The 67,195-nt window shown below is 43.8% G+C and overlaps 1 long non-coding RNA gene across 1 annotated transcript; it reads left to right on the forward strand.

The window, feature by feature from the left end:
* The first annotated feature begins 28,423 nt into the window (after positions 1 to 28,423).
* Positions 28,424 to 57,681, forward strand: LOC146894917 (uncharacterized). Its single transcript, XR_015001339.2, has 3 exons — positions 28,424 to 28,548; positions 36,409 to 36,515; positions 55,521 to 57,681. It is a non-coding gene; the product is annotated as an uncharacterized LOC146894917 (long non-coding RNA).
* Positions 57,682 to 67,195: the final 9,514 nt, after the last annotated feature.

Below are 67,195 nucleotides of genomic sequence, written 5' to 3' on the forward strand. Positions count from 1 at the left end.
TTCTGCAATAGGGTCTTACTGTCAGTTTGCGGAGACCTACCAATAGCTTTGGCAATAGTCTGGGTTGTTTGGGGATTCCCATGGGACCCCTCTGGCTCAGTACTTGATTAGATGAAACCCATTTCTGATACTGGAAGCTTCATTTGGTGATGGGAGATGTCCAGTTGGGGGTTTTGAAGTCACCCATTATTTAGTGATTTCACTTAAGTCCTGGCTGAAAGTCTTGGGTGTTTCCTAGAGCATCTTCCTAGTGATCCTGAATACCGCTCTGCCTCTATGGCACCATGAGGCTCTGGAATCCTTGCCTTGGACCCATTGTCTTGATGCTGGGCTTCTGATGGTTCCTAAGAAACCAACAACTTCCCAGAGAACAAGAATTTAGCCCATTTTCTCTTGGGCATCTTTTTTCTTTCTTCTTGGGCTGCCTTTTAGTCATGAGTTCTAACATATGGCTCTTTGATGTCAACAATTATTAGCATCTCAGCCTCTGACCTCAGCCTGCTTACAAATCAGCAGATATATATGTTATAACTAAAGGAATAAGCAACGGGTAGCCAGGGCATTGCTGTTGTCATTAGCAGAGTTTATTAGGCTGCCATAATAATAGAGTGTGGCTGCCCTTCCCTGACCTATTTTCCTTCTCCGTATAATGAGGGTTTCAGATCTCTAGGCTTTCCAGCTCTTGCCATCTCTGGTTCTGATGCTACCTCTGTGTTCACGAGAACACTATGCTGTTTGGTTTGGTAGAGGTCTGAGCATCCTTGACTACAAGGCTTGAAAGAAAACCCATTAGTCTAGAGGACCAAGGAGCATATTATCAAATGATGAGACATTTAGAGCAGGCAGAAAACAAAGATGTCAACAGGGATTTAAGGCAATGACACAGCTGAATATTACATATCCTTGTCTTCCAGAAAATGACTTTTAGCCTCAATGCTTTCTTTTTAGCACAGTTTGGTTAATTAATCTGTGATTAATCAGGAATGTTGATTCAACTCACAGAACTTAACAAACTAGCATCATGATGACTTTAAAATCCCCAAGGAGCTGCAGACTATCAAACTCTGGATGTTTGCATAAGCTGTGATTTTGTCCTGACAACTGAGCTGGTTTTTTTTTTCTTTTGTAAACACTGTGGCAGTTAAATGGATGGCACTTGTGTCTAGGTTAAACAGGATGAAATTAGGTGGCATTTTGCAGGCTCTGCAGTTCGGTTTGTTTCCTGGGAAGAAAGTCAAGAAAGAAGCAACAAAAGCCCTTGATTACATAAGCATCAGGCCAAGGCGAGAACTCCCCTGAGAAGTCTCACTCTTACTCCCCTTGGCCTACCTGGTGCCCTAGCACAGGGCTAGGCACACAGAAGATGCTTAACCAGTTCTGTGGATCAGTGAGTGACTGCTTCCTCCACCCGTGTGTGAGAACATTTCCAACAAGCTCTCCTAGTCCAGACCAGATGGTAGACACTGGAACCAAAAGATGCGGCGAAAGCTACAGCCATTCTCTGAGTGCATCCGACTAAGAGAGTGGCTGCTCACCAGCAAATCACTGCACAGTTTTCTATAGCAAGGCAGTGGCAGTCATGGGAGGGTTGCTGGACCCAGCAGGAAAGTGGATATCTGATCAAAACACCTACAAGAGGGTTTATTATGGTTTTACGGTTTTAGAGGCATCACTGTTTTTGGGCTGTGGAGACACAGAACAGCAGGGAAGGGTGTGTCATAGCAAAGGAGCTCAATTCACAGAGGCACGGGAAAGCATGTCACTATTTTCAGGATCTCTTCTTCCATTTTATTCCATTTGGCCTCTAGTTGACTGGTTAACTGTCCCTGCAAAACCCCTCCCTAGCATTCCTAGAGGCATGATTTGGTAACCTCCAAGGTGCTTTGAAACCTCAGAGCAATTGACAATTTGAGCTGGATCTTCAACAGGCTTTTGTCAGGAAACCAACTGGGGAAATCACATTCCCCAGAGAGGGATGGTGACTGTGAAGACGGAGGTACAGGATCAGGGAACCTTGGGTGGATGTTGAACAGCTTCCTGTCACAGAACATGTCGGGGGATGCAGCGCATGGCACTGGAAGGGCGGGTGAGTGAAGCTGGGAAGTTGGGTACCAGGTCAGGCAGCCTTGACCTTGTTTGGACCTATCAGGGAGTCTTTGAAGGGTTTCTAGGATTCATGCTGCAGGAAGGAGTTCTTTCAGGTGGTTCCTGGGTGGTTTAGTGGGGACAAAGCAGAGGCAGGCTAGTTAGTAATCCACGGTGACAGACACAGTGGAGGACCGTGGGTGAAGGATGCTTCAGAAAGACAGGAGGACAAAAATCCAGATCCATGCTCATTTCTTTGAGCATCCTTCAATCTGAGAGAAGGGGAAACTTTCTCTTCCATGAGGCTTTAAGGAAGAATCTCAGGAAAAAAAATCTAAGCATGTACCGAATGGCACATGATAAGCGCTTAGTAAATATTAATTGTTCATTATTCATTCAGGGGAGCGATTTTGCAAACTCTGGCAAGGAGCAGCTGTGGGGCTGGAGAGGAGGGGACAGAAAAGACAACGCTGGCATGCACAGATGCTGAGTCATGCTGCTTCCCTGGAGCTGGAAGCAGTTTTGTGCTGACATTTGCTGGGCAGAGCCCGCTCTGTTGGTTTCCTAATGAATTTCAGATGAGACCCTGGGCTGTTTGACCTTAGGTCATCCTGGACCCTCAAGGAGAGCCAGGAGAACTGGAATTAACTGTCAGCTGGGGAAGCTGAGTTCTGGGTGACAGAAGCTGCACCCAAGAGTCTGCCTCCCTGCTCCTTGGCCTCTGCACTAAAGGGCCTGATGATTACTTGTTCATGAGCAGCAGAGGCAGCAGTCACGTGGACCTCTGCTGCAGAGCTACAGAACGTGATCCACATTGGGAAGGAGATTCAGACATGGGGACCAGCTTCTGTAAACCTCGACTGGGTTTACACTTCACGGAGAAGGGCGGATTTGAGGAGATCATGAAAGACCCTTGTCTGACTATGTGTTCCTTTGGTCGGAAGGTCCTCCATTAGGAAGCTTCTCACTGCAATTTAGCAGTCTTTTGTCTACCAGGGACTGCAAACACCCCAGGGAAAGAAAGTGCTATTAAAAAAAAATAATGGTAACAGCCATAGAAAGAATAATAATAATTGTTTAATAACCATGGAGGGCTCTTTAATATCTGGCTCCATGCTGGGTACTTTTTACTCATCTGACTCCATTTTCCAACAGTTCTATGAGGTCACTGTCATTACACACTGGACGTGAGAGCTCAGAGAAGTACAGAAACCTGACTAAGCACACAGCATACATCTTTGGGAGAACCAAAGTGGGAGAGCATAGCTAGACAGGTGTGGATACTGGGTAAAGGACATGGAGTGCATGCCTCTTGAGGGAGAAAAGAATGACAGGATAGAGTAACACTGAGCTCTGGCCAAGACTGGCCCTACTGTTTCATAGCCATTGGATCCACATCTTTGTCACCGTCCCATCTGAACCCCCAGTCTCTGAGCTCTTCTCTGTTTGGGGGTGTTGAAATGATCAGAATTCGGGTATCTAAATAAAACTACCTGAGAAATTTGATTGTATCCAAGTTTATTCAGATAAGGTCGGAGAGGACAAAACAGTACTTAGAAGACCACTATTGCTGACAGATAGCTTTTGTACTCTGTGCAAGAAGATATAAGGCAGGGAACTCAGGAGGTGCTCAACAATGCTCTCAAAGGACCTATGGTTGAGGGGTCCCCGTGGAAAAGTAGGCTTGCTCACAACCACCCTGCTCTTCCTGTTCCCAGTGATGGAGTAGTTATAAGCACCTTGCGTTCAGGCGGAACCTGAAGAGAATCTGATGCAACTGAACTTCATTGTTTATTAATGAATGCTGACCCAGCTCTTTTGGGCTACTTAAAATTTGAATCCTAAATTCTAAATCTCTGGGGGAGGGGGGCGGGAAGGGGAATTAGGCAGAGATGCTACAGATGGAACAAACCATCTTTTCTGTTCTTAGCATCATGGTGACACACGGCAGCATGCAGACCAGACCCAGTGTCAGGAAGGACGCTTCATGGACCCCAAGGATATGTCTTCTAAAGCAGTCAGCGCAAACTGAGGAGGCAGCCTGGGCAGCTCTGTAGCATCTGGGAAGGCCCGGAAGATCAGACAGGTCTTGTTTTGCATCAGCTGTGTGACTCGAACATTGTGTTTCTTCCTCTTTGGGCTCCAGTCTCCTCATCTATAAGACTGGGAACTGGATCATCTCAGTATCTTTTCACATGTGATCTGAAGAGTCAAACTTCTCTTTTTATCAGTTTGGAATACCATGTTGGGTCTACAGGGATGCTCATGCGTTTATATGAAAGAAATAACCACCATTGGAGTGACTGGTTTTAGATCTACATACAGGAAGGCTTTGGGAAGCTACTACAGTTGAGGTGTCCCAGACTATACTTCCAAGGTTTACACATGCTATGGGCTATGCTTGGGTCAAGGCTTGTGGCTCTGAAGAGCTCCTGGCAAAATGTTAATATTTAGGCAGATGGCTCTCCATCCAATGTTGTTATCACCCTGCATACCTTTATGACTAGAATTATAGACATTTGAAAATTTTAAATCTTCATTCATCCTTGCGTATTATTTTTCCCTGGTAAATTCTGTATGAAAGCTTGGAACTGAACACACCCTTTCCTTTTATCCTCTTCTCTTTCCAGGGCAAACCTTGGGTGTTTTGCTATCAGGCGTACCAGAAAAGCAGAGTGGGGTGGTCACCACAGTGACACGGCCTTTCCAGTGTTACTCGGGCTGTCCTGACGGTGAGATCAGCTTCAGCAAACTAGAACCTCTCTAATTCTCTCAGCAAGCTCAGGCAGCCAGCAGGCTTAAGAGCTGGAGGCTGTGGAAGCAGGAGGAAGCTGCTCCTAGCAGGTCAATTCCCAGTCTCATTCCGTTTCCCCAAGTGCTGAATCCACAGGACTTACCATGTTCTGGGGGAAGGCCAGAGTTGCTGGAAGAAGAGAAAGGGCTGGATGAATTTCCAATATCAACACCAAGTTGTAATGAAGCTTCCCAATTGGATGGCAGGAGTATTATCTTGTCTTTTACCCTCATATTGTTCTACAAACAATGCTTTGAATTAAGTCAAAAGTTTAGGGGCGACTGTAGGTAAATTTTAACGAGTTCTGGGATGTTTGAAGGCACTTAGGCACCTTAAGGCACTTTAATGGCTAACGCTCTGAAAGGAAGCTTATATTCCCTGTTTAAGGCCAAGAGAAAATATCACAGCGGTAATGGCTTTGTTGTGATGCCTAAATCTCAGGTGACTTTCTTGTTTTCTGCATTTTCAAAACTTTTTGTAATATGAATATATTGTTTGACAATTTCAAGGAAAGTGCTCAGAACTTATCTGCTAAAAAATAATGAGGCCAAATATAATCTGGTTCTGCCTGTGGTTTTCCCTTCCGTTTTGAATTTACATTCTGACTTTTCTTCACTCTCCGGATCACATGAAAACGGAAGCTCCAAAGCTCTGGCAATGATGTTTTTGCTTCTGTTGAGCCTTGCCTGTGGGGAACATTTTCTTCTTGAAATTCTCTTTGCTTTTAAAAATATTTATGAAATAACATCCCACTGTTTCTCCTTGGGCAGTGTTCCATCACCACCCTTGAGTGCTGGTCCTGCAGGTGGTCTCCTCTATCCCTAGTCTTGCTTCCTTCTGGCTTCTGAGGCATCACTATCTCCAGGATCCTTTCAGCCTCATTTCCTTCACAGAGGCTGCTTCTTTCGTTCACTTACTGGCCACTGTTTCTCATTACTGAAACCTGATTGTTGACAGAGATTTCTGTCCTGCCTGGGGCCTGCAGCTGTTTAGTCCCAAAGAAACACACAGAGGCCTACGTTAATTATAAACTGGTCTTTTATTAACTAACTCCTACATCTTAAATTAACCCATAATTCATGTCTATGTTAGCCTCATAGCTTGGTACCTTTTATGGGTGAGACATTTTCACCTTGCTTCCTCTGTGTCTTGGTGACGACTGCAAACTCAGCCTTTCCTCTTCCCAGAATTCTCCTGTTCTGGTCGCCCTGCTTATACTTCCTGCCTGGCTACTGGCCAATCAGCATTTTATTAAACCAATACAAGCGACAAATCTTTACAATGGTCCAAGACCATTGTCCCATAGTACCTGATGGTGAGTGACTCATTTAAACACACTTAGAACACCCACGGCATGGGCCAGTTATGTTTGTCTGCCTTCTGGTTGGCAGTTCCACGGAACTGTCTAGGCAGGATACTCTTCCAGGACCAACACTGGCATTTGGAACACGTTCGCCAAGGCTGCTTCTCCTCTTAGGTCACAACCACAGGCCTCTCGGTTGTCCCTTTTCAAGGTCAGCTCTTTTATCTCTCGTGTTTCCTCTTTCCCTTGGCACGTGCGTCATCACGTCCAGTTCCCACAGTTGGCTTCCGTTAGTCCTTCACTACTTTCCATGTGGGTCGCTGTGACCATTCTTCCTGTCCTCCACTGTGTCTTTCGTATTGTTGACAGCCATCTCTGATTCAGAATTTGAACCTATCTCGTCACCATCCTCCAGTGGACTTTTCTACACACGCTACGCTCCTTGGTGAAGCTGTTCGAGATCCAGCTTCGGCTCACTTCTCCAGCCTTATCTCGTTGTCACGTTTCCCCAGCCACGAGTCCACATTTAGTAAATACTTTTCCTTTTCTTCCAACTTGATGTCCTGTCTTTGGGCTTTCCCAGAGCGGCTTGAGATTAATATTTAAAAACCTGACATTTTTACAACCAAGAGCTTAGGTCATTTATATTGGATAAAAGTTAAGAAAATACATAAATCAATAGCATAAATAACTGGGAACATATGTACACCAACAAATGGGAAATATAATTTATGTTTAAAAATGTGATTTGTACTCAACTTTTTGACTAAGGCAAAGTGTATATAGCTTAAAGAGAGGTAAACAACTTTACTAAAAATTTTAATATTGAAAATGATAATAATGAGAATGGCCTGTTTCTAATAAGACCACTAGTAGCCAAGCTCCCACATTCCAGACTAAGTGATGACACATGTGGTTCATTAGCCCAAGAGTGCAATAGAGAGCGCTATTCAAGCTATGGGCCAGATATAAACAATTGAAGAGACAATCAGTAGATCAATACATTGTTTTCTAGTCTAACTTTCTTCAGATACATAATCCCATGTGTAATGATTTAGTGACAGAAGGTGACCTTGGTGGGTTGGAGCCAAGAGGCATGGCAAAGTCACACCACGCAACAGGGTTCATGTGGGAGGCTTACTGCGGGGAGGTGTAGAGGTGGTCTCTGGGTGAGAGCAGAAGGAAAGAGAGAGGGGTGAGAAGACCTAGCCTTTCATAAGGGGATATAGTGCAGGTCCAGAGGGAGAGTATTCTGCTTGGTGGCTGCAGTAGCTACAGTGTCACATATTGGCTGCTGCTAGGTCCCCGAGACCAGGTTGGTGTAAATGCCTGAATGCTGACACCATGCAGGGTTGGATTTGGATTGGACTTAATTTTGAATTAAAATAATTTATTTTATTAAGATCAGTTGAGCAATAGCACAATTATTAAAAGAATTGAGTTGTTTTTGTACCCCAACATTGCTTTGTATGTCACCATTAGAATCAATGTAGTGACTTATATCTTGAAAAGTCATGATCAAACATCATCTTGATATCACAGTTGAGGGTCAAAGTGAGTTAGAAAAACACAAAAGATCACTGACTTGATTTGTAAATAATTTTGGTTTCTAACTTAGTGATTTTTGAGGGATTTAAACCATGTATAAATACAAGGAATGAATTGTAGCTAAAGTAAAATTTAGATGAACATTATTTATTATTAGTCTCTTAAGAAATGGCTGTAGAATGGGCTTAAGAATGGGCTGGAGAGATGGCTCATAAGTTAAGAGCACTGGCTGCTTTTCCAGAGGACCTGGGTTCGATTCCAAGTACCCACGTGGCAGTTCACAACTGCTCCAGTCCCAGGGGATCTGGCGTCTTCACATATGCAGGCAAAACACCAAGTACACCTAAAAATAAATAATTCTTTTTTTTTAAAAGGTAGCATTATGGGTTCAACATGTTCTCTCTCTGTTTACTCAGTTAAGTGAGCATCCCATCACTGAAGAAGTAGTTCTATGTGGAAATGGTATTGAATGAATACATCTATGATTTTAATGCTGGTATCTAATTACTATCTCAGGTCTCTTTGTACGATTACAAATGGTAGACTAAGATCAGGTTTTATTTTGAATTAATATATATTTTTTTTCTTAAATAGGATGGTTCAAGACACCACCTAATAGTAAAATGGCAAAATTTACCTTTTGGGTCATTGCTTAACAGGTTCACTTTTTATGCTTGAGTTTCTGAATAGCCATGATGTCTTATAAAAACTTACATTCGAATGTATAATTTTGTATTTTCTCATTACGCATTCCTATCTAGCCTGCAAGCCAATCGTAAGGACTTCTTAAGATCTGCTTTCCCAGAATCGTATTCCTAGTGGTATGATTTTAAGCCTTTTTTATTTTGTCAAGTATAATGCAATGTCATTTCTTTCTGGAAGAGAATGAGGCTGAGTGGGAGTGGACCAGGACCTGGGGAACCAGGGCAACTGAGAGAAGGCTAAAATTAGCTGCAGTATCTGGTACCATTTTCTAAATTAGGCTAGGAGCTTTGGATTCTTCTTCAGATATTCAGATTTTCCCTCCAGTCTTAGGCTGCTTTACAGTTATTATGGCTTCCAGAAGAGGGTTTTTGCAGTTAGCTGACAAAATACTTCAGTGCTTTGCTATCCTGAGGCTTTCTAGGGACAGTGTAGAGCAGGAACCCACCGTCCAGGTGGGGTGTGGTTTAGGGGTTGAGGTTGTCACACTGTGGCCATCAGGGACTTGTTTATCCAGAGAGCACTTGGGCTAGTGTGTGAGGGCCTTTGAGGACCAAGCTCAGAGTCCCAGGTGCATTCAGGGCAATGATTTTAAACAAGTTATTTGCCTTCTTGTTCTCTGTTTTCTCTATCTAGAATTCGTGGCAGATGGTATCTGGCCAGTCATCAAACAGGACTGTATGGAGGCTCCCACGATTACTTCAAAGCTTAGGCTTTACGTGAAGGTGCTGGGAAAACAAGGAAACACAGTGCACATGAGAACACTTCAGGCAGACATGGCGTCTGGGCTGTTTGATGAGGAATGATGTGCTCTTGGAAATGTCACCAGCAGGGACACTGAGGCACGCAGTATGCAAGCAGGGAGGTGATATCAGGGACTGAGGCTACCATTCATATGCTAGGTCATATTTCTTAGTCTCACCTTTGCCATCTGTAAAATGGGAATCATGAGACCCCTGATGTGATGAGAACATGTATGGAGTGTGTTTGTCATATGGTAAACCCTTCCTGAATGATGGTAGCAAATGAATGGCTTGGCATTTCTTTCATTTTTGTGCTATTAGGTGATCATATATTTATGAAATTCAGATCTATTTTTTGAGTATAAGACTGAATGGGAGAAAACACAAAATTATGACAATTTTTGAATTTGTCATATTATAACTACTGTCCTATCTGTAGTGTAGAAGTGGCCTTAGGAATTTTGCCCATCCAGAGGGAGGTCTTCTTTTGTTGTTGTTTTTTGTTTTGTTGAGACGGTTTCTCTGTGTAACAGTCCTCGTTGTCCTGTACTCACTTTGTAGACCAGGCTGGACTCAAACCACAGAAATTTGCCTGCTTCTGCCTCCTGAGTGCTGGGATTAAAGGAGTGGGCCACCACTGCCCAGGTCAGAGGTGTCATCGTTTTGCTGACCTTCTCTGTCACCTGGGTTCCCTGTCCCTTTAAGATGTAAGCCCCCCACCACCACCAAGGCAAGCTGATCTCAAGCCTTCTCTTCTCTTCCTCCTCCTCCCTCCCCCCTCTCTGTTCATCCCTCTTCTGAACAGGTAGCTACTACCTCTCTCCTTTCTCCCTTCCCTCTTTCTTCTTCTCTTTCCCCTCTCTCTTTCCTCATTCTCTGTCTCTCCTTTTCCCCTCCCCTCTTACTCTTATGCCATTTCCAATACCCATTAATCAACTCTATATCCAAGATCCAAGCTCTCTCCACATAGCATATCTGTCTGTCTCCCACCACCAGTGACCTGCCATGGTTGTACCTCCAAATATGTTTCAGGAGGGAGGTTTAATGACTGACTTAATTTCAGAGTGGTCTTACAGATAAGAAAAAAAAAAACCCAAAACAAGAACCCCAAAACAAAACAAAAAAACATGGCCATCTGTTTGCTTGTTACTCAGCAAACTTTCCTGATTGTTTAATATGTGCAGGATGATGAGGTAGGCCAGAGGATAAGAATGCATGGTGAATAGAAAAAAATGACTGTCCTCATTTGTCTTAATGGGAAAAAAACACATAAAAAATTATACATCCATATAATGAACGCAATGACGAATGATAGGAGGGAAAATAAAGCAGGCAAGAATAAAGTGTGGAGCGTTGACCACCATCTTCTGCCCTGAATCCAGGAGGACAGGCCCAAGGGCACCGGACTGACCTCTGGGGCTGCTTCACCTTCAGGCATCCGTTTCTGTTCAGAGAAATGTAACAAGGATGGTCGTGTCACCACTGTATCAAGTTGGGGAAGGTCAGGTCGGGTAGCTACGGTCCCTGGGCTGTAACTGGGATAACAGAGGTGACAGTCCCCTCCCTGCCTATTCCTGCTGCTCTCTGGCTGTCTCTCCATGGTTGTTAGCACAGAGACCCCAGGGAAGCAGCTAGCTTGATATGCATAAAGTCTGGCTCAGAACATTTAAAATGCAGACCTCGTTTGGCAGGGATTTCTGTGACTCGGGTCTATTATCTTCACAGCTCACAGTTTCATGGGACATTTGTGCAGATGAAATTGATCAGCAGCAGAAGGAAAATAGCTGTTGCCTAGGCAACCAGCTGATGACTCATCGGCTTTGAGGCGCTAAAGCCCTGAGACTGCAGTAATTTTCCAGATGCTTAATCTTCCCTCCGCAGTCCCCGGCTCTTTCTCTCCCCCTTCCTCCATCCTTCTTTGCTTCCTCCGTACCTGTTCCCCAAGGTTCCCTCCACATGAGGGTGCCCAGCAGGGTCCTGGGTCCTCACAGGTACTTCACGTTCCGTCTCACCACCCTGCCTATGGATTGATGCAGTGTTCCTTGCTAATAACATCTTGCAGTGACCAGTCTGTAAACATCTGGGGCCACAGAACCCTAAGAAAACACTGTTTGTTCTCAGTGTTTTGTTTGGTAACCTAGCCTTTGTATGGCTGAGCCATCTCTCCAGCCCAGTCATTGTTTGCTTATTCTTAGTAAACAACAACAACAACAACAGCAACAACAACAAAACCCTCCAGCCAGGCAGGCTTGTTCGCTTCCTGTCTATTCTAGTCGGAGCTTATTCCTTCCTCTCAGTGATCTGCAACGTGTTTCTTGAGAGGCAGTTGCCCCCTGGGACTTTACACAAGAACAGCTTAGAATGATGTTAGGACCAGAGCTCACCTTGGACACACACTTTCTCCACACGGTTCCTGCATCCTCGTGGCTCATCTTTCCCCTCCCCATACCTGATTTCCAAGTCCTTCTCAGTTATCTGTCTTAATCCTCTTTCAAATGCAGTGACAGCAGTCTGAGCATTTCTCTTCCTAAGACATTTCAATTTTAGTTAAAGACTCCAAGGAGAACTATTCTAATTAGCCCTTTGGATACAGGATTAGGGAGAGGGACTTGGGTAGCAGCCATGTTGAGAGAGGGTGAGTTCCTTTCAAGTTTTCCCTAGCACTTACATTGTTTCTGATGTTGATTTGGAAAATTTATGTTGGATATCAGTTGGTGACTCAATTTCGTGTCCCACTCTGTACATATGCACTCCATCCACACATATGCATGTAAAAAACATATGCACACACATGCATGCATACACACAAACCCAAACCCAAACCATCCATACTACTAATAGTAAATGGAAAATCAATTAACCCTCGATGACTGTGGTCTGAAAAAGTCTTTATTGCTTGTTAGTTCACTGGATTTTCCTTATTGGATGGGTGGCAGATGAAAAGTTTTTGCGCCCTGATAAACCTCTTCGCCGACGCAATAATCCAAATCAGACCAAATCAAACTGAATTAGAAAAAACCCCAGGTTTAATGGATACCAGTGCTCCCAGGTGACCTTCCAGCATCTCAGAGAGGAGCTGGGGAAGGAAGACTGCAAAATCACATGTTTGTTCTCTGAGTTGCTATTTAAATTCTCTGTGGGAGTGGTCTTGAGCATCTCTGAGGAGGGGTCATTTTTGGTGGGCTTTCTCGGAGGTGGAGTCTAAACTGAGGCAACGCCCAGGGGAGGGGTCTTGGGCTGGGACTTCCACCCAAACATTCCAGACTCTGGACATATGGATGCCAGGGGCTGGGGTGATGCTTCCACCCAAACAGCAAGCATCTCCCACGTGCTAAACATAGTGAGAATGAGATGTCCATACGCTTTCCTTGGATGGTAAAACCCTGGGCTGCCCTGTGCCTTTTAACTTAACCTGATTGTACAACTGGAGTTTTCAGGGTAAAAGCCTGGGTTCAGACAGACCCAACAAGCTAGGCTTGGCTACCCACTCTCAATACACCAATTAGAGACAAGTAAAGGTCAAAAGCAGAGAAAGAAAACAAAGCGTTCTGTCCACAGTGGGAATAACAGATAAAGGGGGCCAGAGAGCTTAAGTCTATAGGATATTGCCAAGGGTTCAGCTGTCTAATTAAGCAGTCCTGGTCCAGGTATGGCCTTGGTCAGTGTGTCTCAGCCTTGGCCAGCAAGGTGGACTGAAAGAAGTCCTTATTGCTTGAGGGGGACAAAGTGACTTTAGGAGGCAGTTACTTTTGTTTCAAGGTATGATCTCCTCCTTTTGGAAAATGGCCTCATCTCGGAGGGGGTGGTAGGCAGACAGCATCCTGCAATAGGGTAAGAGCCAAGAAGGAAAACAAAAACGGATGAAAGGAATGGCCCCTGGAGTGTGCAAACTCTCTTCTTCATAGGTGAGTGTGTCTGCCACTTCCTCCATCATTCATAATCCAAGGCTCCCTGCTTCTTCAGTCTTTCAGTGTGGACGCACACCAATGCCTCATGGAGAGTTTGTGGGCTCTGTTCTGAGGTTTTTAGTTTCATAGGCTGAGCAGCTATTGGATTCTCTGACTTTCCAGCAAGCAGATAGCCACTGTTGAACTATCCAGCCTACAATCTTTAATAGAGCAAACTAATCCAACAAATTCCCTTTTATAATTAGAATTACACACACACACACATGTATATACATATATATACATGCACATATGCATGTATATGTGTATATGTACACATATCATATATCACAGGCTTCTCTTTGTTCTGAAAAGAGATATTATGCAAACATTGTGGTCTTTTTCAAAGCTGAGAGTGAAATCAAAGTCCAAGCAGTGCCTTCTGAATGAACATGTGTAAGTGGAAGTTTCTGTGTCTCCAGCAGCTCCCAAATAAACACACTGAGGCTTATATTAACTATAAATGTTTGGCTGATAGCTCAGGCTTGTTACTAGCTAGCATTTTACATCTTACATTTAAACTAACCCATATTCCTTATCTATACTCTGCCATGTGGCTTGGTACCTTTTCTCAGTATGGCCTGCTCATCTTGTTTCTCCCTGTGTCTCTGGTGATTCCTCTGACTACTCTTCTTCTTTCTTTCTCTTTCCTTCTCTCTCTCTCTCTCTCTCTCTCTCTCTCTCTCTCTCTCTCTCTCTCTTTCTTTCTTATGTATACAACATTATGCCCGCATGCCAGAAGAGGGTGCCGGATCTCATTACAGATGGTTGTGAGCCACCATACAGTTGCTGGGAATTGAACTCAGGACCTCTGGAAGAGCAGCCAGTGCTCTTAACCGCTGAGCCATCTCTCCAGCCCCTGACTACTCTTATTTATCCTTGCATCCTTAGTTTGGTTGTCCTGCTTATACTTCCTGTCCAGCTACTGTCTAATCAGCTTTTTATAAACAATGAAAGCAACACATTTTCACAGTGTACAGGATTATTCCACAGCAAACATGCTTAGATTAAGTTCTCCTTACTAGAACCTTTCCAGATGGTGTCTGAGAGAATCACAGGGCTTTTGCTGTATTGGCCATTTGTAACAACAGAGACAAAACAAAACAAAACCCTGGAGTCATGCAGTGACCTGGAATGTCCTTGGCCTCCTTTGATTTCCGCACTAGTGTCCCTTGTTTTCCTGACCACGGACATTCCAACACCAGCGCTGCTGCTGGAGGCCATCTTCCCCGTCACCCACTGTTTGCTCACCGTTTGGATGGTTCCCTTTACCTCTTCATCATTTGGTCAGAGCCTAGCAACTGCCCCAAGGATGTCCATCTCTGCTTTAGTTCTTGCTACATTTTTGTACATGCTCCAATTCACCTTTCTGAGAGTCTACCTGAAGCTGGAGAAGCTTGGTTTTCTGAGCATTGTTTCTGTACACGCTGCAGGCTGTTGGACCCCATGGGTAGCTCACTGCATCCGACACATTGTAGCAGTGGTACGGTGGCACAGTGTGACTGGGTGTTCTGTCTTCTACCATAGAACATGGAAGAAGCTTTCTTTGTACTTTGGGGAATTCAATGATCTGGACATCCAGACTTGATTCTGGATTAAGCCAAAAGAGGGGCTTAAAGGATCCTGAAAATCTTGTCTTACCTAGCTAGTACTCTAGTGTAAAATACCATTTTGAAAATGTAAACTTGGGTCATGCACATTTCCTCCCATTTTCTTTGTGTTTTTCTCTCACGATCCAGATCATTACCTGAGCAGATGGTTGCTTCAGGCCATCGAGAGAGACATTTGTTTTGTAGGGAAAGCAAAAGAGAAAGTGTGTGTGGGTGTGCAAAGCTTCCAAAATAGGATTCCTGCCGCTACACTACTAGAAGGTCTTGGGGTGTTTCCCCCAAAGACCACTGAGACACCATCTAAGCATTTTTAGCAAGAGTGTGATGGATTCAGATTTTTATAAAGATTGTGCTCACTGTTGCAGGGAATGGGTTGGATGGTGTAAGGTGTGTGCAGGCCGTTCAGTGAGCGCTTGGTGGGTGGTGGAAGAAGAGATAAATAGAAACATATTTGAATGTTTTCTGGGGAATAAACTGGGGCATGGGAATGAGTCAGATCCAGGGTTGGAGGAGAAGTAGGTGTCAATTTCTGCTTTCAGTGACTCAAGAAGTCGTTTTGAGAGTCTTAACTGAGAAGAATTTTATGAGGTCAAGATTCGAAGAGCAGTAAGAGTTGCTCAGTCCAGAGGGACATCTGGAGTGTACAGTACTCGTGAGAAAGGCAAGTGACAATGACAGCAGTGACTGGCTATGATGGGTCTGGGCCCAGGAGGGAGTCAGTCACACGTGTTTTAGCCCACATGGGATACTCTAACAAAACACCATAAATCGGGCAGATTAAGAGCAGCAGAAAACTTCTTAGGATTCTTACAGGGAGGAAGCTCAGATCAAGGCCCTGGAAGGTTTGGGGGTCTAAGGAGGGCCCATTTTCTGGTTCTTAGAAGTCTGTGACATCTCCCTGTGTCCTCATGTGACAGAAGTGTGAAAGGAACTATTCTAGTTCTTTTATGAGTACATTAATCTCATTCATGACATTCCACTCTTCTGACCTGATTGGCTCTCAAAGACCCTCCTCCAAATACCATCGCATCAGGGTTAGGTTTCAGTATCTTACAACTGGAGGGGTTTAACATCAGGTCGCAGTAGAAAGTGAACATGGCCATGGTGCAAGACGATAACTGGGGAGGGAGAAAGTAGTGGGTCTAGAGTCTTGGCTTGAATGATTCTGGTCACATAAAATAAAGCCCAAACTCCAAATGAAGACTAAGTAAGCCAGAGATACGGCAGTAAAGAAGTGGAAGTGTGTTAAGGGAAATTTTCCTTTGCTGAAGGTGTGATAGCCTCGAACACAGTTAAAGGTGCAACCCTGAGACTGACAAATTGACAAGAGGTCTGAGGAAAAGGTGGCAGGTGGATTTAGAGCATGACCATAAGACACAATCCAGCCTAGAGAAGAAACATTTTCCCCTTGGGTCACAAAAGACAGAGAAAGGGAAGGTATGGGAACCTCAGAGGGTGAAGGTGTCTGCATCATGATCTTTATTTTTATTGTTCTGTAGAATATAAGACTTGAGACTGAGTAAGAAGGGTTGGTTGGTCAGAGTCCTTAGGGGAGTGCTACCGAGGAAGCAGGAGATGGGCTGGAACCAAAAGGTACATAGCAACATTTTTTATCTCCAGCCTTATCTTTCTCTCTGCTCTTGATTGTTTTTGCCTTTTACCTCCTAACCACAGGTATCTAGGGTTTCCTGGTCATATGCACTTACATTAATGCCTGAATCTGGGAAATCAGTCCTTCTACTGAGTCAATCAGTGGATCACTCCTCATAGGTTAGTGATTGGTTGTTTAGAACTTTGGAAACAATATAAAACAGTTTTAATCCCAGAATTGGGAGGTAGAGGCAGGCAGATCTCTTTGAATTTGAGGCCAACCAGGTCTACATAGTTCTAGGCCAGCCAGAGCTACATAGGGAAACCCTGTCTCAAAAACCAAACCACATTAAAAACAAAACAACAACCTTCCCAAGCAAAACAATAAACAAGAAACAAAAATGTAAAACAAGCACCCCTTCTTTAATTTTCTGTAGCAAATTGACATTCCTGTTGTGTGTGTGTGTGTGTGTGTGTGTGTGTGCTCGGGCGCATGCGTGCTTGCATGCACATGCATGTTGGGTGGGTGGCTTGGAGATGTGGGATTCCCCTCTGTATGCTGTGGATATGTTTTATTACCATTGGTTAATAAAGAAGCTGTTTTTGGTCAATGGCTTTTAACGGAGTAAAGCCAGGCAGGAAATTTGAACAGAGATGTAAAGAAAGAATAGGTGGAGTCGAGAAGATGCCATGTAGCTGCCAAAGGAGAAGGACACACTGGGCCCTGACCAGTAACTCACAGCCTTATGCTGTGACAGATGAATAGAAATGAGTTAATTTAAGATGTAAGAGTTAGTTAATAAGAAGCCTGAGCTAATAGGCCAAGCAGTGTTTTAATTAATATAGTTTCTGTGTGATTCTTTTGGGTCTGGGTGGCCAGGAACAAACAAGCAGCCTCTGCCTCCAACAGCTTTGTACATGTACGTGCATGAATATGGAAGACAGAGGTTGATGCTGGTTCTTGTTGGTTAGGCACCATCAACCTTGTTTATGGAAACAGGATCTTTCACTGGAAGTGGGGTTTGCCAATTAGGCAAGTTGGCTGTCTACCTAGGATTACTTTTCCAGCACTGGGATTACAAACAGTCTTCATTGCATCTGGCTTTTTATGTAGGTGCTGGGGATCGAACTTAGGTCATCATGCTTGCACAGCAGACACTTTACTAACGAGCTGTCTTCTTAGCCCTGTATCACTTTTGAAAAGCCTCCTTCTTCCTTCTCCCTAAACTAGGTGTATTGCTGGTTGTTTTTCACTCTTTGGCTCTTTGCTCTTTGGGGGCCTGCCACTCAGCTCCCAAATAAATCACATGGAAGCTTGTTCTTTCTTATCAATGCCTTGCCTTAGCTTGGTTTATTTCTAGTTATCTTTTCTTAACTTTAATTATCCTTGTCTATCTTTTGTCTCTGTACTTTTAACTTTCTCTATTCTATATACCTTTCTTTACTTCTTACTTTATGGCTTGCTGCATAGCTGGGTGGTTGACCCCTGACATTCTATTTTTCTTCTCCTTCTTTTGCTCCTCTATCTCCCTTCCCAGATTTTTCCTCCTATTTATTTATTTTTTCTGCCGGCTCTGCCTATCCTTTTTTCCTGTCTAGCTATTGGTTGTTCATTTCTTCATTAGACCAATCTAGTGTTTTAGACATTCTAAGTAACAAAACTTCACAGACTTAAACAAGTGCAATATAAGAGAATACAATATATCTCTGCACCATTAAACAAATATTCTACAGCATAAACAAATGTAACACATCTTTTTTTTTTAAAAGATTTATTTATTATGTATACAATATTCTGTCTGTCTGTATGCTTGATGGCCAGAAGAGGGCACCAGATCTCATTAAAGATGGCTGTGAGCCACCATGTGGTTGCTGGGAATTGAACTCAGGACCTCTGGAAGAGCCTCTTAACCTCTGAGTCATCTCTCCAGCCCCAGTGTAACACATTTTTAACTAATGTTTCACAATATAGGTATGCTATGATTTCTTTCAGATGCCTTTGCTAAGAAAATACCACAGTGGTATGAGTGTCTTTCATAAGCGATGTAACCATTATATTTGTGCACATTTTTAATATTTATTGAGAAAATATCACCCCATTGAGTACAGCATTAGCTACAGTGTACATTTTCTTGTATTATCACAGAGACAAGAGCTGACATCAGAAGAAACTAAACTCTTATATTCTAGGTTCAGGGACCAGAATGTGTTGCATGGGGCCAGTTGTACTTTCAAGGGAATTTTGCTACATGGTCATAGAGAAGGGAACCGAGGAGAAAAGAACATACTTTTAACAGAGTGAAGTATTTGTGATTAAAAACAAGAGTCCCTTATCATCCCTTCCCTTCTCACAAAGCAGTAGGAGGATGTTCCAGAAGAACTGCCTGCAAGAATGGGATGGTAACATTGTTTTCTCTTTTAGGGAGCTTGAAAGCTACTGGGGCATTTGATTGCTGGTGGCTAATGAGGGCAACAGAAGGAGAAAAGAGGCAGAAGGAAGGAGAGAAAAAAAGAAGAGAAAATAGGAATATGATCAACATCCTTATTTTTAGACAATTTATGCACAGTGCCTATTTTCTGTGTTCTATGAGATAAATATGCTGATGCTAGAATTAGAATTCAGAGGACCTGCTTATTGCTTTCACTGGAGTCCAGAGATCTAGGCCACATGAGGGAATTCTAGTGTTGATAGTAATAGTTGAGTCAATTTGGGCCAGTCAGCATTACTAAATATAATTAAAAAACCTGGGGAACAAATTTCCTCAAAGTAATCAGAGTCGACAGGACAGTGAGTAACACCAAGTTGTGAGCCAGCAGCCTAGTGAGGGGCTCCAGGTGCTTTGCCTGGGAAGAATGCTTGTCAGATCACGGGAGAGTAGAGGAGTTATATTTATGGTAACTCCCCAAAGTATGATCTGGATAATGCTACATGTTAGGAATAGAGCTGAATTGGAAACTTATTTTCTTGTTCAAACTGGACATTTTTGGGTTATATGCTATATTAGAGCTCTAAAAACCTTTGCTTGAGGTTAATGTGGTCTTTTATTGTTCATGTCTCCAAAATACTTGGGAAAGATATTGCCATCTTGAACCTCAAATTATTCCACTAAGTGCTTTTTTTTCCTAGATAAAATGTATAGTACACAATTAAAAATGATACAGTACACAAGGAAACAAAACACAGAGAGAAAGAAACTGAAGACCATCTAGATACATAGGTGATACAGATGCTGAATAATCAGATGTAAGTTGTAAAACCACTGTTTACTCTCTTAAAGGAAATCTTTGGAATAGTAGAAAAAAACTACAGATTCTATCTAAAAAGTGTCAGAGTATAAAGAGTGTGAAATAGAAACCTTGGAACTAAAAAATGTTATAAACAAATCAAAAGCCCCATTTAGATGGAGTTCTAGAAAATTGGGCATATTTGAAAAAGAATTAGCAAGTTAAAGGTTATCTGAAGAATGTATCAAGAGTAAAGTTGGTCAGACAACAGAAAAGCCACTGAAAAGAAGGCAAGAGGCATAGGAAGTCCAGTGGGTAATGATTTCAGTTAACTTCCGGAAAGGAGAGGAAGCCATGCATTCATGAAGAGTTTCTAGCAAGACGATAGTGAAATTTGAGATAGTATCTGGGAACTTTTGAAAATGATAGGAGATAATACCCATAATTTTAAGAAGTGAATACATTTCAAACAGAATCCATTGAAAACTCCATGAACAACATACCAAGAGAGAGCAAGCAAATCCCAGTACTGACTGGAAAATGGCCACCATCAAGCTAACTTCTCATTAGCAGCCATGGTGGTCCATGGAATCAAAAAATTGAAAGAAAAAAAAACAGGGTAGAGTTCCACATTATAGGAGGCTAGAGACACTTTCAGACACATGAAACAGAGAATTTGTCTCCAGTAGGTCAGTGGAAGAGGAAATACTAAGTGGGCAAAGTTCAGGCAGAAGGAGGATTACGCCAGATACAGAGCTGGAGATACAGGAAGAATTTAAGGTGAATAACAATGATGAGTCGTGGCTCAGTGGACGTGGATATTGACATGTGATAGAATCATCATCTTCATCATCATCTTGCCTTCCAGAAGTGAACGCTATGCACAAAACTAAATGTCAGTTAAATGCAAGTAAAGATGGGGCAAAGACAGTGGAGTCTAGAAGTTCTAAGGTCATTGCGGTATATAGGATAAAATATTAATTAATGTCAGATTTTAATAAAAATGAATAAATATTGTAGTTTCAAGGGTAATTATTGAAAGAATCCCAAAAGCCTGGAATAGAAGAGAAAGAGATGAATTACTGAAATAAAAACAATTAAATATATAAAGAATGGAGAGAAAAAAGAGCATAAATATACACATATCAAATGTCAGATTTACATGTGCATGTATCAAGTTATGTCTGTATGTGAAATAAATATTGTAGTTGAAATGGTCAGATTATGCTAAAAAGAAACTTTATACTCTTATGAGATGCACTTTGTAAGGATTTAGAAAGACTGAAAAAAAATAGGAAAAACATACCTTAAAAGCTAAAGCTGAAAGTGAAAGCTAAGATAGCTATATTAATATTGGATAAAATAGACTTTAAGATGAAAAACATCAATGTAAATAATATATAGATAATGCCCTATATATAATATATAATATATAATATATATATAGATAAACAAAAATTCTGTTTGTATTATCCTGTCTGTTGACGCGGCTGTCCCGGCCCTGACTGTCAGAAGCCATGGCACTGTACTATTTTGTAAAACCGGTGGTAAGAACATGGCACCTGACCCTTCTTAGGTAATCCAACCTCAAGATATAGATGGGTTTTAGAAAGTGTTTAGATAAGTTTATCCAAGAGGTCTTTCTCTGCATACCAGGACCCATGCTCCTAAGGCGAGTGTCTCAGAAATGGACGGGAGGTGGGGAGGGGTAGGGCAGCTTCAGTAATTGTACTGGAAAATGGGCTGTGCCACTCATTCTGAAGTTCTGATGCCCCTCTCACGAGAACGGAAAATGCTGGTGAGGGAGAGGTGTGGGCTTGGATTCTCCCCTTGACTGTGCCATCCAGATTTTGGCCTTTGGTTTCCCTATTCATAGACCACTTTAATAGGAAGTAGGAAGCAGATTGAGAAAAAGCAGGCGCCCCCTGCTGGTGTCAGAGACTGTTGCGGTCCTGGGTGTGACTCAGAGGATAATTGAAGTAAGTGCTTTCTCTGTTCCTATTGTGTGAACATGGCTGCTCTCAGATGTCCAAATCACATCTTCATTTTTCGGATGAGAGAGCTAAGCCCATTGGCTATACATGGACTATGAGTTATTGTTGATTACTTAATTTGCAGGGCAAGCACATTCCTGATGATGGGCAGCTGTTGCCATGGTGCCTGGGAGTAATTACCAGCAAACCAAGAGGCCTGCCCACTTTGCTTCTTAAACTTAATCAGCCACTGCAGAGGCTGTGGACTAGTAATGGCTTTCATTACACTTGGAAAAAGTTGAACTGTGGATTAATTTCAGCATCCTTATTCCATATACTTCTCATTAAAAAGGCACTAAAATTCTAAAAGGAACAAAAATTAAAATGTGTCTGTTTTACCCAAAGAGAGGATTGTCTTCCAGGAGAAAAGCTTCTGTATTTTGTCATGGTTCTCTAAAGGAACAGAACCGATAGAATGAAATCATATATATGTATATACAAATTAATATGTAATATATAAAACTGATATATACATATAAATTATATATAATTTTATTTTCTTTAATTATTTTTATTTTATTTTGTATGTTTGAGTGTTTTGCCTACATGTATGTCTCTGTAACTTATAAGTGCCTGGTGTCTGCACAGGCACAGGCTAGAAGATGGCCGGGGATCCCCTGGAACTAGAGGTACAGATGGCTGTGAGCCAGCGTATGGGTGCTGGATATTGAACTCAGGTCCTCTGGGAGAGCAGTTAGTGCTTTTAACCACTGAGCCACCTCTCCAGCATTAATGTGTATGTTTTAAAGGAAACTTGTTAGAGTGGCTTACAGGCTGTGCTCCAGCTAGTCCAACAATGGCTGTCTCCTGACAGAAAGGCCAAGAATCTGGCAGCTGTTCAGTCCACCAGGCTGGATGTCTTAGCTGATCTTCAGTCTACGTTGGAATCCCAAAGAAAGAGTTTCCAACCCCAGTGAAGGAGTGCCTCAGCACCAGGGCCGATGACCTTGCTAGCAAGAGTGAGGGCAAGCAGGCAAAAGAAAAGGCTTCCTTCTTCCATGTCCTTTTATGTGGGTCAACACCAGAAAGTGTGGCCTAGATTTAGGGTGGGTCTTCCCACCTCAAACGAGCCAATCTAGGTAGTTACTCAGGTGTAGCCAGCTGCTGGCTTTTAGTTGATTCCAGATGTAGTCAAGTTGGCAACCAAGATTAGCTGTAACAGCCTCCAAATTCCTGAGTTCTTATTTGATTTGCGCTGCTGGGCTGGCACAGGCCCCTTCACAGACCCTTTCTTCTCCTCCTCCAGGCATCTTTGTCTTCATATGCAAATGTCTTTCTTTGTCTTCTATGAGATGAAAAGATGATTTTATTCTTTTCACGCGTACCAGCTCCTCCATCTGAAATTATTTTTTCAGTTTTGAAGATGACATGAGCATTGTAGAAGATTTGAAAATGTGGAGATGCAAAGTAAGAAAGTAATATTATAATCCCGTCACTTTGAGAGATCTTCTTTCTCCTTTTTCTGGGCTTATGTTTTTAAAAATCATAGCATTGGGATTCTATTATATTGAAGGGGACACAGAGTTTTTGTTCTGTTGCGGGCTGAGGTTCTGAATCATCCCAAGCAGACACAAGAGGTTACCACAAAGCAAGATTTAATGCAGGGTATCATAAAAGAAGGGGGAGAGGGAAGGCACTGATCAATCAGGGCCGCAGAACAGACTTGGGAGCTGAACTCCGACCCCAAATGTCAGTTGAAGCAAGTATTTAAGCACAAAAATCACAAATACTTGTTGCCAGGTTACAGTTACAATTTTTACCAATCAGAAATCAAAGATTAAGGCCTTTCCTTAAGTGCTCCATCATTGTCAACTGACACACAATGCAAGCTTTTCAGTCCAACCAACCAGATTCATTTTGTTCTATCTGCTGGTAGGAGCCTCCCTGATGTTCCCAGAGAACTAAAGATGCACAATGACTCTTTCTAGGGTTTAAGGAGGAGGTGGGTCAGCTATTGAAAGGTTCTCAGCTTGGGAACTTGAAGTTTATTTCACCCTACAGGTAAAATGGAGTCTGAAGTCAGAATGGCAGTACTTAGGACAAGGTGCTTTTGGCCTGTTCCCAACAGTTCCTTCAAGGGAGAACGGCAATACCCGCTACCTGTCCAAAAGGCTGGAGGCTGACACTTTCTAGGCTGGTGACCTTTGCACTATCTGTGTAGTTGGAGACCAGAAGGGATTCTCCCCCAGACCCTTACCATAGGGTTGTTTTTCTCAGTTAATCTATGGAACCCATCTATATGGACTTTACAAAGAGTTTTGGTGTACTTACGTCTGATTTCTGTTTAGCTTGCTTTGTTTCTCAAGGAGACTTCTGTACATGAGGGACTGAGGTAATTATCACCAGATTAAGTTTTCACCAAACTGTACTATGCTGAAATAAACCACTTGGGGCCTGACTTTCAAAGTTTGTACCTATACTGGCTACTGAGCTTTGCTGAACTGCACTGCCTTCTTGGCTGCTGCAATCATCTCTCCTGTGAGGGCTGTGAAGACCAGGACACTGGTGCCCAACATGGGGTTATTTTTCATCCCTTGTGGTAAAATTTTCAACTGATATCAGGTTGTTAATTGTCGGTCGTTTAAAGTAGTAGAAGAGAGACAGGTGGAGGTGGTCTTTAATCCCAGAATTCAGGAGGCAGAGGCAGGCCTGGTCTGCAAAGTGAGTTCCAGGACAGCCAGGATGTTACTCAGAGAAGCCCTGTCTCAAAAAAAACAAAAATAAATAACAAAGACAATAGTAATAGAGAATGCAAATGTGCCTTTTCAGGATGTAAAGGCCGGGAGAAAGGCAGTCTTCTAAGTCAAGTACAGTATAATGTCCTTGAGGAATCAATGTAGGAGCCTGGAACCCTGACTGGAGGGCCCCCATTATTGTCATAGTAGCATTTATGCCCTGAAATCAAGTGATATTTACAATGTATTTGCTGGTTTGTTTGTTTTTTTTTGAATTACAAAAATAGGGGCATTCCAAGGACTGACTGATGTTTCTGAATGTCCTAGTTGCAATTGTTCCTGTTCTAGAAGTTGAACCTCTTTTAATTTTTCAGCATAATGGAGCCCAGAGCGTGTCATTCCATTGTGAGGGAAAATAAAAACAAAGGGATTGCTGGGGCAGCCAAGCCCTGGGGCAGAGGCATCAGAATCCCACTCACTTGGCCGCACTTGGCCAAGTTGACCAAGTTGGCAAGACCCTGGTTGGCAGAAAGGGCCACAGGGTAGGGACAGCTGGAAGGCTCTGATTTCCTGTCAGATGGCTCAGGAGAGCGAGCTCTGTGTGAACCTGGATCTGTGGGGTGTAAGGACCAACAAGAGGGGTGGGGCGAAAACCGGAGCAGCTGTGCACTCTACTGACTCAATGTGTGGATTTTCTTTGTTTGTTAGTTTGTTTTTTGTACCCAAAGGAGGTACAGGCAATAGAATACTGCAGTCCAGATTGCAAAGTAATGGACAGGAATTTTATTCCCCTTTTTGTACCAGCTACCATGCTCTCTGATTTTCATTATCTGTGGTTTCATGTTCAAGAAACTAAGGACTGAATTTTACAGTCATTTGAGAAAAGCTCCTGACCTCTTGCTCTGAATATTCTGCTCCCTAGATCTTAATAAACATCTCAGTGTTGCACGAGTTCTAATTGGTCCTAAGAATAAAAACCTGGAGCCACATATCGTGCGAAATGCTGAAAGATCAGAGAGACAAAGTAGCAAGCTACTCTTACTTTGCTAACTCCTCAGTCAAAAACGGGCCGAGCTCCTGTCTTCTTCCACGTCATATTTCTCTCTCTGCCCAGCCATATCACTTCCTGTCCATCTGTAGAGATCTCCAGTCCTCTATGGTTAACTAGTGACTAGCTCTGCCCTCTGATCTTCAGACAAGCTTTATTTGTTAGAGTACAAACAAAATATTACCACATCTCGGTAACTGTATAAAACACTGTCTCAGAGGACCCAGAAGAGACCATGCTATTTCACTGTCACTTAGAATCGGGTGGCGACTCCTTGGGTGAGAAGACCAAACTCCTACTCTTGGCTTCTATTTAAAGAATTTTTTTTTTACTGTCTCTGAGGGTTGAACACCACATGTTGAGCACCATTTTGACCCTTGACCTATAGTATGAGCCTTTTTCAAAATTGTAAATATTTTTTTTTCATATACTATATTTTGATCATTATTTCTCCTCTCAGATCCTCTCTACTTCCCTACCCATCTGGCTCTATCCCTTCTTTCTCTACCTGTTTAGAAAACAAACAGGCAAATATAAAACCTAAACAAACCAGAATAAAAAAATCAAACATTCAAAGAAAAAGCATAAGAAACATAATACCCTTCCCCCAGAAAACCAAAACCCATAAAATCACAAAACTGGAAGCCATAATATTCAGGCAAGAGACCAGTAAGAGAAAAAATGCTCAAAGCAATACAAGACAAAAAAAAATCTACAAAACCACCGTTGAGTTCATTTTGTGTTTGCTACCCTTAAGTACGGCTTATGTATCCAATGAGACGACATTGGGGAAAAGTAGTTTAGCTATTGGTTGAAGACAACTTCTTGGGTAGGGGCGGGAGATGGTGCTGACTTCCACTCTCAGGTCTGGGACCCCTTCTAGCTTGGTCCTGTTGCCTGCTGCCACAGCCTCTGTGAGTTCACGTGTTGGTCCCGTTCTCTTCTGCACTCACAGGCCCTCTGTCAACATCCAGCTACCACCAGAGCCTTCTCACATTTCCAGGCACACAGGCATCACTTCTCTTGCCTTGATGCACTTAGGTGTTTTCACATTTTGCTTGGTCCCCAGACAGCCAGCTCAGTCCTTGTCTGTTTTAGTGTCCCAGTGCTGTGTGTTGAATGCCTGTGTGCCCTCCAGATTGGTATATTGAAAGCTTAGCCTCTCGTGTGATAGACAGAGGGCGTTAGGAAGCAGTTAGCTCATGAAGACAGAGCCTTTGTGCATGGGATTAGTGTCCTTATAAGAGAAGTAGGATATTGGGCTCGTTCGCTGGGGCCCTCGCGCCTCTATAGTATAAACATCAGACAGTCACTTCGGCAGTGATTTTCCTCTCTCTGTTTCATTTTTGTCAGAAGTCTAAATCCTCAGCTGTTTTAAAAGATTGCAGGGAACAGTCAAGATGTGAAGGGAGTATTTTTTGAAGCCTCTTTTCAGAACTGTGACTGTCACTCCATTCCTAAAAAGACTGAGTCACCGGTATACAATGTCAGTCTTGACAGAAGCTAAAGATGATGGACAGCGGTACTTCATTAGCGGTAACTTGCAAATTTGGAGACAGGCATTTTGCAAAGGAATTCTCCAGCCTTATTTTCACTTCTATATGTTGCAGAAACAAATGCACATTGTTTCATTGTGATTTGCTTTATTATGAATCATAGGCACTGTGTTTTTACAAACTGAACTTGACACGAGTTTATAAACATCTTTTTTTGCCCTCAATGCTCTAATGACCCTTCCTAGCATTTGACAATAAAGTATTCTTAAAGTAAGATATGCACTTTTTAAGGCTTGGTGCTATTGTCTACGGCCATATGAATGCGTTACCTGCCATATAGCATATGTAAATTTCATTTGCCTTGGGAAACACACACACCTAAAAATGTGTGCCTTGCTTTCCTGTGGTTTCTGCTCTAGTGGGATGGGCTGGTACGGAAGCACAGCATCTCCCAGGCATTCTATGATGACAGCCGAATCCTCACAGTGGGGTGGAGGGACCACAGCACACTGAGGCTATGACAGTTTTATTGAGAGCAATCAGACTTTTTATACCTTTACCAGAAACAGGTCATAATGGCAGTTGCCAAGATCAATACAGCTGTAGTTGCCAGGATACAGCAAAGTTTGCCAACCATACAGGGTACACGAGATAATGTCTAAAACCAATTGTCCTGTCAAGCTTTTGTGCTTCCTTGACTACTAAGGGACACACAGTGGCCTGAACACTTTACTGCCTGAGGGAGTACATCTGTTTCTCAGGGACTGGGAGGTACACTGTGTGCCAGAAACCATGGACTCTAACCTGGAAAATCCAAGATACATGTCTCTTAAGGCAGCTAGACCAAGGCAATGCTGTGGTTCCCTGCAGAATGGGAGATTCAGAATCCTAGAAAAGTCAACATTTCACTTCTCAACATCACAACACAATTAGATAATAGAAGAGAGGGGTCTATAAAGGGTCAACCACGTAAGCATATAGGATTACTTTTCGGCTTCATGCTACCACAACTCTTAAAATACCATGACTGTATTTAAAGTTTTGGAAAGTAGAAAGGGAAAAGTAAAATTAGTACCCATTTCCATCATCTATATAAAATGATTGTTAATATATTGCCATATGTATTGAACTTTTTATTTTGCTTCAAAGATTTTTTGAAACACAGCCTCACTGTGTAGTCTTTGCTAGACTAGAATGTGTGGTCATCTTCCTGTCTCTGTGCTCCCCCACCCCCACCCCCACTACTTGGATTCCAGGCCTTAGTTATTGCTACCAGGCCCTGCTTTGCTGGAAGTATTGCCATAAAGACATAATTTTTTGTTATTCCTTTTTTTTTGGGGGGGGGTAAGGTCTCACATGGCCCAAGGTTGGCTACAAATGCTATGAGTTGATGATGACTTGAACTTCTGACCCTCCTGTCTCTACTTCTGGGTTTACAGGCATGTGACACCCTGCTTGTTTAATAGGGTGCTGGAGAGCAAAGCCAGGGCTTTGTTCATGCCTGCTGTGGTGGTTTGAAAGAAAATGGCCTCCAAAGGGAGTGGCACTCTTAGGAGGTGTGGCTTTGTTGGAGGAAGTATGTCACCGTGTGGTTGAGCTTTGAAGTTTCCTGTACTCAGGATATCACACAGTGTGACTGTCAGTTGACTTCCTGTTGCCTGCGTGATGTAAGACACTCAGCTATTTCTCCAGCACCATGCCTGCCTGCACACCACCATTTCCCCACCATGATGGACTGAACTCTGAACTGTAAGTGAACCACCACAATTAAATGTCTCTTTTATAAGGGCTGCTATGGTCATGGTGTCTCTTCATAGCAATAGTAACCCTAAGATGCTGTGCAATGTTTTTTGCTCTTTTGGGGGGTCCTGTCACCCATCTCCCAGATCAATCACACATGGAGGCTTATCCTTAGCTATGAATGCTCGGCCTTAGCTTGGCTCGTTTCTTGCCGGTTTTTCTTGACTTAAATTATCCCGACTATCTTTCCCTCTGAACTTTTTTGTTTCCTTACTTTTGTATCTCTTACTTTCACTCTTACTCTGAGGCTAGCTGGGTGGCTGGCCCCTGACATCCTTCTCCCCTTGTTCTCTCGTTGCTCCTCCTCTTTCTTCTTTCTCCTTCTGTTTATACTCTCTGCCGCCAGCCCCACCTATCCTTGCTCTTGCCTTGCTATTGGCTGTTCAGCTGTCTATTAGGACCATCAGGTGTTTTAGGCAGGCAAAGAATCACAGCTTCACACAAATGCAGCAAAGACAAAAGTCACATACCTTAAGATAGTATTCCCCGGCACTAAGACACCTGGTGAACACTTTTGGAGCTAAGCCACATCCTCTGCACTGAAGACATTCTATTTTAATTCTTCTAAGCATGCATCTTTTGAGAAACCACTCACTACTTTATGTAATTATCATTTTGTCTGCTTGTGTATTTGTATTCCCTGTGTGTGCTTGGTGTCCATGAAAGTCCAAAGAGGTATAGAATCCCCTGGTGCTGGAGTTATAGGTGGTTGTGAGGCACCATGTATGTGCTGGGATCACAGTCATGTGTTGCCACACCCGGTTCACACTATCATTTTAACCTAACAAAGTAAATAATAATTTCCTACTCTCAGCTAACACTTAGTCTGTGTGATTTCCAACAACCTTTCTAAGCTTGGGCGTCTTTGATTGTGAAAATTAATGTTACCTTCAGAATAGAAACTGAAAGAAGTAGATGGAGTGTGAAAAATTTCTGATTTCAGCATGCAAGCTATAAAAGAGAATGCTCCCCTTTGATGAAGAAATTAGAAATCAGAATCTCTCACCAGAGTGGTAGCTCTCCATGCTTTAGGAAAACCAAAAAGTAGAATGTAGCCTGGATCGTGAGCAGAGAATCAAGATCAGGAGAGTTTGAAAGTGGAAATAGAAAGGGAAGTTAGATTCTGGGTGTTTTGGGCAAGGATGGGAGGCAATTGTCTTTTGTTTACCCATGACAGGCTTAGCACCTACTTTGGTTTGAGGGGAAAGGACAGATCTGGGTTCAGATTCCAATTCCACTTCTGTGGCTGCATGGCCTTGGGGGATGAAAATCACTAAATATGCCAGGTTTTATTATGCGTGTATAATGGTGTGTGTGTGTGTGTGTGTGTGTGTGTGTGTGTGTGTGTGTGTATACACATGCTCACATGCATGCATGTGTGTGTGCATGTATGTGGTGGGCAGCCACGTGCCACAGCTGTCCGTAGGTTAGAGGATAACGTTTAGGAACTGATTCTTCTGCTGTGGGTTCTGAGGATGGAATTCAGGTTATCTGGTTTGTGGGGCAAATGCTTCTACCCGCTAAGTCACCTCATCAACTCTGAACATTCCAAATTTTAGCTTTCATTTATAAAAAGTACTAATAACTTGGCCAACTTTCCATGGTTGTTTTAGACATTACCGCTATTGACTGGCTATTGCAAACACACCTCCGAGAGAGTGTACTACCACTGTAGTATTTTACCTCCCATAGTTCGCATGTTGTCCTCAACTATTGATGAGGACTTCTCAGAGACAATTATGCCTAAAGTATCATCTCCAACAGCGAAATAAATATAGGAGGCACAGGGATTTACGCAAACAAAAGAAACCTTTGCTGATTCCCGTTCATCTCCTGATCCTCGTGGTTCACGAGCAAGTTCTGCAGCTCTACTAAGGCTGAAGCCTCTCCCTAACAGGTCCTTCCAAAGATCTGTGAGGGTTCGCATTTTACTGGCCCCGCTTCCCATGTGGCCAGAGGGTTGTAGCAACAACAACACCCTCAAGTCAACTTCAGTGAGAGAAGCATTTTCTCAACTGCCTTGGGATCCACATGATTTTTTGCTGAAGCAAATCCTTTCCTGTAGGATTGAAACAGCCAGAGATGATTGTTTTCCAGCAGAGATGTTTCACTGGAGCAGTTGGCAGGCTTTGGTCATGGCTCAGGGAGTTGCCAGGAGACACCCAAAGGCTGTGAATTGGGTTGTCTTCTCTCTAGAGCCGCAGTCTTGTTTTCGGATTTCAGCTTACATGAGAACTGCCTGGTGTTTAACTCAGGTTTCCAGGTTTGGAAACAGTGGTTTTTAGAAAGCGGTCTAGGCGACAGTTCTGCACAGAAGCTGTCCTAGTTAGGGTTCTGTTGCTGTGAGGAGCCACCATGACCAAAGCAACTCTTATCAAGGAAAACATTTAGTTGGGGCGGCTCGCTTACAGTTCAGAGGTTCAGTCCGTTATCATCATGGTGGGACATGGTGGCATGCAGGCAGACATGGTGTTGGAGGAGTAACTGAGAGTTCTGTATCTTACAGGCAACAGGAAGTGGTCTGAGACATTGGGCACTATCTTGAGACCTCAAAGCCACCTCCACAGTGACACACTCCTTCCAACAAGACCACACCTACTCCAGCAAGGCCACGGCTCCCAATAGTGCCACTCCTTTTAAGGACTATTTTCTTTCAGATAACCACAGAACCCAGCCACTTTGCTCGAAAAGTCAGTCTGTGGAACTGATTCTCTGGGGATTGATTGGTTTTTGGTGAATTGATGTCTAAACCAAACTGCAAATTAATGTCTAAAGGAAATTTCCCAGTGTGGTCCCAGGAATGTAGGGTCCACAGCCATTTCTTGGAGTGTGTGTGTGTGTGTGTGTGTGTGTGTGTGTGTGTCTTTGTTATCAAACTTTCCATGGCCATCTATCTCATAGCTTAACATTCAGAAGAAACCTTTAGGAATATTATTATTTTAACACAAGAATAAAGTGGTATTTATTTACTTCCTACTCTATATTATTTACTTCTTAATCATAAGAGATTTTGATGAAATCTGTCCCAGGTAATCAAGATGTTTATGGGTGGCAGTTCTCTGAAGAACCTCCTCAGTGACAGTCACTGTAACTCTAGACACTTTGTTTGCTTATTCATTCATTAAACAAAAAATTATGTGATACATGGTTGGGCGAGAGGAACTGAGGCAGGTGCTGATGATATAGTGGCCCAACTCAGGTGTGGTGGCTACTTCCTGTAGATGATTACAAGGCTAGCAGAGTCTGCGTGTGTCCACAGAAGCTCTCAGTATGAGAAGTGACGTATGCCCATCAGCTCACCACACTATCAGTGGAGAACTGAAAAGATTACTAAACCTATGGCAACTCAGCCATGACAGGGGATTTCGACCCCAGTAGAAACTCAAACCCATCTTTCTTGAGTAAATGATCATCGATCTAAGTAGCTAGGTAGAAGGAAGAACTTTCTAGAAAGCAGAACAGCAGCATATGAGAGGTCTGTGATGGGAAGGAAGATCAGTGGAGAGCTGAGGGGTCCGTAGGAAATTTAGGTGGCAGATTGGTGAGATTAGGTGTTAGTGTAGCAATGGGAAAGAGCGGGGAGGAGATGTTGTCACCTGAATATGCTTTTAACAGTTCATGCTAACTTGTACAGTTGATCCCATACCTGGGTGGGTGGCATCTTTCAAGAAGGCAGAGGACCCTGAAAGAATGAAGTCTCACATTATTGTCTTATTTCTTTGTGGATTGCGGTATGGTAAAGGCAACTTGCCTTTGGCTTAGTTAATTGGAGTTGCTTTGAGATAGCTACCAGAGTTGCTTAGAAGGCATCCTGCCAACGGGCACAGAATGGAGGGGAGACTCTGAGTTGATACAGAAGTCTGTGTCCTGTAGGAGCTGGTGGTAGTGGAAGCCGTGAGAATGAATTTTTCCAGGAATATAAGAGAGGTAGAATCCCGACAGCCAGAGGACAAGAATGAGTCCTGAGGAATCTTACCATGTAAAGTACAGGAAGAGAAGCGGAGGGCACACCAAGGAGAAAGCTGAAGGCACTCACTTCTTTCATGAAAGAAGTTTAGTTATTAAAAGTCACCTGGAAGATATCCATTGTTGTAAAGGGGTTGCCTGTGTAAGAGATGAGAGAGGAATGCACCAGGAAGGCAGCCAGGGGTGGGTTCCAAATCCTGTCCCAAAGTAGCTCTGTGACTGACATTGTCTCTAAAATATTTTGCTCAGCTGGTGGCAAAAGACAGGTGTTAGCAGTGGGTACAGAGGTTTTAGTGTTTAGGAGATCAGTGTAATTTGTTTTGGACGTTCACCTTGTCCTAGTGTGCAGATAGCTCAGTGAGCTTGAAGGAGCTGTGAATTTGTGCAGAGCCTTTCAGCACCATGAGGGGGTGAACCCGGGAAGGTCATATCCAACATTCCCAACAACTGGTCACCCAGTGGCCACGATGCTCTGTGCTCAGACTTGGTTTCAATGAAAAGACCCAACTAGGGCAATTCTTCTTCTTCTTCTTCTTCTTCTTCTTCTTCTTCTTCTTCTTCTTCTTCTTCTTCTTCTTCTTCTTCTTCTTCTTCTTCTTCTTCTTCCTTTTCCTCCTCCTCCTCCTCCTCCTCCTCCTCCTTCTTCTTCTCTCTATTTGACTCAAAAGAATTATTCTGCTACATAGAATTCCTAATTTAAATTGCACGAATCAGCTCTGCCACTGATGAAAGATTTAGCATTTGGGACAGTTTTTGTGGTGGGAACGTTCTGTGGAATGTGAAGTGACAGCTGCCTTGTCAGACCACTTGATTCCAGCTGCGTAAGCAGTCTGGCCCTCAGAAAGCGATCGGATAGGAAGCAGTCACTCCGTAGGCAGAAGGCAAAGAAAAGTCAGTTCCACGCTCACGGGTTTGGACCCTGTGATAGGGTGAGAGGAATTCTGTAATCCTGTAAGGGTGGACTGAAAGGCTGTTTGTAATTTGCTATGTATCCATTTGTACTTTTTTGTGTATGTGCTGACATCAATTTAATAAGTATCGGTTGAACGTTTATGTTCAAATCCTTGTGTAAACCACAAAGAAACAAGGTGTGATCTGTATTCCTAGAGTGCTGAGGAAAGGATGGGTGCAAGTGTGAAAACAACGTGATTTTCTTTTCATGACACAGAGGGAAATAGTAGGGAAGAGAGGTGGCGGAGGTGATGTGTGTGTGTGTGTGTGTGTGTGTGTGTGTGTGTGTGCGTGTGCATGCATGCGTGCATGTGGTGTGTGTGTCAAAGTCAGGCAAAGGTTGGAACTGGCCGATGCTCACACAGGAGAACGCACTGGAAAGCATGGGAAGGAGTTTGCCACTCAGGGATGGGGATGTGCAAGGCAAAGGCAAAACCTGAAAACCTTTGGGTACTGCATTGCACTTCGGGCTGAGTTTCAAATGTCTGCCTGTGGAGTTGGGCTTTATTTTTGTGGGTAATGAGAGCCTCTGAAGGTTGTTGGGACTCAAGGTGAGAGTCCATGAGATAGCTGGAGGGTAGGAGCAATGGGGTGGTTAGACAGGAGATGGCAATTGAGCAGCTGCCAGAAAGACAGAGAACAGGAAGGGAGGAGCCAAACTGAAGTCCAGAGTGGTGGCATGTGCTGTAACAGCATCGCCTGGGAGTCTGAGGGGCAGATCCCTGTGAGCTCAACGTCAGTCTAGGTTATACTAATTTCCGGCCAACTTGCACTATAAAGTGAGACCCTGTGTAACTAAACTAAACAAGACATAAACAACAGCCACAAAAGACAATAGAATATCACAAACACACAATTGCCATATTCAGAAGAGGTGAGAGGTTGGCTCAGAGAGCTCTAGGGCTCTTTCCTCAATTTATCTCATCTCTGCATCTCTGCCGCTGTTTCTACTGTCATCATTTGTGTTGAAAGTTTCTTTCTTTCTTTCTTTTTTTTAAATCACACCAACAAATATTTACTCTGATGTCTTCCTCCAACCACATTTTATCCAGTAAACCAATGATTAAGTCCTGCCTGTTAGAACACCGAGAGTCTAGGAAGGCCTACAGAAGGAAAAAAAAAAAGACCTGATACAGTCCAGGGTTGTTTGGGAATGCAGGAGGGGTACACTGGTGTACTGTGTCCAGAAAAGGAAAAGTGGGGAGAGAGGGACACAGGGAATAGATGGCAAGAAACACAAGAACGAGAGCTGGGAGTAGGTCAGTGTATAAATGGAGAGAGCCAGCTCGCTGGAATCTTTCACTGTGACAGGCAGGTCCCTAGGCAGGCAGTCCACCTTCTAAAAAAACCACTGCAATCTGCCTGTGGGAAAGGAACAGGAACTGAAAGCCAAGATTTGCCAAATGCTATTCTGCAGGCAGGGAGCAAGGGCCCTGCAGCAAGGCCAGCCAGGAGCCTGGTGCTATGCAGAGGGGAAGGAAGGACAAAGGATGGGAGGCAGGATGGGTACTCACTGAGATTCCTGCCTAGAGAGGCATGGCCACACTGCCACCCGGGGGAGGGAGGGGCCTTAGTGTCTTCCCTGTGCTCCTTCCCTGTGTACTGCAGAAAGCTTGCTGGAGAACACACTCTCTCCCTCTCCTTCTTACCCTCCCCTTCCTCCCTCCCCACTCCTCTGACTTACCCACCCTTCCCCTTTCCATATCCTCTGCCTTCTTTAGGAGTCTTCCTGCTTTCTGTCATTTTTTTAATAAAAAATATTTTATTTTATGTGCATTGGTGTTTTTGCCATGGGTGTCAGGTCCCATGGAACTTGAATTATAGACAGTTGTGGTTGCCATGTGGGTGCTGGAAGTTGAACCCTGGTCCTCTGGAAGAGCAGTCTCTTACCCTTTGAACCTCTTCCTTCCTTCTTTCCTTCCTTCCTTCCTTCCTTCCTTCCTTCCTTCCTTCCTTCCTTTCTTTCTTTCTTTCTTTCTTTCTTTCTTTCTTTCTTTCTTTCTTTCTTTCTTTCTAGTATGATTGGCCTCTTAGATGTATGACCTTGGACGGGCTCTTGTAGGCCTTAATTTCCTTGTCTAGAAAATTGGGACAGCTCCTAAAACAGCTACAGGCTAAATAGAAGATTCTCAGTGTCGTCCTTTTTGCCTTGGGCCATGGCTCAGGCCTATTTTTTTGCCCCTGCAGAATTTGTATGACTTTGTAATTAATGGCTGTCTCACCTAAGGTGCTGCTAGCAGCTTGTCCGATTGCCACTGCCAGGCTCCCAGACAGTTGAAGATTGGCTAGTCGGGGATGCTTTGCAGCCTTTGTTGAAAACAGGCAGAGCCTGTTAGGTCGTTCCTTATATGAAAACCCACACCCTGAAACACTTGCCTTTTATGGAACATCCAACCTGTGCCTGGCACCCTGCCAGGGGCTATGCACTGAGTATGCAGAACTGTTTAGCAAGACCTCTGCAGGCCTTTTTATCTGGATGCAGAGGGGGACCTTAGTGCTTGAGAGATTGAGTATACATGCTGAAGCTCAGAAATAAGTGAATGAATGAATGTATGAATAGGTCACGTGGGACCACAATGTCCTGACACTGGAATTATATATATATATATATATATATATATATATATATATATATATATATATGGTTTTTTTGTTTGTTTTGTTTTGAGACAGGGTTTCTCTGTAGCTTTGGAACCTGTCCTGGAACTAGTTCTTCTAGAACAGACTGGCCTTGAACTCACAGAGATCCACCTGCCTGGTGACACTGGAATTCTATACCCATATCAAACATGCAGAAGACGCCATGTCTCCATGACAGACATATCCCATACTGAATTGAATGGAATTAGGAAACTTGATAAGGACCTAATTTTTTTTATCATTTTGTGCCAGGTACCACACTTCCATAATACTATATTCTGACAGTGATAGAGCCTGGGAACCACGGTTTGGAATACAAGAAGCATTGGATTTTGGACCCAATGCTTTACAGCACCTAGGTAGGTATTTCACCACTGAGCCCCAGTTGTAGCTCTTAAAAATGTACTTATTTGTTTTTGAGACAATGTCTTGCTAAATTGCTTTAGCTGGCCTTGAACTCTTTCTGTGGCCCAGGCTTGAACTTGTAGTCCTTCTGCCCCAGCCTCCCAGTAGCTAGGATTATCATTAGATGTCTTTTCAAGGAAGTTGTTTACAAATATTTTCATTAGGACTTATCACTTGAAATTCCTTCACTCATGCAACAAAGAATCTTAGGCATCCTCTCTTTGACAAATACTGTGGTAGACACCGAACAAAAGACTGAGCAAAATCAGAAAGTGTTTCTGCATTTCAAAGCTCGTGTTCAGTGGGAGAACTAGAGGTTGTCCCCGTGTCATTAAGCTGGAAGATGTAAAATTGCAGTGATGACAAGGGTAGGGCAGGGGAGAAAATGGACAGATTTCCTGGCTGAAAAAAAGCATCGGAGAGCAATGGCTGTGTGAGATCAGACAGAAGAGGGGAGACGGCACATACCAGGGTAGAGAGCACCTCAGACTGGGAAGACTGAGTCAGCCTACGATAACAGAGGCCTGTGAGCCTGAAGGCGCGGTGATTCCGGAAAGGCTGCGGCATCAGAGGCCCCATTCTTCTTTCTGCAGTCTCTGCCAGGTCAATGGGCTTGCTTTTATTCTGAGGACATACAGGAGATCGTTGGAGGAACCAAGGGAGTTTTATGGTGGAGCTTTGCTCTTCTTGCTTACTTTTTTAATTAATTTCAATTTTTTTAAAGACAGGGTCTTATTACACATCCCAGGCTAGCCAGAAGTTCACAATCCCCCTGTCTTACTCTCTGGAGTGCCAGGATTACAGAGTGAGTTACTATGCTTGGCTAAATTGTGGTCTGAAGAGATCTTTGGCTAGAGTGGCGATGTGTAGAATGTATTGGGGGATCTTTCTCGAAGATGGCTAGATTGGGTATTGGGTCATGATGTTATGTGTATTTTGTCTTGTGGATTAGGGTTAGAAAGAAAAACTGCCTGGATGTCACTTCTCCAGAGACATCTTAAGGAGTAGGATCTTAGCAGAGCTGGGGAAGGGTTGACACCTGTCAGAAGGACACTTAATCAATCATTCTCACCAACCCTAGCCAAGGATTTTCCAGGATGGTTCCACGTGCTGGACCCAAAGTCAAGCTCCAGAGGCATCTAGTTAAAGGCTAAAGCCAAAATTAAGTCCACCTCTCTAGCGCCGTGCACTGCATGCTGAAGAAAGTATGTGAAAGGAGATCAGTTGTTGCCGGGTGGTGGTGGCACATGCCTTTAATCCCAACGTTTGGGAGGCAGAGGCAGATGGATTCCTGTGAGTTCGAGGCCAACCTGACCTACAAGAGCTAGTTCCAGGACAAGCTCCAAAGCTACAGAGAAACCCTATCTTAAAAAACAAAAACAAACAAACAAACAAAAAAACAAAAAAAAAAAAGAAAAAAAGAAAGTAGACCAGTTGCTAGTGAGGGCATATGGCTGCCACATAACCTGTAACTTGTGGGTTGTCAAGGACTCTGTCAAATCTAAACCTCCCCACCCAAGTCCATCTCCTTATTATGCAGCCCAGGCTAGCAAGGGACTCACAGGCCTCCTGTCTTATCCTCCTGATTGCTGGGACGGCAAGAGCAAGTTAGTACGCTTTACTAAATCGTGAAGAGTCTTCTGAAGCCTGAGAAACTCAGCCCCATTTCTAAAGGCTTCTATGAAGAGAGCCTCCTTAATCTTGCTCTCGCTTTTGCTGCACGCTCTGTGATTAGGCGCTCCCATACTGCGTCTTTGTACTTGCAGCTTGAGCTTCTAGAACATCAGAGCCGTGATATTTGGGAAGTTGAATGTTTTGTAGTCACCCTGTGTTTAGGAATCTGACAGCAGTGATGAGCTGAGCCGTGGAGAAGCTGGTGCTTTTGGTTGCCACAGAAACCGAATTGAGCTGGATTTAGCATTAAATTACAGGGTACACACAGAGACAGAGTTAAACATTTGTCTACCCAGCCTGGCTTCCTTTGCTTTTCAAAGTGAACCTCCTCGGAAAGTGGCAGCAGCACCCGTGAAGCTGAATGGGGGTAGCAGAGCATGCAACCACAAAAGGCGTGGGGTGAAGACTGCGGAGGCTTTGAAAATGCCAAGGACTCAAATTTCCATCAGAGTCAAGATTGTTGCCTGGGCATCTTTCTCCTAGACTCTAGGATCTGCCATGGAAGGAATAGATCAGGGAAGAGAGCAGAGAACTGAGCAGAAATTAGAGCTGTTGTTTCTGAGACATTTACTACTAGGCAGCAAGGCTGCCTGCATGGCCACAGAGTCCTTGCTTTGTGGCTTGTTCAAGCTGAGGTGTATCATACATATGAAACCCATATACCAGACTTCAAAGACAGCATGAAAGGAAAGAACATAAGACATCTCATGTAAAACAGTCATTACACTGAGTTGACAATATTTTGGATATGTTACATCAGATATGACATTAACATGATTCTACCTATTTCTGTTTACTGTTGGTAATGTTATTAGAGAATTTAAAATCCCATGTATGGCTCACAATGTGTTTCTCTTTCTATTCTGGAACTGTTCTAAGGTTGGATTGTTTTTCATTAACTGGACAAGCTGTTCAGCCTCAAGATCCTTGAGATCCTTTATTTGCCAGATGGAGATATTATTACCCTCCCTAAAGTCCCCAACATTTGTGACAAACATTCAGCACCACAGTACGTTCTGCAGGGCCCTCTGCAGAGTTTTCTCTTAGGGCCAAGGTACTCATTTCGCCAGTTGCCACGGTTTAGTGTAGGGCTGAGTCACTCTTCAGGAACTGCCTGTAAGCAAAGGTAGAATCTATCCAGAGCTGGGTTCTTCGAGACGAATCTGTAAGATACAAATGACTCATTGGGTATGACTCAGCATGCTCAGAGATTTCAAAGAAGGTACATGAGCAAGTGGCTCAGTTCCCCCATGTCACCACGTTCTCTCTCTGCTATGAGACACTTGTGCTAAGGGTTTGGACAGACATCACCTTATGGAAACCTTATAGAAGAAGAGAAAGTCAAGTTTGTATATCAGTGTGTTAGTTTCTTTTCCATTGCTATAACAAAACACAGTAGGCTGGAGACTTGGTATAGAGGAGAGGTTTATCTGGCTTATAGTTTTGGAGGCTGAAAGATGAAACAGCTTTGCAAGGACTCCCTGGCTATATTCCTTATGGTGGACGGCATCGTGTGGCAGGAGCAGTCATGGCAAGCCAGGAAGCCAGAGAGTAGGGAGGGCCGGTCTCTCTCTGTTCTTCTTAGAACTATTTGAAGTCCATGAGAACTATATTAATCTCTTTCGAGGGCAGCACCTCTAATGAACTAATTATCTTATACGAGGCTCAACCTCTCAACGTCACCATTGTGGGGACAAACCTGACCCCATCAGGGACAGTTAACCCATAGGAAACCATAGCAGCTGACTTTGCTTGCAAGTGAACTGCTATGAATGAATCTTTGAAATACTCTAAATAGGCAATGCTTAGTCATTCATCCTGTAGAGAGAGACAAGTGGGGGGTGTGCGTGAGTTCCTGAGGAAGAACATATGGCTGGAGCAGTTGGTCAGGGGCCTGGTAAGAGAAAGGGAGGCAAGAAGAGACATGCAGATGAGCCTGTGGGAGAGAAGATAGAGGGTTAGCCTCTTCGCATTGTGTATTAATACCCCCTGGAGGTAGCCACTTTGGAAGAAGCACCAGAGAACCCAACAGAATGACACTCTCTAGCCTCTTTCTTCTGTCACCTAGTATCTGGCAATGGATATATGAGTTATAGTAGCCCTGGCCATGGTGGTAGGGATTGGGATGATCCGTGTCTTGTGTTGTAAATAACCACTGTAGGGTTTTGTGATCTCAAGAGGTAGAATTCATGGCTCCTAGAGAGAGAAGTATGCTCAGGGATGGGCTTGCTCTCTACTCCTCCCTGTGGAATCCGTGACCTCTTTACCAGGCAATGTAAACCCTGAGTCCAGAAGAACAGGCTCCCAGATGAGAGCTTTCATCAGTGAATGATAAGGGCTCATCATACTCTAAGCTGCTACTGTCCCTCTGCTCCAGCTCTCTGTACTAAGACATCAATAGAAGGGGAAAGGCCCCATAAGAGGAGGAGATAGTGCCACTGTCATATAAAGGAGCAGGAAGGAACATGATTGGCACTGGGAGCCCTCTTGATAGTACCCAGTTGGGAGAAAGTGGGCAAGAATAGCAGCCATGATTGGAGACGTGTGATTAGAGGCTCAGTTTCTTTAGGGATGAAGGTTTTACAGCCTCATTTGGAATTTAGGCCATTGAAAATGTTTTGTAAGGGTGAAAAGAACCTAATATAGGTCCTAGAGAACTCTCTACTATCTAGAAAAGAATTAGCTGATGCAGTCATGGTGGTATGTTGTACTCCCATGACCCCCCAAATTTCCCCAGCTGAATAAAGCGGTCAGAGAAATAATAGAGAAAGGACAAATTATACTATAAGCTAGCGACCTGGATGATACACTGTGCTGGATTTTGAATATTGCTCAGATTTCTCATGCAGAACTAAAGCACTAGTTCCCTAGATACTGGGAGCATTAGCTACTAATGACTTATATCTGAGAACCTCTTTGCTTTACTCTCATCTGAAGGAGCCCATGATTACATCTTCCCTCCAAGGGAAACCCATATGCAATGACTGACTGATATGGAATATCATTTGTCTGGATTCAGGACAGCATTGCAGGACATTCCAGCTCCTGAGCTTCCTGGAAACTGCTCCTTTCCCCAGTCTTGCTTCTGCCACTCCCTTAGTCTTGAGAGCCCTACCCCACACACTCCCAGCATGCTAATCTGGTTTAGAATGTGTTTCCTGGACTACCCCACCTGAAAGCTATATTGGCAGCATGATATAAGACAGTATTGACTTGATTATGGAAGCTCTGACTTCCAGCCAATACCTTAGCACTTCATAGGTAAGTAGGCTAGACCAGGTTAATCATGTGTAAAATGGAGATAGTGGGGAAAGGCGTTTGGATCAGGTGATCTACAGCCACTTCTAGCTGTGGCTTTTCAGTTGTTGGGGAAAAGTTTCATGAAGCATATATAGGAACCCTGGGATCCTGCAGGTCTTCTGTGATCACACACACACACACACACACACACACACACACACACAGACAGAGAGAGAGAGAGAGAGAGAGAGAGAGAGAGAGAGAGAGAGAGTTGGATGGGTGAGGAGTTTTCTGCTGGCTGTCCTGTTAGAATCAGAACTGGCACATGTGCTTTCCTAGCTTGACTCTTGTTTTGAAGGTTTAACCTGGAGTAGGTGTAGGCTCTGGATTTGGGTTACTCCAAACTGATCAGAGAAGCTCCTTTTTGCAGTGGGTAGTGGTTAACACAGAGACTCATAGTTGGTTAAAGTGTTGAGAATCAATGACTATGAATGATCAGCCATGTATGGGACATCTGTATCAAATCCTTCCCCACTCAGGGAATGTGGTGTTTTGAAAAATGAGTGTGTGTTAGAAGCTAGAGGACAGGCAGATGAATTGTGAGATGCTGTCTTCTGGACGTGATATGACTGACACACCCATGAACTCAAGGCAGCTGTGGTTGCTTAAGTCAGGCCTACATGAGGTCAAGCAGTCAAAATTTCCATCATGGATTGGGGAGGCTCTCCTGAGGGGTCCCCCTCCCTAGCTATGAAGCTATTGGCAGTTAATGGCTGCTGGGAGAGTTAGAGCTCCTTTCTTTGGGGATGTGACCACTCATTGGGTTGCCCCAGTAGATATCACGACACCCAAGTGTATATGGTCATCACTAATTAGCAGGGGTCTGTTAATACCAGCAATAATAAAAGAAGGCAAGAAATCAGGAGGGGGACAAGTTAGTGGGTTCTGAGTAGGGGTGGAAGGGAGGTATGGCAATGGGTAAGATCAAAATACATTGCATATATCCTTGAAAAGTTTAAAAACTAAATTAAAAATATTATTTAAAAAAGAGAGGTTGGGGACCAGGTGCTGGATCCAGCAATACAATGTCTGGTGTTGTCTCTTCACCACCCCTGTGTCTCTGATGTCAGTGACTATGGGCAAGACACAGGGGAAGGAAGCTGGAGACTCGGCTAGTGGGTCCGTAGCGCTTGTGGTTAGCTCTGGGTTCTAGAAGCCAGCTGGTAGGGCAGATAGTCACTTTATTGGCAGGGGCTGCTGGCCTCGATAATCACCAGGGAAATTCTGATCCACTCACCTCCTGTTTTGCAGGCTTCAGTGTTCAGGTGAACTACTTCAGCTTCTGGGGAAACACATGTTCAAGTGGGCCTGTGGGGAGAGGGACAGAGAGTCTCCATTTCTTTTGTGTGATAGACCTCCCGGGGAGATGCAACACATACATGTCTACATACTCCAGATAGGGAGCCCACGACAGACCAAAGTCCAGGTTGGTGAAACAATGAGTTTTATTGGGGTAGCTCACAAGAGCAGGGATGACTCAAAAACAGTTCTATCATCAAAGTTCACCTCAGCACGGATGACAGCTCACAAAGCCTGGGAGCCTGGAGCACACTGTACAGCCTGCAGGCCGCTCATCAATTTTGAGTGTCTTCTCCAGGTGGCTCAGCTGGTCACTGTTTCTTCTGGGTAGGTTTAAATTATCTTTCTTTTCAGGCTTCTTGGTTGGTCCTTCCAGATGACCGGGATTGCCAGTTAGTGACTCTGTCAGCAGTCTTTTCTGTTTATATATCTTGGGGATGGAGGGATTTAGTGAATCTGTTCAGTTTCAGGAATTTCTTGAAGTTATTTTGTGTTGTGGGATATTGGCTCACACTGTGAACCGTGAGTTTGTGCTTGCATTGTAGGAACCAGCCATGACAAGCTCAATAGAGGCCCGAGTCTCAGTAGTTTACCCTGAGGCAATACCTGGTTCAGATAAAGACCACAAACTGAGACCACCCAGACACCACCCAGGAACAGACCATCCAAAGGAAATTCCTAATGTTCCAACCATTCTGGATAGGCTCACCTGCCAGCACACACCCATTGCTTTTCACCAAGACACCCCTAGACAAATGTCAGCCAACCAGGGGTCCTAAACCTTAGAAACCCTTTACCCCACACCCTTCTAATATAACTTTTCTGGTTGTTGCCTTTAAATAATGCCCTCTAGAAGGGTCAGGTACCTCCTTTTGCTGCTGTTGTTCATTTGCTTTGATGAGGTTCCTGCTGTCTTGTATTGTGCACACAATAAACCTTGCTTTTGCATTTTTGTGAGTCGGTCTCCCTGGTGGTCTTTTGAGGTCCCGATAGACTGGAGACAACAACATTAATTAAATAAAATCATGCTATGGTCAGAAAGCCAAGTTAGCAACTAGTTGACAGAAAGTAATCACAGAGAGTTGTTTACTTCCTGTCTTAAGGAGCTTCCCAGCAGGGTGGAATGTTTCAGTCTCAGAAGAAACTGTTTTGTAACAATTTCTAATAGATTTCTAGGTGCTCCTGTCCCACCATCCACATTTAGAGCAACGCTCAAACTCAGGGTGCATTGAGAATGGCTGGGGACTGACAGAAACTCCTCTATTGTAAAATAGATTTAGTCTAGCTAAAGTTTCTCCAATTTTAACAGAGTCTTATGCAACTGAGGTATCTACCCGTATTTTGAGAACTGCGAACATTCAGGCTCATGATTAAGCTGAGCAGGCATCACGTGACTGCTGCGCGGAGACACTCAGCTGTGCTCGGAGTGTTCCTGCAGACACTGGCGGCTGCAGATGGGCCAAGCATTGACCTTAGGCTGTTATATATAACCCGGCCACGGAAAGCAACACCAACACTTTAAAACACGAGTGTAGCTGAATCGAAACAATCAAAAGGCAGAAATAAAGATGTGGTTCCTTATAAAGCATATTTCCAAAGTAGTTTTAGCTTTCCTAAAATTTCATATCTTCCCTAAGATTGCATATCTTCGTCTCCATTTCATGTTGATGGGTGTCAACGTCTGCTTGTGACTTGACATGAAGTCATTTTGTAATTGTGTGATTCTGACAAAACTGAGGGATGATATGGTAGACTGAGGCTGTGGGAGGGCTTACGTGAGATGCTACCCTAGCTGGCACCAACCTTCTGCTTACCGGCTTGCTTTGCTGATTGAGGGTGTGAGTGGGTGCTTCAGAGATGCAGCATACGGGCAAATGGACTTACCTCTTCCAAGTGTCTCCAGATGGCTCACCTGCTCAGCTGCTTCTCAGAAAGGCTCCCTTTCAACCCCCTGCTCACTGCCAGCTGCCTGGCTAATAGATGCCCTTGATACCTGGCAAAGAAAGTTCCAGTGCCGTAGTGTGCAGGGCGGGTTGGGTATGAGAGTAAATAATGTCCTTGTAGATTCCTCTCCCCGCTAAGTGTACATGGCAACCCCCACCTGTGGAGAGTCTAGTTGCCTTTGCTTGCTCATCCTCAGAGGATAAAGAAGATGAAGCACGAAGGGAGGCATGCGTTCCACAGCAGGTGTGCCTTCTCATGGGGCCTCTTTCTGTACCAGGGCTTGGGGAGCATAGCTGACCCAGGACCTGTCCAGAGAGTCTTGGCCACTTACTGGCTTTATGCAAGTTGGAAAAGTGCAGATGGCAAACCTCCTTCAGCATGTGGAGCTTGCAAGAGCTGTGGAAGGCAGGAGGGTGGGTTGGGAGTTGGCATTCAGCCAGGACAGTAGCTCTGCCTCCATTCTTCATGGAGGACATTGGTCCAGATGTCCACAGCTGTGTCTTCATTCTTCATGGAGGACATTGGTCCAGACGTCTGTGGACAAAGCTCCATGGCTAAGTCCTGTGAGCAGAGTACACAACTCATATTCTGCCTCAGGACCACTTTCTACTGAAATGGAAGGGTGAGGCTGTAGACCCTCCCTGTCTTCCCAGTCTTTGAAAGATAACCTTCCTCTTGGCACTCTGTCCCTGGCACCTGCTCCAAATCATTACTCCTATATTTTAGCTGAGCACCTATCAATTTCCTTGAGGGTTTTTGTCCCGCGCTATCGTCTTGCCAGCAAGAACCACGCGGGACACTAGGATTCTTCTGCAGAAATAGCTTTAATGCGTCCTGAGAGAGAGAGCATCAGCTAACATGGCCAGGGACCCCTAAATGAGGGAACCCCTCCTTTATATAGGAAGCAGTCCTTGCTTCGGACATGTCACCCTTGGATTGGTCCGCTGCCCAATTAGCCCAGGTGAAGCCTCGGGAGTAGGCGGGGACAGCAGTGGAAAGTTACCTAGCACATGTGCGTTCACCACCGGATGCCAGCGCCATCTTGTAATGGGGCATGTGGATGCGGCCCTTCACAGGTTTTGTTTTTGTCCTTTCTGTTCTCATCTGTTGCCATCAAGAGCTTGCTTTATGAAGTACTTTTCCAAATTAATTAAATCAACATTCACAGGAGACCTAAGTTTTGTTCGAACACTGAGGACTAAGTGAGAAATATGGACCTGACGTAGAAGCGGGGTCTGTAGAATGAATGATTGCTGTAGTGATGGACAGCCTCTGTTGGGTGTTTAGGACATGTGAAATTGAAGCATGCAATTACTTCGTTTAATCCTCAATGACAGGAGGATTTTCCTCAAGGTAAGCCCTTTTGCTATTTCCATTTTACAGACCCTGAATGTGAGAGACACATAGCCAGTGGTGGGATGACCACGACAGCATCTTCTTTCTTTTGCGACAAATATGACCAATCAGAAACACTAAGGGACAGGGTCAGCTGCAAAACAATTTGTTCTCTGTCTCTATTATTAGGAGTGATTGGAAACAAAGCCCTTAGCTGGGTGCCATGGTGCTTGCCTGTTACCCCAGCCAACAGAAAGCTGAGGCAGGGAGACCGTGAGTGAGTGTGGGGTCAGCTGGAGTGGCTCATTGGGCTTTTCCCCTCAAAAACAAGCAAGTAAGCAACACATAAAGCTCTTCAAATAGTAAGGGAAGGAGAAAGGCAAGAGAAGAGGATGACAAGAAAGGAGAAGGGAAGAGCATATTCTTTTCTGCTAGCTTCAATAGATTCAGAAAGGCCAGGAATGGGTGTTTGATTTCTGAGGGCCCCTGGGGAAGAAACTCAGACTTGGGATATGAAGTCCTCAGATGCCAACAGGCAGGAGGTTCTTAGAAAGACTGCAGAGATGACTCAGCATTTGCTGCCTCTCAAGGGACTTAGCTCACTAGGGGAGGAAAGATTGGCTGCAAAGCTTAAAGCAGAAGAGGCAGGACCCAAGCAGGGACCAGCACAATGAGGAGCTGGGAAGAATGTCCCCCCTGAACTGCTACTGCAGGCCAGGAAAAAAAGAAAACCCAAAATGTGCTCATTTCATTGGATGAAGGAAAAACATGTGTTGGAGTTAAATGGGTAACGTCTGTTTTGCATTGGGATTCTTCCCTAAACTCACAGGAAGGAAGGAGAAAGACACGTACTGGAAGGGCTCAGCCAAGGGCTCTCCTGATGAGTCGTCGGTATACTGCCTGCCACGGGGCATGGCAGGTGCCAATTCTATAGGTACTGCCTTTTCCCTCACAGAGGAGCTCTGGCATCTTCAAGTCCTGAGCAGCCTAAATGACATCACCCTGGGTTTTAAGAAGCAGGATGCCTGGGCAAAGAGGATTCAGAAACAGCAGGTGGCGCTCGCTCCTTCTCCTGAAACAGATGGCTGCCTGCAGCCTGGCTTGCAGACTGAGCAGGGGTGGGTGCAAGAGCTCTTAAGAGCTTGGCAGCATTTAGGTACTCAAGGGGAACAGGGCAAAAATTAGCTGCACATAACTGTTGGCCAGATGTAAGCGGCCTATGATGTGAACACACCCGGCGGCCCTAGCTGCGCCTGGGCTACAGGACTGATTAGGGTGGCTAGGTATGGTCCCCTTCCTATGATCTTAGCATAGTGACTGTGTTTATACAGGGTGATTCATCTTCAGCTAAAGACACCTTCTGTATCTTTCTGGGCTTTAGACTGTGGTGGAGAAGAGTCACACAGTCTCTCGATATGGTAAGTCTACTGCCGCAGGGAGCTCGGAGATGGCTCTGTGGGTGAAGCGCTTGCTGAATAAACACGAGAACCCAGGGAGTTTGGAACCCTGGCATCCTTGTAAACGACGGGTGGGTGTGGAGGCCTGCCTGTAATCTCCCTGAGCAAGAAGACTGACTGGACTAGTTGAATTTCTGAGTTCTGGGTTTCAAGTGAGAAACCTTGCCTCAGTGCATAAGGTAGAGCGTAATCAAGGAATATATTCAGCATCAACTTACTGCTCCCCCCCACACCTGTACGTACATCAAAACACACGTGTACACATGCTTGTACATATCACACACAAAACAAAACAACAAATGTACTTCCGATCGGTTATATAGAAAGACTAGAGGCTTGAACTTCAGGTTGCCATGTTGATTGAGATGATGTCCCCTGGGGAACACAAGAAAGGTAAGATCCTAGAAGACCCTCATGACCAGAGGAATGGGGCTTGAGAGATGTTGAACATTTCAGGTGGGAAATAACCTTACATAAGGTCTACTCTGAGGACAAATTAAGAGAAGCCCTCTCTCTCATGAATGACACCAAACAATTCCACCATGAAGGGAAGAATTCATCGAAATGGAAATTACAGAGCTGGTAAGGTCCCTTGGTTTTAAGTGGCTCACTTATCAGTGGTCCTCAGCTGATCATGATTAATTACTGGTGTGTGTGTGAGAGAGAATACATGCAAGAGACTGTCAAGATTGAGTTGCTTTGAGGAGAAAACTGTGGAAGGCAGGGCAGAAACAACCGTGAGAGGTTTTCCCTTAGATCCCTGTTCAGCACTGATGCTCATGGTGACCTAGCCCATTGAGAAAGCCGTGGGTACTGAGACTGAGGTGCGTGGTGCAGCATGGATCTGTGTTCTTCGTTTAGCTGATGAATCAGGTGACTGTCTTCAACCGAAGGGCAGTGTCTTCTAGCATTGGGGGCAACTTCAGTAAGCCAAGTTCTAGTTGAGAGACAGAGTGAGCTTGTCTTTTGTTCCTAGCAGCACTGGAAATAATTGGTAGAGTGAAGGGAGAGAAGACATGGTTCTTAGGTGGTAGTGATGAAGGGACAGGTGGTGGTGCGTGCGTGCATGCATGTGTGTGTGTGTGTGTGTGTGTGTGTGTGTGTGTGTGACTTTACATCCCTACCTAAAAGATAAGGCCATTACTGTTATCAATAATCATCAACTATCAAGAGCACCTGCTGTATTCAGCCCAGATGTTGGGGAGGGCGTGGACTTCCACAGAGTTCATTATCAACTTCACTGTCTACTAAAAAAAAGCTGTCAGAGTCTGTTTTCCTTTCAGCTCAAACAAGCAAATACAGCTCACAGGGTGCCCACTTCTTCCACTGCAAGAGAAAGAGAGAAAGAGAGAGAGAGAGAGAGAGAGACAGAGACAGAGAGAGACAGAGAGAGAATGCATAAGTAGAGATGGGAGTCCATTCTCTCATTTCACCATGTGGATCCCAGGGAAGCACCTTTAACTGCTGAGCCATCTTGCTGGCCCCACCCCACTTCTGAAGGTTTTGCTGGACACAGTCACGAAAAGATGATTTTCCGACTGAGGAACAGAACATTAACTTCGCTTTGCCCCAGTACTCACAGTGTCCAGGATATCCTGTTGAGGATGTGGCAGGAATGTACTCTGAACTGAAGGCTTTGGGAATCAGAATGACCAAAAGCAAGCAGCTTAGCGAAACCCACTCAGCAGAAACCAAGCCACAGATGCTCCAAGCTGCAATGAAGCATGTGCCAGACACAGCTGGAGCACCTCGGGCGGGTGCTGCCGAGGGTCCCTGGCACAAACATGGGTCCTTCAAGACACACAGCACAGAGGACCAGTTCTGAGTTGCAGGCTGCACATGAGCTGCTGACTCACCTCTGCAGCCATGTTGCCTTTAGCAACAGGACCTGCGAGGAGGGACTTCTTTGTTATCCAAAAAAAAAAAAATAGGCGACACAAGGAGGGCAAAGGGGTGATGCTCTCAGATACGATCTTAAACAAAAGCTGTAAGTAGCCTGGGCATCATAGTTTTGGGGCTGGCATTAAAAACAAAACACAGATGTAGGAGGATTCAAGTGCTTTGGAGAAGTCGACCAGCATGTATGCATTAATCCCCTGGCCACTGTATGTGCATAGATGATAAGGGAAAACGAGATGTGCAAGGTGGCTATTGTCCACATGGGGGGTGTTCCGGAGCCTCACTCTCATGCATTCCGCACATATTCATGTATGTAACCTTACAGTAGCACTATAAAACAGGCCTGTTATTTCAGGTTCATTCTGGTGTAAGCTGAGAAGCTGGGAATTGGACCAGTGTCTGTTCAGTGTCAGAGCTCCTGACCACATACTGTTCTGGTGTTGGGAAGGCAGACTCGACAGAGGTGTCCACAACAACCGCAAAGTCACAAAGGGGGATGCATAGCTAGGGACTGAATCATGTTGCTATGATAATGTTAAGAGCTCAGAACTAATCTCCATCCACCTACAGTCCCCATTAGCTAAAATGTGCTGAAATGCTTGTTCAAGTAGCTATGGAGACCACGGAGGGGCTTGCTGAGAAGGCTGAGGTTCCACCTGAGTCCCAGCAGGGCTGGCAGGTAGAACTGTGGGGTAATGGAATAGAAGCAGTTTCAGGTGGCCTGTCTGTGTGACTCAGGCCACAACATGCCAAGAATGGCTCTGGCCCCTGGGGAAAATAGAGATCATGGTTTTGCCTCTTTGGAGTTGGTCTACTTGTATTTAGTTGGGTAATTACTTGGTCAGGGAGCTATTAGAAAAGTAAGTGGGAATAAAAGGGAGGAATTACGTGGAGTAATGAGAGTTGACCCTTCTTAGTCTTAGTGAGTTGTCTTTGAGACAAGGAATCCATGGATCTTTTTACTGCCTGGACACTCACGTGTGTGGCAGGGCTGCTCAGGGGTGGTGATGATCTTGGGCAGTTGTGGGAACAACTCCCACAAAACAGGTGAATCTTCTTTGTATCTGTGTTGATAGATCTGATGCCTTCAGGGACACATGTGTTTGGGATCTCTGAGCCAACTCCCAAGGTTTCACCCCCTCTTCTGGCAGCCGTGAAGACCCGTGGATTTAGAGTTTGCAGTGTTTCCTTTCCTCCGTGTTTCTCTGTACAGACTGATGCCCTCTGCTTCTATTTCTGATTTGTGCACAGCTAGTGTTTGGATCTGTACCAGGGACCCCATCTACTTTATCCAGGAGGCAAAGATATAAGGCGGAGGGCAGGATGTGTGTTAGAGGCTTAAAACCCACAAGGCAGACTAAAGAGAGGAATACGATTTGGTGAGGATATGTTCTTAGGCAAAATTCCTTTGGCAGAAAGCCAGGAAAGTAATTAACAGTTACAGAAAGATGCCAAGACAGAACCTGAGATGCAACTCAATAAGGGTTCAGGTATCTATAGAAGGTAACTACAGCCAAGCAGAAAGAAACTAACTACCTCACACCTTCCAGAAACAGTTCTGGTACAGGTCCTTGGGAATAGAGTAAGTAAAGGGGCGAGTGAGGTGGGTATGGGGGAGAGTAAGAATGGCTCAGGTAAAGCTGAGCAGAGACAGGACTTGCTCGGGGTGTCTCAGCTGTATTAACTGGGCTGGGGCTAAGGGGAATACTCAAGGTTGAATTACAGTGATCAAGTTTTGTGCCTATATACCATATATATGCTATACATTATATCCCATATGATATATATTATATTCCAAAGTCTCTGTTCAGAAAAGGAAATGTTTGGCTTTGAATTCCATATATCTGTTTTTCAGAATTTGAAAGCCCTGTTGCTATGACTAGGGAGAAGGCTGAGGGCCCGGGATCCTGCTGTTTCAGAGAGAAGCCATGTCAGGCCTTGTTCTCATGGTGGAGACTTGTCTCTGTACAGGAAGGTGTTCTGAGCAGCCATCTCATTGGGGTTCCATTAGTCAATTTCCTGGTATAACTGCCAACAGAGTGATAGCCATATTCTCCCCCGTAGCCAAGAACTGGCCTTGGGAATAGACAGGAGATAAATACTTTATGAAACTGTGGTTTCTCCAGAGCAGTTCTGCCTCATTCACCTCTTCATCCTTGGTACCTAAACGAATGTCTACCATACCAGCCAGTCAATGAGGAGCTGAGCCATTTTAGGCAACTTGTAGTAGTTTGTGATTGGACATGTTGGAGGTACAAGAGCTTTCAAAAGTAGCCCTGTGACTTTGTTGCCTCTGAATTGGTTTTTATTAAAAAATTTTAAAATCAATTATTTCTTTAATTAGTTTTGGTCTTTTGAGAGAGGGTCTCATTCTGCAGCCCTGGCTAGAAAGAAACTCATTATCCTAGGCTGGCCTCAGATTCAGGATAGTACTCTTGCATCTTCCTACTGGGATTGTAGGTGTGGATACCACCAACATATTAAAAAAGATTTACTTTTAGTAATGTGTATGTATGTGTTTCCAGGTGAGTGTATGACATATGTGTGCAGTTGTGCACAGAGGCCGGAAGACAGCGTCTGGTCCCCTGAAGCTGGAGTTATAGGCAGCCATGAGCCAGCTGACATGGGTTCTGTAAACGGAACTCTGGTCCTCTGGGAGAGCAACAGTGCTGTTCGCCATTAAGCTACTCTTTCAACCTTAGCAAAATAATTTTTTTTCAGATCATAAAATGTTGATGTATTCCTGTTGATTCTCAAGGAACCTTGGCTGAAAAATAGCAGATAAATTATTCCCCAAATAGAAAAAAAATTAAAGTTCCTTCAGGAGAATTTATTATGTTATGTCTTTCTTTCCCTAAGGAGTGCACAGTGTTTTCTCAAAAGGTAAAGAATTGGTTGGATGGGAAAAGATAAGAGTGCGGAGACGAGATGAGGCCCAGTACGGACTCTCATAGTGTGAGTGTAGGGCGTGGTGTAGGCAACCATAGGTGCAAAAAAGGCTGGAACAGGTAAGTGGTGAGACACTCCACTTTCTCTTTAGAGGATAAACTGAGACACGTAGAAGAATAGGATCGAGAAGAATTGAGCAGAGGCAACAGGGCCAGCCGGGGACGAGCCGAGCAATAACCTGAGTGAGATGTGTAGAGTCCGAGCAGAGCCAGAGTCAGGGAGCAGATGGGAGTCTGCCCAGAGATAATGGTTTGTATACTTGGCTGAGTTCATAAATTGCCTGGGATTGGGGGTGAAGAAGAGTCTAGGCAGACACGTCCAGGGCTTGAGGTCTTGCTACAAGGGACAGCATTCTTTCAAATGGTGTCTTAAAAATGCACGCAAGTGTTTATTGTTTGCATGACGGCGCATTTACATATGCATTTTTTTGTGAAAATATTCTGCAAAACCCGGTAAGAGATTTAACTTTCCAAAGCTTCCGAGAAAATTGGTGCTTGACTGGAGAGCAGTGAGCAGTGGTTCTGTGTAATTTCTGATGTTCCCAGCAAGGCTGTTTTTTCCTCTGTTAATGTCAAACGGGTCTGTTGACAGCCCCATCTAAGTCAGCTAGCAGGGATATTCTGTGTCTCTGTTTGTTTAGGTTTAAGATGCCCTTCCGCTTTCCATCCATCCTCACAGCCTGGCTCAGCTAAGCTAACCCTCCTCTTCTGCTGAGCTGACTCTGGGCTTATCCCACCCCCACCTCCAGTTCTCCTGGTTTATTTGTTTTAAGGCAAATAAGGAATGTAGCTCCAGGTGAAATCGAGGATGGTTGCTGGTAAACAAACAAACGTGTGTGGCTGCTGTCATGGTGCCCTAGGCTGAGTATTTTGTTTCTCAGACAGATTATAAGTCCCAAGTGGTCTGGTCCCGCACCACCGCCACAGAGCTCAGCTCAGTAAGAAAACACATAGCCAAATAAAAGGAACAGACAGAAAGCCCCTCATAAGATGTTTATGTCTTTAAATCCATTGTCTCTTCTCATTAAATGAGAAATTTTGTTTCTATTGTAAATCATATTTAAATATGAGAAACTCAGTAGCTTCCGCATACGTGTTTTCCTGTGACGGGATAAGGGGAGGTCCTATCGGGGTCATCCCCTGCCGTGGCGATTGTGCTTTCCCCATTCAGGTCACCTGAGATCAGTTCACAGTTCCTAAAGTCAAAAGGTGGGAAAGTCGAGGGAGGTGTGGTAGGGAATTGCTTTTTAAGATCATAACCGTAGAGGTGTGTTTTCCTGGGGCCTCCTCTTCTTCCTCCCTAGGCAGATAAGGGGACCCCACTGTGTCGCACTTCACTGGTAGAGTTTGCAGCTCTGTGATCTCCATGGAATATAAGTCCCACGAGCAATGTCCATACTCCAGCATCCTGCTTAAGAGTGTGCAGAGAGTACTGAAAATGTACCAGGAATTGATAGAAGGAGGCAAAGATCATGTGATTCTTTTCCTGGCTACTGAGGCTCCAGATCTGGTAGTCACAAAGTGATTGAAAGGAGAGGAAAAGTCTTAAGAGCTTTAAGGGAGGGAGTGGGGCGGGCCATTGAACATAAGTACGGAAAATGAAGGGACAGGGAGGGTATAATGGGGTTGGGGACAGGGACATAGGGGAAAGGGGTTGGAGATTTAACCAAAATTAAGTAAATATGGAGATTCAACCAAGATGCCATAGGAAACCTGTTATTTTTATGCTAATGAAAAGAAATAAAGGGAGCACAGAGCAGCGCAGCAGGGTTTAAGTTAGAGACTGTGATATTTTGAATACATTTTTTTTATGCATTAAGAAAGAGCTCAGAATTTCTGGTGAAGTGATTGATGCAAATAGGCAGGCTGGAGGCGAGAAGTCAGATGACAGTATAGAAGAGTGTGGGTCAAAGGTCAGGCTATGTATGCACCAGAAGAATCAAGCACGTGCTCTTAGGTCACGAGAACAAGGTGAGACCTCCAGTGTTTCTGCAGTTTCCCTTTTGGCTGCATCCACATTACCAGAAACCGGTTCCAGCAAGGGGGCACTGGCTACCTTCTGAACTTCTGAATTCCAGGAACTTTCCTTCCCCAGAGCGTTTTGATTTGTGGCTTCTTCTCCACTTCTGAGCAGTTTGTGACTGCTGCTATAGCCACCAACCCAGTGGCGGAAAATAGGCAGGCATTGTTAGTTAGTTCACAGTCCTGTAGGGAGAAGTCAGCTCACCAGGGTCAAAGCACTTGGGGTCAATCACCACGTTGTCTTTCTTTCTGGAGTTTCTAACACAGAATTCCTTTCTTTGCCTTTTCCAAATTCCACAGGCTGCTTTTATAGCCCTTAGCTGGTACCCAACCCCATCTTCAATGCCAGCTATGGAGCTGCTCACTGCCTCTGCTTTACTGCCTCGTTACCTCTGATTTATCCACTCAGCTTTCCCAGTGATGTCATTGGGCTACCCTGATAGGTCAGGATCATCTCCCTCTTTGGAAGTGAGTTGAAGGGTTTCCTTTGCAAACTTAGTCTCCCTTTGCGACACAGACCAACACAGCCACATTTTCCAGCGGTTGAGAGGTGCATGTTTTAGGGGCGGCAATACTCTTCTGCCTCCCACGATCCTTGGTGCCCTACTGAAGTTGAAATCACCGTTGTCCTTACCAGGATCATTGCAATAGCCTGGACCCTGGAGTCCTCTCATAGTAGATGGATGTCAAAAGGGCTCCCAGGCCTCTCTCCTCCCCAGTCTCTTTCTGCAAGAGGATGCTCATGTCTACTTCACAGGGCTGTTGTGATGGGTGAATACATACACGGCACAAAGCAGAACATTTTAGCTACTGTCATTGTTCTTTTCTCATAGTCTCTGCACTCTGTGTGCCCCGAAGCCAGGGGGATCTTTCTTACACACGCACTGGCCATGAGACTCATCAATGTTCTGAAGTTTGTTCTCTGGCCGCAGGTCCCGCCTATGTCTCCACTGGATTACCTTACAGGATTTGGGGTCCTGAGTGTTACAGATATTCTGTGTCCCTCTTCATTTGAGTGTTTTCCTTTTTGCTTGTATTTCCTTTACCTTCTTTGACTGTCTGACTTCTATTCTTCTTTCAGTGCCCTCCTCTGATGTCCAGGGCTGGGAATCACTGGATCATACCACTCTGTCTTCTCCTTGAATGAGGCTCACCAGCCAAGTGGCTTCACACTGCACTGCCGGGAACCCAACACTACTAGGCCACCGGGTGATGGCTGAGGGTGTTACAAAGGGGACTTCACTTCTGAAGTTTGCCAGAGTGTCTTCTGCAGGAGACCGCTACTACAGCTTCCCTGGGTCTCTTGCTATTGGCAGAATGAGAAGAATCCTGGAACCTGGCCCTTTCCTGGTGACAGAAGTGAGCAGTAGGTGGTCATGCTGGGGCCTGAAGACTCTAGTGTAGGCTGCACAGCACATCATCGGCTTTCCAGACCACATGGCCATCAGAGACCCCCGACCCTGCAGGCTTCAGCGAGTCAGGCAGTGCTAGTGGGAGCTGGTGTGGGGGCAAGTCAGCAAGGGACCGTTGCTCTCTCTCCACACCAGAGAAGACATACTGTGAATCTGACTGCTGAGAGACACCACCTGTGCATACTGACAGGAAAAGCCCTGGCCACAGACAACAGCCGTCGTCTAACTGGCAAGCATAACCCACCAACCTCCCCCTGGCCTCGTCAGACAGGGCAAGCTGCACAGGAGGTGTGGTGTGGCCTTGGCACTGTAGAATTCCGAGGCGCCTTGTCATTCTGTCTGGGCCCTGAAGAGCTATAGCTTGCTTCCATGATTGCATCTCCCCAGAAGTATGATAGTTAGGAACATACCTAAAACCATTTGTGTGCAGAACTAACGGTGTATTTGGACCAAGTCTCTCTCTCCTTGCTGCGTTTGTTATGGGTATTCTATTGTTTGCTCCTCCAAATAGAGGAAATAGCAAAATTAACTTGGGAGTCTAAAGATTTTTCAGAAGGCGTTTAAGCTGGGTTCCCAATTTGCAGAAGGATTAATATTAAAGATGTAATTTTTCAAAACAGTGTTTGGAACTTACCAGGAATGTTTCCACATAAAAATGGTGTACTTGCTAATTATTAAATTAGCTAAGGTGTAGCTCAAATACAAGTAAAATAAAGTGCATTTAAACTAGTTTATGGTCACAAGGGTACGAGGCCAGAGATTAAACAAAAGAAGACAGAAAGAAACTAAATTATACCATGTTTATTTTGAGTGGAAACCTTTGAGGAATCACACTTTTAATTAAAAAGGGATAAGAGGCACAAGAAAGCTCTGGGAAGGATTTCTCAGCAGCCAGCAGTCCTCAGGAATTTACTGGTCCTTTGCAAACCTAATTTTTACTTAAAAGTCTATAAATCTCCTTTTTTGTTATTGTTCTTTGACAGGCTATGAAAACAGATATCATATTGTTTTTGGAAGGGAAAAAGGATTGAGGAAATTCCTGTTGTATGCCAGCCTTGGACTCTGTGGGTCCGGATACTGCTGGGTCAAAAGAGAATTCCTGCCTTTGAGAAAATTTCCTTCATCTGGAGGTGGTCAAACAACAGAGTCAATAAATACCACGTGGTAATCAGTGCTTTGAAAAAAAAAATCTGAAGCCTTACATGAGCATTAAATACAATAGTCAAAGTCACTGTCTTCTGAGGAGTTGCCGGCCCTTCGGTCCTTAAGGAAAGCAGGCAGGCAGAGAGTAGTGTGGACACCGGAGGAAGGACCCTGGGAAGCCCTGGGGAGTTTTAAGGGGAAGCAGCAGGTGAGGGAGCAGCATGGGGGTGAGGGATGAAGTACAGCGTGAGTCAGTGAGGCAGGGTGGCATTGCAAAGGACTCTGGCTTTTATTTTTAGGATGATTGCCTTGCTTGTGAAATTTTGCCTCCTCCAGCCTCCCCGCAGGGCGCTGAAGCAGAATTGGGCTCAGGAGAAGCGGATAATGGGAAAAGATGGTAGAAGTGGTATGGTTTAAATCATAAGTGCCTCTTACTGGATCGTATTTTGAGAACTTCTCCCAAGATGGTGGCTTGTTTTTGTTTGTTTGTTTTGTTTTCGAGACAGGGTTTTTCCTGTAGACCAGGCTGGTCTCGAACTCACAGAGATTCAATTACCTCTGCCTCCAAGTCCTGGGATTAAAGGCATGTGCCACCACTGCCTGGCGCTGATGGCTTTTTTTGGGGGGGGTACTGTGGGGACTTTAGGATGTGGGACATGCTGGTAGAATCGGGCTCAAAAAAAAAAAGAGCTTTTGCTGGTTATGGTTTGGGCTCACCTTCCTGCTCTACCACAGTGGGAAGAGCAGCTGCTTCACGATTCTGTCACTGTGGATGGAGTGGCTCCTTTATGCTCCCCACCCCTTCCCTGACATCATGGACTCCAACATTCTGAAACTGTGAGCTGAAACCAACATTCTTGGGGCTCAGTAGGATGGCTCAGTGGGTAAACATGTCTGCCCTACAAGCCTGTCAACCTCAGTTCAATCTTTGGAACAGCAGCAAGGTGAAAGGAGAGAGCCGACTCCAGACGTTGTCTTCTGATACCCATACTCCACTCACACCCCAACAGTAACAACAGCAATAATAATAATAACAAATCTTTCCTTTTCTCTTAGACTGCTTGTGTCAGGAATATGATCCAGGGATTTATTTGCCTTAAAAGTCACTCTAGAGCCTGTCCCAGTCAATGGGATCAGTATGAACTATAGCATGCAATGCTTTTTCCAGTTCCACCCATTTGCCTTCAAATTCTACATCTTTAATTTTCTCTACGGCAGAGTAAAGTGCCAATGTGTAAATGGCTCTCAGTTTCATCATCCCTTCATCAGGTGATGGACAACTAGGCTGTTTCCATTTCCTTACTATCATAAGTAGAGCAGTAACAAACATAAGTGTACGCATATTTTTGTGGTTGGTTATGTAGTCCTTCAGAGTGTACACCCAGGGATTGCTTTGCTGGATCATATGATAATTCTGTTTTTAGTGTTTTGAGAAACTCTGCCAGTGATTTCTCCAATGTCCATACCAGTTTACAGTCCCACCCACAGTGAATAGGGCTCCTTGGGGAAGCTTTTTGTTACAACCATGAATAACTACATAGATGCTCAAGAAGTAGAGGGGTAACCACAGCCGTTCTTCCATGTCCATGGGTTTAGAATGCACTATATGGGAAATATTTTTAAAATTGTGTCTTTTCAGAACACATTAAGATCCCTTTCCTTGTCATTATTTCCTAAGCAATGCAATGTAACAATTTTTATGTGACTTTTGCCTTGCATTAGGTATTAATTTAGATATTATTTAAGACACACAAGAGGATGAGAATAGTTCATATGCAAATACCAGTTGGTTTTACATAGGGTATGTGGAGACTATTCAAAAGGGAAAACTGGGGGTCTTGGTACTAATTATCTGTGAATTTTATGAGAGATCTGTAGTAAAGGCAAGGGGGATATAATAGTTGCTTTTCTTGTTGCTATGACAAAAGACAGAATACCTGACAAAAGGAACTTAAGAGAAGAAAGATTTACCTTGGGTCATGATCATAATGGGCTATCTGCCTTCTTAGATCTTTACATTGCACCTACAGTCAAGAGGCAAAGAGGCAGGAAGGCAGTGTCCTCTCTGTTCCTTTTGGGATCATAGCGCATGGGTGATACCCATATTAAGGGTGTGTCTTCCCTTCAATAAAACCTCTTTGGAAATGTCTTCACAGTCATACTTAGAGATTTGTCTCCAGGGTGATGCTAAATTTAGTTAGGTTAGCAATTAAGATTAACCCCTGTGTTTAGATAATCTTCAGCACTGACTGCTAGATGTTGGTAGATTTCATGACAACTCAGTTACTGTCCAGAGCAAACCTAAGGCCAGAAAGGAACAAAGAAAGAATAAACATTTCCTTAAACTAAGAAAATCTAGCTGTGTTTCAGGATGGAAATTTGTTACTTGATGAAATAGTAAAGAATAATGATCCCCAAATATTAGAAACTGGAAAAGGGTGATTTCCATTTAAGTTACACTAATGATTCCTCCTGCCTTCTGTTACCTTTTTACATGAATGGGGTGAGAGCTAAGGCCTCCTGTCTCCTGGGTGAAACTTCTGAGTTCTGAGGCGGTTATCCTTGGAATAAGGAGAAAGGGACCTACAAGTGTGTTCCTCTGTAGAGACCCTTGTTCTCTTCTCTAACATACACTGCTGTTATTCACTATAATACGGAAACCACCACATCTGACTTGGATTCAGTTGATGTAATCATCACAGACTGCTTCCAGGATCCTTCTGCCATCCTTCAGCCCTGGACCCAGGCCCTATAAGGGTCCCTCTAGGGACCAGTGAGCCATGCTCAAGCCACATCTCTCCCTTTCCATCTACCCCTGCATCACCTTTCCCCAGAGTACTTGCTTCATGCAGACTGGGACTTTCCTACTTTGCTTGCATCTGTATTCTCAATGCAATACAATGCAATGTTGATATCCAGTTATGCCAGCACCATTTGTTAAATATGCTTTCTTTTTTCCATTTTATAGTTTTGCTTTTTTTTAAATCAAAAATCAGGTGTTTGTAACTGTGTATTTTATTTTATTTATTTTTTCTTTTTTTGTTTTTTTTAAATTAAATTTTATTAAATTATAAAAGTTTCCATTTCCGCCCCTCTTCCCAACACCCTCCCACTCCCCCCACTCCCTCTCCTCCTCCCTCTTCGTCCCTTAGGGCAGTCAGGGTTTCCTGCCCTGTGGGAAGTTCAAGTTCCTCCCCCCTCCCTCCAGGTCCGGGAAGGTGAGTATCCAAACAGACTGGATCCCCAAAATCCAGTATATGCAGAGGAAACAAGTCCCAGTATCATAGTCAATGGCTTTTCAGAAAGACTTCAGGCCAGCCACATTCAGAGAATCCGGCCAAATTCCGAGAATCTGGTTAGATCACGTCCTCGTTCAGTCCCAGTCCAACTGGCCTTGGTAAACTCTCATTAGATCCGTTCCCTTGTATCAGTGGGTGATAGCATCCCTCACAGTCCTGATTTCCTTTTTCATGTTCTTCCTCCTTCTGCTCCTCATTTGGACCTTGGGGGGCTCAGTCCGGTGCTCCAATGTGGGTCTCCGTCTGTATCGCCGTCCTACGCCAGATGAAGGATCTATGGTGATAAGCAAAATATACATCAGTATGGTTATGGGCCACGGCCGGTTCAGGCACCCTCTCCTCTGTTCAGAGAACAATCTGGGAGATCTCTCCTTGGACCTGGGATCCAATATATAATCAAGTCTCCTGTAAACCCTAAAATGACTCCCTTAGTTGAAATATATTCTTCCCTGAACCCATATTCATCCTTCCTCCCTTCCCCCTCCATCCCAGGCCACCAAGCTCTCCCCATTCCTCCCCTACTCCCTTCTCTCTAACCCTCTCCCCTTCCATCAACCCTCCCCATGCACCCGAGGTTACCTGGGACTCTTGTCTATTTCCTACCTCCTGGCGGATAGCTAAATAATCTTCATCAGGTTCATCTTCTTATCTAGCTTCTCTAGGATCACGAATAATAGGCTCAAAGACCTTTAATTATGGTTAGAATCCACTTATGAGTGAATACATACCGTGTTCCTCTTTTTGGGTCTGGCTTACCTCACTCAGTAAAGCGTTTTCTATTTCCATCCATTTGCATGCAAAATTCAAGATGTCATTGTTTTTTACCGCTGAGTAAAACTCTAATGTGTATATGTTCCACACATTTTTTAACCATTCTTCTATTGAGGGGCACCTAGGCTGTTTCCAGGTTCTGGCTATTACAAATAGTGCTGCTATGAACATAGTAGAACAAATGCTTTTGTAGTATGTTAGGGAATCTCTAGGGTATATTCCCAAGAGTGGAATTGCTGGGTCCTGAGGGAGGTTGACTCCCAGTTTCCTGAGAAATCGCCACACTGATTTCCACAGTGGCTGCACAAGTTTGCATTCCCACCAACAATGGATGAGTGTTCCCCTCACCCCACATCCTCTCCAGCATAGGCTATCATTGGTGTTTTTGACTTTAGCTATTCTGACAGGTGTAAGATGGTATCTCAAAGTGGTTTTGATTTGCATTTCCCTGATCGCTAAGGAGGTTGAGCATGACCTTAAGTGTCTTCTGGCCATTCGAAGTTAATCTGTTGTGAATTCTCTGTTAAGTTCAGTACCCCATTTTTTAATTGGGTTAATTAGAGTTTTAGTGTCTAGTTTCTTGAGTTCTTTGTATATTTTGGAGATCAGACCTTTGTCTGATGAGGGGTTGGTGAAGATCTTCTCCCAGTCAGAAGGCAGCCTTTTTGTCCTACTGACAGTGTCCTTTGCTTTACAGAAGCATCTCAGTTTCAGTAGATCCCATTTATTGTTTCTCTTATTGTCTGTGCTACTGGGGTCCTACTTAGGAAGAGGCCTCCTGTGCCTATATCTTGAAGACTACTTCCCACTTTCTCTTCTATCAGGTTCAAAGTGGACGGATTAATGTTGATGTCTTTAATCCATTTGGACTTGATTTTTGTGCATGGTGATAGATATGGATCTACTTTCATTTTTTTACAGGTTGACATCCAGTTATGCCAGCACCATTTGTTAAAGATGCTTTCCTTCTTCCATTGTATACCTTTAGCTCCCTTGTCGAAAATTAGGTGTTCATAAGTTTGTGGGTTAATATCTGGGTCTTCTATTCGATTCCATAGGTTGACTTCTCTGTTCTTATGCCAATACCAAGCTGTTTTCAATACTGTAGCTCTATAATAGAGTTTGAAGTCAGGAATGGTAATGCCTCCAGAAGTCCTTTTATTGTATAAGATTGTTTTGGCTATCCTGGGTTTTTTGTTTTGCCATATAAACTTGATTATTGTTCTCTCAAGGTCTGTGAAGAAGTTTGATGGGATTTTGATGGGGATTGCATTGAATCTATAGATTGCTTTTGGTAGAATTGCCATTTTTACTATGTTGATTCTCCCAATCCAAGAGCAGGGGAGGTCTTTCCATTTTCTGGTATCCTCCTCAATTTCTTTCTTCAAAGACTTAAAGTTTTTGTCAAATAGGTCTTTCACTTCCTTGGTTAGAGTAACCCCAAGATATTTTATGCTATTTGTGGCTATCATGAAAGGTGATGTTTCTCTGATTTCCCTCTCTGCTTCTTTATCCTTTGTGTATAGGAGGGCCACTGATTTTTTGGAGTTGATCTTGTATCCTGCCACGTTACTAAAGGTGTTTATCAGCTGTAGGAGTTCTTTGGTAGAGTTTTTGGGGTCACTTATGTACACTATCATATCGTCAGCAAATAACGAAAGTTTAACTTCATCCTTTCCAATACGAATCCCCTTGATCTCCTTATGTTGTCTTATTGCTATTGCTAGAACTTCAAGCACTATATTGAAGAGGTATGGAGAGAGTGGACAGCCTTGTCGCATTCCTGATTTTAGTGGAAAGGCTTTGAGTTTCTCTCCATTCAGTTTGATGTTAGCTGTCGGCTTGCTGTATATTGCTTTTATTATATTTCGGTATGATCCTTGTATCCCCAGTCTCTCCAACACCTTTATCATAAATGGGTGTTGAATTTTGTCAAATGCTTTTTCAGCATCTAGTGAGAGGATCATATGGTTTTTTTCTTTCAGTTTATTTATATGATGGATTACATTGATAGATTTGCGTATGTTGAACCAGCCCTGCATCTCTGGAATGAAGCCGACTTGATCATAATGGATAATTTTTCTAATGTGTTCTTGGATTCGGTTTGCCAGTATTTTATTGAGAATTTTCGCATCGATGTTCATGAGTGAGATTGGCCTGTAATTCTCTTTCTTGGTTGTGTCTTTGTGTGATTTTGATATTAAGGTAACTGTAGCTTCATAAAAGGAGTTAGGCAATGACTCTTCTGTTTCTATATTGTGGAATACGTTAAGGAGTATAGGTATTAGCTCTTCCTGGAAGTTCTGGTAGAATTCTGCATTGAAACCATCTGGTCCTGGGCTTTTTTTGGTAGGGAGATTTTTGATAACAGCTTCTAATTCTTCGCGACTAATAGGTCTATTTAGATTGTTCACCTGTTCTTGGTTAAACTTTGGTATATGGTACTTATCTAAAAAATGTCCATTTCTTTTACATTTTCCAACTTTGTGGCATATAAACTTTCATAGTAAGATCTAATGATTCTCTGAATTTCCTCTGTGTCTGTGGTTATGTCCCCCTTTTCATTTCTGATCTTATTAATTTGCATGTTCTCTCTCTGCCGTTTGATTAATTTGGATAGGGGTTTGTCAATCTTGTTGATTTTCTCCAAGAACCAGCTTTTTGATTCATTGATTCTTTGGATTGTTTTCTGTGTTTCTATTTTGTTGATTTCAGCCCTCAGTTTGATTATTTCCAGTCTTCTAGACCTCCTGGGTGAATTAGATTCTTTTTTTTCTAGATCTTTCAAGTGTGCTGTTAAGTCTCCAATGTGTGCTTTCTCCGCTTTCTTTAATTGGGCACTTAGTGCTATGAACTTTCCTCTTAGCACTGCTTTCATAGTGTCCCATAGGTTTGAGTATGTTGTGTCTTTGTTTTCATTAAATTCAAGGAAGAGTTTAATTTCTTTCTTTATTTCTTCCTTGACCCAGGGGTGATTTAGTAGTTGACTGTTCAGCTTCCATGAGTTTGTTGGCTTCCTGGGGGAAGCATTGTTGTTGAATTCTAATTTTAGTCCATGGTGATCTGACAAGACACAGGTAGTTACTAATATTTTTTTGTATCTGTGGAAGTTTGCTTTGTTACCGAGTATGTGGTCAATTTTCGAGAAGGTTCCATGAGCTGCAGAGAAAAAGGTATATTCTTTCCTATTTGGGTGGAGTGTTCTATAGATGTCTGTTAAGTTCATTTGATTCAATACCTCCAATAAATCTCTCAATTCTCTGTTTGGTTTCTGTCTGATTGACCTGTCCATTGGTGAGAGAGGAGTGTTGAAGTCTCCTACTATTAGTGTGTGTGGTTTGATGACTGCCTTGAGTTCTAGAAGAGTTTATTTTACATATGTGGGTGCCTTTATATTAGGAGCATAGATATTCAGGATTGAGACTTCCTCCTGATGAATTGTTCCAGTTATGAGTATGAAGTGTCCATCTCCATTTCTTCTGATTGATTTTAGTTTGAAGTCGATTTTGTTAGATATTAGAATGGCCACACCCGCTTGTTTCTTAGGTCCATTTGCTTGGAAAACCTTTTCCCAACCCTTTACTCTGAGTAGGTGTCTGTCTTTGTGGTTGAGGTGTGTTTCTTGTAAACAGCAGAATGTTGGATCCTGTTTTTGTATCCAATCTCTAAGTCTGTGCCTCTTTATAGGTGAATTGAGTCCATTGATATTAAGTGATATTAATGACCAGTGGTTGTTGACTCCGGTCATTTTTTTTTTTTTAGGTAGTAGAGTGTATGTGTTTTTCTTCTTTGATTTGTGCTTGTGAATGGTTGCTAGATGTTCGAGTTATTGTAGGCCGTGTTGGGAATGTTGGATTCCTTCGGTAGTGATTTTCCTTCTAATATTCTCTGTAAGGCTGGATTAGTAGCTACGTATTGTTTAAATTTGTTTTTATCCTGGAATATTTTGTTTTCTCTGTTGATAGTGAACAATAGCTTGGCTGGGTATAGTAGTCTGGGTTTGCATCCATGGTCTCTTAGTTTCTGCAGTACCTCTATCCAGGATCTTCTGGCTTTCATGGTTTCCATAGAGAAATCCGGTGTAAGCCTGATAGGTTTACCTTTATAAGTTACTTGACCTTTTTCCTTTGCAGCTCTTAAAATTTTTTCTTTAATATGTATGTTTTGTGTTTTGATTATTATATGGCGAGGGGATGTTTTTTTCTGATCCAGTCTATTCGGTGTTCTGTATGCTTCTTGAACCTTCATAGGAATATCGTTCTTTAGGTTGGGAAAGTTTTCTTCTATAATTTTGTTGAATATATTTTCTGGGCCTTTGATCTGCAGTTCTTCTCCTTCTTCAATCCCTATTATTCTTAGATTTGGTTTTTTTATTGTGTCCCAGATTTCCTGAATGTTTTGTGTAGAGAATTTGTTGGATTTGCCGTTTTCTTTGACCAGAGCATTTATTTTCTCTATGGTATCTTCAGAATCTGAGATTCGTTCTTCTATCTCTTGTATTCTATTGGTTATGCTTGATTCTGTAGTCTCCGTTCGTTTACCTAGGTTTTCCATATCCAGCCGGTTCTCGGTTTGTGTTTTCTTCATTGCCTCCATTTCAGTTTTCAATTCTTGGACTGTTTCCTTTACTTGTTTGATTGTTTTTTCTTGGTTTCTCAGGGTCTCATTCACGGATTTACTTATTTCTTCAAACTTTTTGTTATATTTCTCATCTAATTCTATACTCATTTCTTCAAACTTTTTGTTATATTTCTCATCCAATTCTTTAAGGGAGTTATTCATATCCTGTTTAAGGGACTCTATTGCTTTCATAATGGCACTTTTTTCCACTTCTTCTGGGTTAAGGTGTTCAAGTCCTTCTATTGTAGGGTCCTTGGGATCTGGTGTTTTCATGTTGTTTTTCAGATTGTTGGATGAGGTCCTGCCTTGGCGTCTGCCCATCTCTTACTTCAAATGTTCTCTATTGGAACTTCTGTTACCGGGTCAGATTCCCTTCTTGGGCAGGGACTTCACTGACAGAATGCCCACCTTTCCTCAGGCAGGCTATTGAAGCACAGGCACTCCCTCTTTCCGGGATGTGCTTACAATGCAGGCCCAGCACGCAAGGCAGCTGAGCTGGGGAAAGGCGTCTATGGGGTCAGGGAACGCCCAAGCTCCTCCTCACTGGGACTCTGCCCCAGTCCGAAGGAAACTCACCCCTCAGGTGGCCCTCTGCTAGAAGTCAGGGCCCCTGCTGGTCAGGAATGTGGCTGAGCTGGCCCCTGGTCCACCTGTCCTCAGGGAGGCCTTTAAGACCCAGCAACTGCCTCCAGCTGGGATGCGCCTGCAGCCCAGGCCCAGCTCGCAAGGCAGCTGAGCTGGGGAAATTTTATGGCCCCAGGGGGAAGGGAGAAATATAGGAATTCGTACCTGGATGGGAGCTGGGAAGGCAGGCGGGAGGGGGTAGCCAGCACTGCAGGGCGACCTGGGCGTCTATGGGGTCAGGGAACGCCCAAGCTCCTCCTCACCGGGACCCTGCCCCGGCCCGAAGGAAACTTACCCCTCTGATGGCCCTCTGCTAGAAATCAGGGCCCCTAACTGTGTATTTTAATATCCGGGTCTTTGATTCAGTTCCATTGGTCTTCCAGGCTGTTTTTAGTACTGTGGCTCTGTAGTAGAGTTTGAAGTCAGGGATTGTGATGCTTCCAGAAGTTCTTTTATTGTACATGATTGTTTTGGCTATCTTGGATTTTTTGTTTTTCCATATGAAATTGAGAATTGTTCTTTCAAGGTCTGTGAAGAATTTTGCTAGGATTTTGATGGGCATTGCATTGAATCTGTAGATTGCTTTTGGTAAGATTGCCATTTTTACTAGGTTAACTCTACCTGCCCAAGAGCATGGGAGATCTCTCCACTTTCTGGTGTCTTCTTCAATTTCTTTCTTCAAAGATATGAAGTTCTTGTCATACAGATCTTCAATTTTTTTGGTTAGAGCTACTCCAAGGTATTTTATGTTATTTGTAGCTATGGCAAAGGGTGATGTTTCTCTGATTTCTTTCTCAGTCCGTTTATCATCTGTATGAAGGAGGCTATGGATATTTTTGAGTTAATCTGGTGTCCTGTTACATTACTGAAGGAAGGTGCTTGTTAGT

This window comes from Myodes glareolus, chromosome 5 (assembly GCF_982192425.1).
Source record: "Myodes glareolus chromosome 5, mMyoGla1.1, whole genome shotgun sequence".
Classification (NCBI taxonomy): Eukaryota; Metazoa; Chordata; class Mammalia; order Rodentia; family Cricetidae; genus Myodes; species Myodes glareolus.